This window comes from Chenopodium album, chromosome 22 (assembly GCF_948465745.1).
Source record: "Chenopodium album chromosome 22, dcCheAlbu1.1, whole genome shotgun sequence".
Taxonomy (NCBI): Eukaryota; Viridiplantae; Streptophyta; class Magnoliopsida; order Caryophyllales; family Amaranthaceae; genus Chenopodium; species Chenopodium album.
In genome coordinates this window covers 9,728,418-9,800,506 of record NC_137855.1, presented here as the reverse complement: position 1 = coordinate 9,800,506, position 72,089 = coordinate 9,728,418, and the positions used below count along the sequence as shown (strand labels likewise).

The 72,089-nt window shown below is 33.4% G+C and overlaps 2 protein-coding genes across 2 annotated transcripts; one reads left to right on the top strand and one right to left on the bottom strand.

Moving 5' to 3' along the window:
- The first annotated feature begins 30,740 nt into the window (after positions 1–30,740).
- On the top strand, positions 30,741–37,385 carry LOC145605676 (uncharacterized). Its single transcript, XM_081661748.1, has 12 exons — positions 30,741–30,924; positions 32,394–32,446; positions 32,650–32,707; positions 33,556–33,797; positions 33,908–34,094; positions 34,240–34,373; positions 34,494–34,606; positions 35,843–36,095; positions 36,221–36,373; positions 36,475–36,554; positions 36,630–36,679; positions 36,808–37,385. Exons 3-12 carry the CDS (start codon positions 32,650–32,652, stop codon positions 36,996–36,998), a joined length of 1,461 nt encoding a protein of 486 aa, XP_081517874.1. The 5' UTR covers positions 30,741–30,924; positions 32,394–32,446; the 3' UTR covers positions 36,999–37,385.
- A 12,810-nt stretch (positions 37,386–50,195) lies between these two features.
- LOC145605425 (protein NRT1/ PTR FAMILY 1.2-like) lies at positions 50,196–55,776 on the bottom strand. The gene is made up of 4 exons (XM_081661474.1): positions 55,538–55,776; positions 55,224–55,441; positions 51,301–51,806; positions 50,196–51,161 (listed from the first exon to the last, which is right to left on the bottom strand). The coding sequence occupies exons 1-4, from the start codon at positions 55,641–55,643 to the stop codon at positions 50,324–50,326; spliced, it is 1,668 nt and encodes a 555-aa protein (XP_081517600.1). The 5' UTR covers positions 55,644–55,776; the 3' UTR covers positions 50,196–50,323.
- Between the last annotated feature and the right edge of the window lie 16,313 nt (positions 55,777–72,089).

Sequence of the window (72,089 nt, the reverse complement as noted above, 5' to 3'; positions counted from 1 at the left end):
TTTATTATTGAGCCCGATCTCACGTGAGTCAGTCTCACACAAAACCTTTTGTTTTGTTGATATCAAATTGTTTCCTTTATATATTGGAGATCATGATATTTTTGTTGATATCAATTAGTAGATCCTGATAAATTGATACTTTATAATTTTTTTTTTGAACAAATTGATACTTTATATAAGCATAATAGATTGTTAATTAATTAAATGTATATCCTATCCAACACATAGTGACGTTTTCATACATTGCTATAGTATTCTTTCCTTCGTTTTTTTGACGGATGGTATTTTTTCCTAACTAACTGAATTATATATCAACAAAATAATTACCATAACGTTGTGTAACCTTCAAAATTACATTTGTCAATTTTTAAAGGATTTTTGACTTTTGCTACCAAAAAAAATCAAGACAATGTTTTTTTACCATCAAAAGTTTTAAAAGTTTTATTTTACCACCGAATAAAATTCTAAAAATTGTTTTTTTTAACCACATTTCGTTAAGATAACCGTTAAATCTCACGGTTTTAAAAAAAACTTCGATTACGGGCATTTTGGTCCTTTGAATCTAATTTGAGGTCAAAATTGACAAACAATGATCGAAAAATGCCTCGTTTTGCGTGTTTCACGCAATTCGAGGTATTTTTAAACACGCAATACGAGACATTTCTAATCATTTTGTATCAATTCTGACCTCAAATTGGATCCGTAAGGCCAAAATGCCCCTTAAACGTACGGAGAACATGTTTTGCGCATGAAAAATTAAAGAATTTAAAAAATTCAGTTAGATTTTTGACGATAGGTGTTAAAAAACAATTTTTAATTTTTTTTGGGTGGTAAAATAAAACTTTTAAAAATTTTTGCGGTAAAAAACAATTTGTTGACTTTTTTTTTGCGATAAAAGTAAAAAAAAAAAAAATCCATTTTTAAAACTATTATCTATCTTGACAATTTTTCAGATAAAGCATCCTATAGATACATTTTCTTCAAGTCTTTCAAGGGAAAATCAGAAAAAATATCCTTCACTTAATTGTGCCAAATCAATTGTGATTTGCTAAATAATATTGATTCAGATTATAAATAATATCTTCAAATCTATCTAGACAAAATCAAAAAAAAATTTCCTAAGCACTTAGTTTTGCCAAATCAATTGCGATTTGCTGCATAACTTTGATTCTATGATCATAATATTATTATAATCTTTCAAGACAAAATCATAAAAAAAATTCCTTAATACTTAGCTTTGCCAAATCAATTGCGATTTATTGTCAAAAAAATAAAATAAAATAAATCAATTGCGATTTGCTAAATACGTTTGATCACGATTATAATATTGCCAAAGATCATTAAAAATAATACTCCCTCCGTTTCATAATGTTAATCCCATATACTATTTTGGGCATTTCAAAAAGATACACCCATATTGAATATATTTGATTTATAGCTTGAATTTTTTTGGAATTATTAAGTTGTGGATTGATGACTACATGACTATAAATAAGGAAATCTTTACCTTAATTATGCAATTATGATTTGTGATTTCCTAAAAAAAGTTCAAAATGTTAAATAAGGTAAACTAATTATGAATTTCCATAATAGATGAGAGCACTCTTCAAGTATATAAAGAGCCAACTTCATAACAAATTTCTAACACCTCAATTACGTTTACCAATTAAATCACTTCGATTATATTAGTTTTAATCAAATCAATTCTCATATATTCAAGTTGATAATGGCCGGAAAGACAACTTTTGTTCCTCTTGTTGTAGTGCTAGTGCTACTTTGTGTGTCCCATGGTAAGTGCTAGTGTATACATATACATACATATATTTATATATATATACATACATATATATATATACATATATATATATATATATATACATATATATATATATATATATATATATATATATATATATATATATAGCATTTTATTTTATTTTATTTTATTATATATATAATGTATAGCATTTTATTTTTATTTTATTTATTTATTTTTATATATTTATTTATTTACAATACAGTACTACAATAGTAGCATTAACTTTGAAGTTAAATTTTTAAATTCAAAGGGACAACATGATATCGCCATGTGTAATCGTTCATTACCCTAAAACTCTTTATAAGTGTGACCTTTGTATAATACTTCATTTTTTCATAAAATATAACTCCTAAATAATTGCACAATAATATACAATTTAATTTGTAAGACATCAATCACACACTAATGGTTGTTGATTCATTGGATGCAAATTTTCTAGATTCAATACTAGTCAAGCAAACATACAAAGCACAATGTAATATTTACATCAGTTATTTTTTTATTTATTTATTTTTTGGTAAAAAATTAGTATTATTGTTTGATTATGTAAAGTAAAATGAATAAAAACTAGCACCCATTAATCATAAATTTATTATATTTTTTTTATTCACTTATAAATATTTTTGAATACTAGCCTTCTAAATTTAGTTTTACATAAACCTTTTAAATTTAGTCTTGTGTCAAACTTGCAAATTTATAATGATAAGGGAGTCGCCTAGGCCAATAACTAGTTTTTTTTTTTATTTAATTCAAAGGTAAATTGTTGAATTTATGTAATAAATTTCTACACTAACATATTCAAAATTTGTATCTTAAATAAATTATGTGATGATTTGTACTACCAACTAAATGGATGCATTGATTGAGAATGATTTAATAGTATTTCATATTGTGATAATATTCTTATTAATATTCTTTTTATATTAATTACAGGTAGCGTCAGTACTAGAGTTTATCCCATGAATCATACAATAATACCGAATGGTAATTGTTTTCCGACTCAACCTGATTGTATATCTGCTGGAATCCAAGTATGCGAGGGTAAATGCACTTCTGGCTCACCTGTTTGTCGAAACGACGGTTTATGTTGTTGCGTATAAAGCTTAGATTTTATACTAGCTTTCTCGGAAAAATTAAATAATAAGGAAACATGGTTTTAGTTCATCAACGACTGAATAATTTGTTAATCAAAGCTTGTTTGGTTGAATAATTAAGTGAATAAAAGTTTGATGAAATAAATTATATTATTCATATTTAATTTTTAGTTTGATGAAATACATTATATTAAAGTTCACGTAACAAGGTATCACATTCAACTTGAGTTACCTCAAGTTCACTTATATATTGAGAAATATGTGCATCCGATCCCAACCCTACTAGATTTCAAGTAACAAAAATAATATTTAAAGTTATTTACTTATTTCCATGAGTATGTAGAAAAGCACATACGAAATACTTCCTCCGTTCATATGACACATTTATTTTATCACCTTTGTCGATGCATATATAAATTCAACCGCAATATCTAACTTATCAATACATGAAATTATAAAAAGATATTTTAACAATACTCGCATAAAAAAGATTCCAAGATTCCTAAGATGTTTTCTTATCTATAATCATAAAATTTGGCAAAGTAGAGTTTGTGAACACTATCAAAATTAAAGTCAACACGAGTTATGTTATTTGAAACAAATTGAGGGAATTATAATCAAGTTTGGAAAAACTAAAATAAAATAGTAAGGACCGCTCCATGCATGCCTCCATACAATAGTTTAATCCGAAAAACTGTTGTCCAATTTTTAAATCAGGATGGAGGACATAACTTTTTGAATTTTCAAGTGAAATCGAACTGAAAATAATTGTATGTCAATCAAGGCAAACACAGTACGTCCTAATCAATATATATATATATATATATATATATATATATATATATATATATATATATATATATATATATATATATATATATATATATATATATATATATATATATATATATATATATATATATATTTGTATTACAATAATCTTTCTTTTTCTTAATGTACTCGTATCGAGGTATCGTGCATGAGGAGGTACTCTTTCACATTCTTTGACATGTTGAGTTTTCCAATAAAAGACCAAACAACTTCTAAAGTCTTTAACTTGGACTTATTATTTCCTCCATGCAAGTTTTACATGAATTAATGGACGTCTTTTTGCATGCTACATACTGACGCAAGCTTTACATTTAACGTACAATTTTGTATGCTTAGCTTTATTTTGTACTTTAGTTGATATCACAAGATGCTAATTGTAAACCGGAGATCGAGAGGAGATATCACAAGATGCTATTCCTTTCTTTTTCATTATATAGATGGAACCAATCTCAAGCAATTTTTTTCCCCAAACTATTTTGTGTAATTTATCCAATTATTTTATCTATATAAACCTGGCCTCCCCACAAAACACAATACTCCAATCTCAAGCCAATCTCGGTGCGTCTGTGTACATTTTTGCCACCTTGATTTGAACAATTAAAATTCTAAGTCATTAATGAATTGGAAGATTGAAACTTCATGTTTCAGTCTTTCTTGTTTTTCGATTTCTAAACTCTAAATATTTCTTCTACAATAAGTTTCGTATCATTTCTATCTCTATCTCTTTGACGCAAAGTTATTGGTCCCAACTTCTTAAAATCTCAACAAGAAGCATTCACTAGTCCCTCTCATCCTAAGGTCATAAGGTTCCTTTGGTTTGTTTTCCTCTCTCTCATTTAAATTACTAGTTTCTACATTTGTTAATAATTATGTGAAATTTTGTGCCTTTGGTTTGTTTTCCCCTCTCTCATTTTAAATTACTAGTTACTACATTTGTTAATAAATTATGTGAAACTTTTGGGTATATTTGAGAGATTTAAATTTTATTTAAAGTTGCACACAATAATTAACAAAAATAATATTAAGAATTATAAATTTCTAATGTACGGAGTACATATACATTGACTAGTGTTTTTTCTTGAATAAAATTTAATAAATAAAAATTTAACTTACAAAAAAATGGAGGGAGCATTATAGGTCTAATTAATTTAAATAAGTTTGGATAAGTTTAGTTTAGTATAGACACCTAAAAATGTCTCCCCAAAACCAAACCCGATGATAAACAACTCTTCACCACCATTATTGGTCGAGTTGAGCATTTAATCTTTGGAGTGCTTAAATCCATATTTCCATTCAATATATTTGGTAAACCAACCTAATTCATAGCCCATTTCCCCAAACTATAGCTTATTTTCCTCTTTTCGTTTCCACATCACAAAACCGAGAGAATCTGATTTTGTATCCCCGAGCTTGTCTTCAGTACGGGAAAGGTCCCCCCAATAATTTTGATCCAATAATTATTTGGTTGGATAGGCTTTTCAATAAGCTATCCAACGGTATACCATAAGCCCAATTCCGATTTAAAATGAAGAAGATATATATGAGCAAAACACTAAACTCGGCCAAAAACCAACACCCTTCTACTAAAACGACCATATCTTAAAATATACAAATGATTTTAATCTGATTCTAATTGTGTTAAAAAGTAGACTTGATAAGCTTTGCAATGATATGTTATATGCTTTATTCCGAATTACGGATCAAAAGTTATCATAGTTTTAAAAATGCGTAAAAAACTGGAATTATCGTGCAACAATTAAAATGCCGTGTCGCGGAAAAATCTGACGTGTCACGGAAATTTATATCACGACACGGCAACCTGTATTGTGTCGCAGTACACGTACCGTGACACGGAGCTTTTTTGTGTTTTTTCCGCGTTTTTCGCACGCACCTTTAAATCTGAACGCGTTTGTTTTATCACGACACGTGCACTTGACTGTGTCACGGTGTACCTGACCGTGTGACACGGTTCCCAAATTAGGGTTTTTTTGCGGCTCTTTTCTCTTCTAGGGTTCCATGCATCCCCCTATTCGTTATCTCTTTAAATAGTTAAATACAGACCTGATTTTTGCAGTTTAAGGGCACCAAAAATCAATCTCTTTCTCCCTGCACCAAAAATCATTCTCTCTCTCCCTACATCAAATCATTATCTCTTACTCTCCTATACACCAAAAATCATTTTCTTTTCTCTCCCTTATTTTTTAGCCTAAATACTAGCCACCATATTCTTCCATAATACTTCCCTTAAGCACTCTAAGGAGTCCATACTTGACCTGAGGTTGCGTCCTTAAACTAAGGCAAGAAAGGTAGAATTAACTGAGGGTCCGGTTCGGACCAAATCAATTCTACTTTTTATTTCATTTAATTTTATTTCAATTTGATTTATAATTTCATTGAAGTTACTAACAATTTATTCATGATGTAGCAATTCAAGGACACGCGGAAAGTGAGTAATTAATCACTTAATTACTCTTACTTTATTCTTGTTGCTAGTATCATGATTATGTTTATTATAATTTGATTTGACTAATGATTTATTGTGAAATTGCTTTTAATATTAATGTTAATTTTTATTTATTGTTATTATGATCACCATATTGCATGTTACAGGAAATATGTAATTGAAAATCACGCTTAATAAGATAATTTGGATAACCGGTTTAGGTTCCTTTTTAATCTTGTTATTAAATCAAGTGATCACAATATTATAGAATTATATGTTGCATTCAACCAATTTAACATAATAGTAGTTTGGAGCGAATTGAATATTCGTTTGTATGCCTTTCAGATCGCAGGAAATACTTTTCACAATAAGAATCGAGTAGAAGCCAATACGGGCGAATGTGACTCCTTGACTCACTTCGTACCATCATCCATGATCCTCCTTTCGTGGTTCCGAACCATATGAAGTTAGTAATCTCATGGATTACGAATGGGGTGTAACTTTCAGGGGTCATCAATCGTTGTTGCCTTCATTATCCCTTATTCGTGGTTGCTTAAAATGATCCGTGAACGATTTACAAGTTCCTTAAAAAATTTTTGGCGGCTCCCTACTTTCCTTGTCCCTGATCATAACGTCAATTCCCACTTTCTATGAGTGCCAAGCATATTCACACATGCTTTACGTCGAACGACGCCTATATTTAGGGAAACACAAATTTAATATAAGGGTAAACAAAGTAAAACTTACAATTTAAATAAGTTTTAATAAGTTCAGATTAGTTTAGTTAATTTAGGTTCAAATAAGTGAAAATCAGGTGCATAGAATACACTCTAAATTATTAGTGTAACACCCTAGAAATTCCTTTCCTTTAAAAATACGCTTTACTCTCTTTAAAACACGATTTAGGAATATCTAAGACATTACCGCCACCGTGAAAACGGCTAAGGCAAATATCAAAGAATCACAGCGGAAGACTTGGAAGTCAAACTAAGAAATAAAACAATTTAAAAACCCAAACCAAACAAAAGTAAAGTTGAAAATCACAAAACCAAACTAAAGTTTAACTACTACAACTTGGAACCTTTAAGGCCCTTATTCAAAACCATTAAATCCAAAAATACTGTTAGTCCAATAATCAATAAATCACATCATTCAAAACTCAGACATATCACATCCTAATGAAAACTAGCATAGTTCTCTCTTCACTCATGCCCCCATCATGAACATGCTTCAATACCTGAAAAGAGATTCTCCACTTGCCCCCACTACTCTCCATTAAAATGGATCATCGTAGGGCCAAGATAAAGACATAGCCAGACACAAACAAAACACACAATCAGCAAAGCTGAGTACATAAGCGTAATTAAACACACTAGCATGCATTTCCTATCAACACACACACTTACCTCATTGCACCTGTCTTCAAGCACACACACAACACAACAAGACTCTTCAACTAGTCACTAAATAATTTATTTAGCGTTGATTACGCATCGAACGGGTTTCCAACTAAACCTTCCTCAATAAATTGAGGACCACTGACACGGGAGCTAACCGTGCCAGCATCACCTGTGCCACACATTGGTGGCGGAATTCCAGCGCATAATAATAATAAAAGGGAATATACAGCGTCCTGTACTCCATTAGAAGTTATGATCAAATATAAAGTCACATAACTCCCCCCCATATGTTCATACTCAAGGTATATACGTTCCAAGAGTTTTGGTGCGTAATCTCTTTCACTTTACGTTATTTACATATTATTAGACTTGGTGATGACTCTCAAGCATAACAATTCAATCATCAATAATAATCAACCATTCAAACATATCAATTTAATTCTTGAATATTTAGTGACCACATAATATTTAATGTTGAACCCTTTTTAATTCTACCTCAGTGTCATAGACACCGTGAACGCATAAAGCGCCAACAATCCTATCCTTCGGTGTTAAAAACACCTTAAGTGCTCAAAGGCACCAACATACAATTTATTCCTTGTGTACATCGACACACATATATAGCTCTTACTTCATGCTTTAAGCATCAATAAAAATTATATGAACCATAATAAAATTCCTTTTTAATATTCCAAACATTATTAAACAATTAGTTTAATTAAACATGCTCTCTAACATGCCGTAAATAAATATGTAGTCCATATAATCATGCCAAAACGTAATTTCCAATCCAAAGATCATCACAAATAATTCATGCTTCACAATTCAATCACCAACACCAATAATTTACAATTCAATACTTGAACCTTAGCATGATACTACTTATAATTGATTGAATTCAAGCCTAGCATGTTTCTACATCATCAAAATATGCTAAGTACGCGAACGTACCTTGAATATGATCTTAAATTCGCCACGACTAGTAAAAATCGCTTACTTCAAAGTCTCCTACACATTAAAATTATAATTGTGTATCAAAGTCCACTCTAAACAAATTTCCAGCAATATATACTACTTTAAAACCCTCCATAAATTAATTAGAATAAGCTGAAATTATATTTAGAACACCATAATTAAGTCCCCTTTAATGGGTAATTTAAATTCCCTTCAAAAACATGAAATTTAGGTTTCTTCATAAAATTCCAGCACTATTTTTATAATTAAAACTTGCTGAAAATCAAACTTAAAGTGCTTAAATTAAAGATCTAAACATAATTACACCATATACTTTTATAATTTCATGAATCAAGAACCTAGGGTTTCAAAAATTGGGGCTTTTTAAATAAAATCAAAATCTGAAAATTAATTAACATAATTACCATATTCAAACATCAAATTTTAATCATAATACTAATCATAGATTAATTAGGAGCAAAAGATTAAATTTTTTTTTTTTTTTTTTTTTTTCGAGAGCTGGCCACGGCAGCAGCAGCCACCGCGGCAGGGCTGGGCTGCTGCCGCCCGCCGCTGCAGCTGCTGGCCGTGCGCCAGCACTGTGGTGGTGCGCGGTGGTGGTCCGGCCACGCGTGTGGTGGTGTGCGTGGTGGCCGGCCGTGAGAAGGGGAAGGGGAGAGGAAGAAAAAAAAGAAAGAAAAGTAAGGGAGAAAAGGGGAGAAACTTTACCTTGGGTTTTTCTCCACTCTGGGCAAAGTTGATTTGCCTCATAAGTGGGATATTTATACTCCCTTTTTACCCTAAACTTTCCTCTTTTAATTCTCCTAATCCCTTTCCAATTAAAACTTGTTAAAAATAACTTTCTTAAATTAAAACCCCATCTTTTTAATAAAGAGATAATTAAATAAACTTTCCTAATATAAAATATATTAGTAAAATACTTTAATTAAAAATATAAAATCTACTTATATACCTCATTAAATACATACTTTAAAATAAAAATACGTATAAAATACGGGGTATTACAGTCTACCCCCCTTAAAAAAAGTTTCGTCCCGAAACTTGGGGAACGAAATTGGACTTTTTCCTTGATTATGTATAGTATTGCTGTACTTTTTGTTACACTTTTACTGCTTTATGTCTTTTGAGGACATAAGTACTGGAAATACTTGTTGAAATTTGTGCCAAGAGCACCAAAAGTGACTGAAATTTGGGTAAAAGCGCGAAATTCTACCGCATTCTACCCCCCTTAAAGAAAACGAGTTACGCCCCCGTAACTCTACATACCTGAAACAACTCTGGGTATTTCTTTTTCATTTCATCCTCGGCTTCCCAAGTGGCTTCCTCATATTCTTGGTTAGACCACAGAACCTTTACGATCTTAATATCCTTATTGCGCGTACTACGCACCTTGCTGTCAAGAATCTTAACAGGTCTTTCTTCATAGGTTAAACTTTGATCTAATTCAATGGTTTCTGGTTGAAGCACATGGGACTTGTCAGGTATATATCTTCTCAATTGTGATACGTGGAATACGTCATGTACCTTGCTAAGTTCCATAGGTAGAGCTAACCTATAAGCTACTTTGCCTACTCTTTGCAGTATTTCATATGGACCAATGTATTTTGGACTGAGCTTTCCCTTCTTGCCAAATCTCATAACTCCCTTCATTGGCGAAACCTTTAGTAACACTTTGTCGCCTATTTCAAACTCTTCTTCTCTTCGCTTTGCGTCTGCATAGCTTTTCTGTCGATCCTGAGCAGCTTGGATTTTAGCTTGGATCTCCTTTACTTGTTTGATTGTATCCTCAATCAATTGAGGCCCAAGGACTACAGTTTCACTAATGTCGTTCCAACAGATTGGGCTACGACACTTTCTTCCATACAAGGCCTCGAATGGAGCCATACCAATGCTCGCATGATAACTATTGTTATAAGAGAATTCAATTAAATCCAAGCTATCCTCCCATCCTCCCTGGAAATCTATAATGCAGGCTCTCAACATATCTTCCAAGGTTTGAATGGTTCTCTCGGTTTGTCCATCAGTGGCAGGGTGAAATGCTGTACTCATTTTAAGGATTGTACCAAAGTTTTCTTGCACACTTTTCCAAAATTTTGATAGAAACCTGGAATCCCTATCAGATATAATATCTTTTGGAACCCCATGTAACCTCACAACATGCTTAATGTAAGCTTTTGCAAGTTGTTCCATTTTCCAAGTTTCTTTCATTGGTATAAACACTGCTGATTTTGTTAGTCTATCCACCACTACCCAAATGGTGTCATTTCCGCTTTTGGACTTAGGAAGACAGGTCACAAAGTCCATTGAAATGCAGTCCCATTTCCAGCTTGGGATTTCCAATGACTGCACAGTCCCTTGAGGTCTCTTGTGTTCTATTTTCACCTTTTGACAAGTTAAGCACCTTGCTACAAATTCAGCCACCTCGTTTTTCATTCTAGGCCACCAAAACATTTTCTTTAAATCCTTATATAACTTGTCTCCTCCTGGGTGTACTGAGTAAGGTGTATTGTGACCTTCTTCCATCAACTTCCTCTTCACTTCCTCACATTTTTGTGGTACACACCATCGACCCTTATACCTTAAACTTCCATCTTCATGAACTTTGAAGTCTGTAGCTTTTCCTTGTTTAATCTTTTCGCGAATCCTGTCCAACTTCACATCTCCTTTTTGGTTTTCTCGAATCTCGTCGAATATTGTTGGTTGGACACTTAGATTCGCTAGAATACCTGCTGGTACTCCCCATTCCACGACTTCTAAGTTCAATTTTGCCATTTCTCTACATAACTCATTAGCTACTACTAACGAGTTTATTCCATGACTAGATTTACGACTTAAAGCATCCGCAACCACATTCGCTTTCCCCTCGTGGTATTGTATGTCCAAGTCGTAATCCGTTGTATACTCCAGCCACCTTCTTTGTCGAGAGTTCAAGTCTTTTTGAGTGAATATATACTTTAGGCTCTTGTGATCAGTATAAATCCTGCATTTCACTCCGTACAAGTAATGACGCCAAATTTTTAGGGCAAAAATGATGGCAGCTAATTCTAGGTCATGGGTTGGATAGTTCACCTCGTGTGTTTTAAGCTGCCTCGATGCATATGCTATCACCTTTCCATTTTGCATAAGCACGCATCCCAACCCATTCTTTGACGCATCACTATACACGTCATACAATCCACTATCATCGGGAAGTGTAAGCACTGGTGCTGTAACTAATTTGTGCTTTAGGAGTTGAAATGCCTCTTCACACTTTCCATCCCACTCAAACTTCTTGTCCTTCTTCATTAGAGTAGTCATAGGTTTAGCGATTTTGGAGAAATCTTTAACAAAGCGCCTATAATACCCTGCTAAACCTAAGAAACTCCTCACATCAGATACCGTCTTGGGTGTAGGCCAACTTTTCACAGCTTCGATCTTGGCTGGGTCTACTTCTACTCCATCCTTAGACACAAAGTGTCCTAGAAATGCTACCTTTTCCAACCAAAACTCACACTTAGAGAACTTTGCATAAAGGTGGTTTTCTCTCAGTGTTTGCAGAACTGCCCTTAGATGTTCTGCATGCTCTTCTTCGTTTTTGGAGTATACCAAAATGTCGTCTATGAAGACCACTACGAACTTATCCATAAATTGATGAAACACCCTATTCATCAAATCCATAAAGATTGCTGGAGCGTTAGTCAACCCAAAAGGCATAACTGTGAACTCATAATGTCCATACCTTGTCCTAAATGCCGTTTTAGGAATGTCCTCATCGGCAATTCTCAATTGATGATATCCGGACCTCAAGTCGATCTTAGAGAACACGGTGGCTCCTTTCAACTGATCAAACAAATCATCTATTCGTGGCAAAGGGTACTTATTCTTTATCGTCACCTTATTCAACTCTCTATAATCGATACATAACCGCATGCTTCCATCCTTTTTCTTTACAAACAGCACTGGAGCTCCCCAAGGTGAAGCACTTGGTCTAATGTACCCTTTCTCTAGTAAGTCCTGCAACTGTTCCTTTAACTCACTCATTTCCGCAGGTGCCATTCGGTATGGTGCCTTAGATATAGGGGCTGTCCCGGGAACTAAATCTATGGTAAAGTCGATTGCTCTCTTAGGTGGCATTCCCGGAATCTCCTCTGGAAATACATCCAGGTACTCATTCACCACTGTTATATCCTCTGGGTTGGTTACTTGATCATGGTCCATATCCCTGACACTGCAAAAGTATACTGGATGCCCTTTCTTCATGTATTTTGCCAACTTTAGGACAGAAATTAATCTCGGGCACTTGGTACCACCTTTCATCCAGTATGTTACTGTTTCATTGCTACTAGTAACCATTTTGACTTTTCGTGACCTACAACTAATTTCAGCATTGAACTTACTCATCCAGTCCATTCCTAAAATAATATCGAAGTCACTCAACCCAAACTCAATAAGGTCAGAAGAAAATATCTTTCCTTCTATTTCTAAAGGCACATCAATGAACGCCCTAGTACAATTTACTACCCCACCTGTCGGAATTGTTATGGGTACATCTATTGGTTTGACTGCTGTTAAGCAGTCCCTAAGTTTGGTCACAGTACCCTTAGAAACAAAAGAAAAAGTAGCACCAGAATCAAACAATACTTTAACAGGAATAGAGTTAATAGAAAAAGTACCAGTAATAACATCGTTCGTGGCCTCAGCCTCATGCCTACTCATCACATTCAGTTTTCCAGCAGCTCCACCTTTATTCTGGTTATTATTATTATTGGGGTTACCGTTCTTCACTCCATTCTGTTGAGCTCCCTTGTTTCCATTAAAGTTGTTGTTGTTGTTGTTGTTCCCTTGGAAATTCCTCTGGTTTCCTTTGGAGTTAAAGTTGTTCTGCTTATTCCCATTAGCATTCTTGGAGTAACACTCGTACTCCCTATGCCCTAGTTTGTTACAGGCACGACAAGTAACTAGGTTGCCTTCGCAATCCCTCCCAGGGTGATTATTATTGCACCTTCTGCAATGATAATACCTTCCATCTTTGTTATTCCCTCGGTTATTGTTTCTAACCCCTCCATTGTTGCCACGCCCACCTGGACGGTTATTATTCTGGAAGTTATTATTATTGGAGAAGTTATTGTTGTGGTGGTACTTCTGCTTCTTAAAACCATTTTGGTTTCCATGCTGGTTTCCAGAAACCTGCACCACCTCCTTTCTTTTCTCTTTTCCTTCCATGTCGGCCAGCTCCTTCTTCTTCTTTTCCTCCAATGCATACAGGTGTGCGGCTCTCCCATACACCTCATCCAGAGTTTCAAATACCTGCCCGCAGAGTTTTAGTTGCAGATCCGTAGTTAGACCGCTCTCAAACTTCCTAGCCTTGGCTTTTTCAGTAGCGACCGTTTCCTCAGCAAAACGGGACAACTCTATAAACTTAGTGTAGTATTCCGTAACTGACATCTTTTCCATTCTGAGGTTGGAGAACTCCTCAGCTTTCTGCTTTTGCAAAAAGCTAGGGTAAAACTTATCCCTCATTTTCTCTTGGAACTTGGTCCAGTTAAAACCAGGTAGGGTCCTAATAGTTGCTTCGTTTTGCTGCCACCAAGGGTCAGCTTCGCCCCTTAGGTAGTAGGTAGCACAGCCCACTTTCGAATCCTCAGGGCACCCCACTGCTTCAAACAGTTTTTCGAATTCCCTCAGCCAGTTTTCCAAAATGGTAGGGTCAGGCTCCCCTTGATAAACAAGTGGCTTACTCTGTGCCACTTTCTTAAAGAGTTCCCCCTGACTATCCCCATTGCCTGTCGCGTTTCTAGCCAGCTGCTGAGCAACTGCTGCTAATTGTCGTACTACCTCACTAAGATCACCTCCTCCGGTGTTGGTACTGCTTCCTCCTGCCATCTTTCTTCTCCTGAATTAAAAGATCAGGTCCTAAATTAAATGGTTTTGGTTAATTCCCAAGGCATTCACTCACTAGGTTCAAAACTATTCAAGCTTGCACAATTGTTTTGAAGCTAATGAATTTTGAATTGGATCTACCAAATTCGAAGTTCATAGCTTTATCAATTAATTATTGATTGCTAACCAACCAAACATTTAATAAAACATCACAAAAATAAATAAAAATAGTTCCCATGAACCCTTTGATGGTTGAAACTAGAATTAAATTTGCTGGAATTTGGTTAGTAGAATTGGAATGGCGATATAAATAAAATTGTTAGGAAATGGAGTGATTGCTATAATTGAAATAATTGAATTATTGGGAAGTAATAAGGAAAGAAAAATGGAATTTATTGATAGGAATAATAAATAAAAGCTGAAATATAAATGAGTATAATCACTAGCAAGTGTTCATAGGATCACTAAATGTTTGTGGAAATACCACTTATTACCTAGTTGCAAGAATTAAAGATACCGAAATAACTGTAAGTCTTAATAGAAGAGATTATAATAATTAGTCCTTTCGAACGTTGTCCCTTTTGTCAGTGGATTGCCTATAACTCGAAGGATCGAAATCATTGTCATTAGAATCCTCCATTGGTTCAGGTGACTCAGGTTCAGGTTCCACTTGAATGAATTCTCCCTCCTCTTCCTCGTCTGAAGATATGTCAATTATGATTGGAGTTGGAGGTGGGTTTGGATCGGATATCTCCATCAATGAACTATCCCCCTCTTGTTGCTCCCCGTTTTCCGCTTGGTTACCCCCTGATGATGCAGAAGAGGAACTTTCTGTTTGTTGATTTACATGAGGGTTGTTTCCTACTGGGTTGTCATAGTAGTAATCAGGGTACGGAAGATTTAAACGTTGATAGTGAGCTCTTTCCACCCTTACAATATAGTTAGTTAAATAAACATAGTCGGGGTACCACTGGCCATAATAATTTTTGTACTTATAATAGTTTGGGATATCTCCTGGAAGGTAAAAGTCAGCAAATCTTTCCTTGATAGCAATATAAGGAGGCTCCTCTGGCAGACAGTGAACAATCATTGCTGAGATACGATCAGGGGTCTCAAATATTTTGTCCCGCAAGACATTACTTCTATAGGAACAATAGTATCTTATTTTCTCCACAAAGTCATAGGGGTGCTCGTCATCTTTCTTTATTAATGACCCCATTTGAGTATATTTACTAGGAAAGTTAGGCATCCTGTAGAGGAAAAGGCTTAGAAAGAATTCCCTTCCCCAAAGAAATAAAATAAATAGTACAATTCGTGCAAGAATTTAGGTTTGGTGTTCAATCATACAATTTGAAAAATTCCCACAAAACAATACATATATTCATACTTCATTCAGTTAAACAATTAATCATACCACATGCATGAACACCCTAAAATAATATTATTGCACGCAGGGAAGAAATTAAATTCTAGCCTATATGCCCTTTTCTTTCCTACCCAAGCTCACCAACATGTGAATAAAAGCTTTTAACACATAATTCTTACCTCAATCCTTGCTTCCTGCAAAATTAACAAGCAAAAATATTTTTCCTAAAAAAAAAATATTTTCGGCCCTAAAAAAATTCGGACCAATTGCACAAAAATAAAAAAAATTCGGCCCAATATTTTAAAAAAATTCGGACCTCCCCTTTAAAAAAAAAAAAAATTTTAAAAAATAAAATAAAATAAAATAAAGTAAAATAAAAATCGGGAAGAAGTACATTAAAATAAATAAGCACTTGGCCAAGTTTAAATCATAAAAGAACGTTTTCGTGTTAGTGGTAATTTAAAATCTCAACCAAAGCTCCCAGATACCACTTTGTAACACCCTAGAAATTCCTTTCCTTTAAAAATACGCTTTACTCTCTTTAAAACACGATTTAGGAATATCTAAGACATTACCGCCACCGTGAAAACGGCTAAGGCAAATATCAAAGAATCACAGCGGAAGACTTGGAAGTCAAACTAAGAAATAAAACAATTTAAAAACCCAAACCAAACAAAAGTAAAGTTGAAAATCACAAAACCAAACTAAAGTTTAACTACTACAACTTGGAACCTTTAAGGCCCTTATTCAAAACCATTAAATCCAAAAATACTGTTAGTCCAATAATCAATAAATCACATCATTCAAAACTCAGACATATCACATCCTAATGAAAACTAGCATAGTTCTCTCTTCACTCATGCCCCCATCATGAACATGCTTCAATACCTGAAAAGAGATTCTCCACTTGCCCCCACTACTCTCCATTAAAATGGATCATCGTAGGGCCAAGATAAAGACATAGCCAGACACAAACAAAACACACAATCAGCAAAGCTGAGTACATAAGCGTAATTAAACACACTAGCATGCATTTCCTATCAACACACACACTTACCTCATTGCACCTGTCTTCAAGCACACACACAACACAACAAGACTCTTCAACTAGTCACTAAATAATTTATTTAGCGTTGATTACGCATCGAACGGGTTTCCAACTAAACCTTCCTCAATAAATTGAGGACCACTGACACGGGAGCTAACCGTGCCAGCATCACCTGTGCCACACATTGGTGGCGGAATTCCAGCGCATAATAATAATAAAAGGGAATATACAGCGTCCTGTACTCCATTAGAAGTTATGATCAAATATAAAGTCACATAACTCCCCCCCCATATGTTCATACTCAAGGTATATACGTTCCAAGAGTTTTGGTGCGTAATCTCTTTCACTTTACGTTATTTACATATTATTAGACTTGGTGATGACTCTCAAGCATAACAATTCAATCATCAATAATAATCAACCATTCAAACATATCAATTTAATTCTTGAATATTTAGTGACCACATAATATTTAATGTTGAACCCTTTTTAATTCTACCTCAGTGTCATAGACACCGTGAACGCATAAAGCGCCAACAATCCTATCCTTCGGTGTTAAAAACACCTTAAGTGCTCAAAGGCACCAACATACAATTTATTCCTTGTGTACATCGACACACATATATAGCTCTTACTTCATGCTTTAAGCATCAATAAAAATTATATGAACCATAATAAAATTCCTTTTTAATATTCCAAACATTATTAAACAATTAGTTTAATTAAACATGCTCTCTAACATGCCGTAAATAAATATGTAGTCCATATAATCATGCCAAAACGTAATTTCCAATCCAAAGATCATCACAAATAATTCATGCTTCACAATTCAATCACCAACACCAATAATTTACAATTCAATACTTGAACCTTAGCATGATACTACTTATAATTGATTGAATTCAAGCCTAGCATGTTTCTACATCATCAAAATATGCTAAGTACGCGAACGTACCTTGAATATGATCTTAAATTCGCCACGACTAGTAAAAATCGCTTACTTCAAAGTCTCCTACACATTAAAATTATAATTGTGTATCAAAGTCCACTCTAAACAAATTTCCAGCAATATATACTACTTTAAAACCCTCCATAAATTAATTAGAATAAGCTGAAATTATATTTAGAACACCATAATTAAGTCCCCTTTAATGGGTAATTTAAATTCCCTTCAAAAACATGAAATTTAGGTTTCTTCATAAAATTCCAGCACTATTTTTATAATTAAAACTTGCTGAAAATCAAACTTAAAGTGCTTAAATTAAAGATCTAAACATAATTACACCATATACTTTTATAATTTCATGAATCAAGAACCTAGGGTTTCAAAAATTGGGGCTTTTTAAATAAAATCAAAATCTGAAAATTAATTAACATAATTACCATATTCAAACATCAAATTTTAATCATAATACTAATCATAGATTAATTAGGAGCAAAAGATTAAATTTTTTTTTTTTTTTTTTTTCGAGAGCTGGCCACGGCAGCAGCAGCCACCGCGGCAGGGCTGGGCTGCTGCCGCCCGCCGCTGCAGCTGCTGGCCGTGCGCCAGCACTGTGGTGGTGCGCGGTGGTGGTCCGGCCACGCGTGTGGTGGTGTGCGTGGTGGCCGGCCGTGAGAAGGGGAAGGGGAGAGGAAGAAAAAAAAGAAAGAAAAGTAAGGGAGAAAAGGGGAGAAACTTTACCTTGGGTTTTTCTCCACTCTGGGCAAAGTTGATTTGCCTCATAAGTGGGATATTTATACTCCCTTTTTACCCTAAACTTTCCTCTCGTTTAATTCTCCTAATCCCTTTCCAATTAAAACTTGTTAAAAATAACTTTCTTAAATTAAAACCCCATCTTTTTAATAAAGAGATAATTAAATAAACTTTCCTAATATAAAATATATTAGTAAAATACTTTAATTAAAAATATAAAATCTACTTATATACCTCATTAAATACATACTTTAAAATAAAAATACGTATAAAATACGGGGTATTACAATTAGCGTATATAAAATGATCTTATATTGAAACCCACATGCGAGTGAAAGTGTTCTCCCATATTAGAAGAGTATAAAGTGTTGGGAAGTGTATCCTCACAATGAAGAAACAAGAAAGTTATGTCCACTTTATAAGGCTAAGGGGCTACTCCCCTCATTGCCATATGGTTTTAATTAAGGTGGAACCTCCTTGGTCATATAAAGTGGACAGTTCTGCTGGTGTGGCCTAGACTAATTTATTATGGTATTAGAGACCATGTTGGGTTGTATTAAGATCTGGGCCAATATTATGGACAACTCATATGTGAGGGGGAATGTTGAACTCATGAGAAACCCATATGTGAGTGAAAGTGTTGTCCCACTGCACATTGATAGAGTGTAAAGTGTTGGAAAGTGTATCCCCACAATGAAGAAACAAGAAAGTTGTGTCCACTTTATAAGGCTAAGGGGCTACATATTTCCCTCATTGTTATATGGTTTTGAGGTAGAACCTCCTTGGTCGTATAAAGTGGACAATTGTGACGGGTGTGGCCCAGACCCGTTTATCAGTTACTTATTAAGGGTTACTCGTTTTGTCAGGAATTATTTATTTAGGGGTTACTCATTTGGTCAGGGGCTACTTATTTAGGGGCTACTCGTTTGTTCAGGGACTACTTATTTAGGGGGTACTTGTTTGGTCAAGGGTTACTTATTTAGGGGTTACTCATTTGGTCAGGGGTTACATATTTATGGGTTACTCATTTAATTTAGTAAGAGGTTACTTATTGAGGTTACTTATCCAAAGGGTACTTGGTTGGTCAGGTGTTACTCTTACATAAACACGCTAATCATATCAACTGAGTAAATTTAGAACAAGTAGAACTTGATCGACTAAGCTTGTGGCCCCTTATTAAGTTACCCCCGGTTAAAACACGTTAATCGACTAAGTACCCCAGAATAAGTAACGAACCCTTGACTGACTGAATAACCCTTGAATAATAATCAATAACATAATACTAATACAGACACCAGGAATGACACATGTCAATTCCCGGTGTTGTATTTTCCCTCCAAAATGTATTTTCCTTTTTATTTTTTTAATTTATTTTTTGTCAAATCTTCTTAAACAATCTTCTACTATATCAACGAAGATATTTTTTCTATATTTATTTAACATGTATATTCCATATTTTTCATATATATATATATATATATATATATATATATATATATGTATATATATATATATGTATATATATATATCTTTTATACCTTTTATATAAGGTAATCAATAACTTTATACTAAAAGCAAACCTAGAGAGACATATGTCATCTCTAGGTTGAAAATTTTCCCTCCGTTTAATTATTTCCTCTTTTGCTTCATCTTTATCAATTTATTTGTAACTTAAAATATTGCCATCCCATTTTGAAAATTATATTTCCAAATATACTTAAATATAATATTTTGATATATTGTTTTTGGTAAGTTATTATTGTTGAATTAACATTAGTAAAAATTGTGCGTTGTACGGGATTAAAACTAGTTTATTATTAATGCCCAAACCATGTGTCGATAAAAGTTTGTCAACTAATAAAATTATTGTATAACTTTCGCTTTTGTGTAAATTAATTATTGTATAACTTTTCAAAGATTGTAATAATTCACAATAAAATATTATTAAATCCGTGCATTGCACGGTATCTAACCTAGTTAACCCTATAAGTAACTCTAGCTACATAATGTGGTAATGTGGTTAGCCACACAGAAAAAACATTGTTTCCTTTATATATTAGAGATCATGATATTTTGGTTGAGTAAAACTTTTGTGTAGAACGGACTCACCTTGAGTCCGTTCAAGGGTCCAGCCAAAAACGCCAAACCTTCTCAGTTCTCATTAATGGCACGTTTTCTACCTCTCGCACTTCCTCGGCTTGTTTCGCACCTTTTTCTCGCTCCTTCGCCGCCGCAAACTCCCGGCGCACCACCTTCTCAACCACTCCATTGTAATCTTCTACTTGTTTCAGTGGCTCAAGTTTTTGCAATAATTCCAGGTTTTGTCGCAATCATTTCTAATACCCTGGTTTCGTCGATTATTTATGGGTATGTACGATTTTGGACTGCGATTGGATTGCCTCTAATGCTTTTTCTGAATTGCATCTTCTAAAAGGTGGGTGCAATGGGATTGGCACTTATTGGGGGTTTAATTCGTTGTTAAACACCGCGATGACAGTGGAGGAGAGAGAAAGTGGTAAACAATGGAAATGGAGAGGCGAGAAGAATATGGATTTTTAATTTCTGATATTAAAATTTAAAATTTAGATATTGATTTTGATGTCAGATATAACTTTTAATGCACTGGTAGAAAAATTGAAAAAGACACCGCTAATTGCCCACCGGTTCAACCCAAACCCGTGGCAATAATAATGGGTGGGATGAAGCAAACCGGTATTGCCACCGGTTCAAACCAAACCCGTGGCAATAATAATTAGGCCACCGGTTTTGAACCGGTGGCAATATCCAATTTAATTAATAAAAAAAAAACCGCTCCACTTATAAATTAAACCCTAGCCTCCTTTTCTCTCCCCTCTCTCCACTCCCTTATCTCTCCTCTTCCTTATGCCTCCTCCTTCATTTCGATCTGTCTCCCTTCTCTCTCCAGTCCCTTCTCTCTCCTCTTCCTTATGCCTCCTCCTTCATTTCGATCTCCTCTGATCTCTCCTTCACTCTCGTTTCCTTCTCGTCCCCTCTTTTTTCGTCTCTCTCTTCGATCTCATCTCTCCTTCACTCTCGTCTCTCTCTTCGATCTCCTCTTTTTTCGTCTCTCTCTTTGAGCTCCCTTCTATCGCCTACCACTACCGCCGCCGCACTACCACCAAGTTCGACATCATCAGCAATTTTTCAGTCGGTCGTCCTCCGTCGTCGTTGTTCGGTTGTCGTCAGTCGGTCGTCCTTCCTCGCAAGCTTCCTCGTTAATCAGAAATTTGAGGTTGGTGTTTTTGGGATCTTTAACTTTATGCTTTAGTTCAATTATTCAATTTAAATCTGTAGTTTTGAAATGGTTGTGGTTTAATTTGGTTGTTGGTGGCTGTGGTTTAATCTGGTTGCTGGTGGTTGTGGTGGGTTGTTCCAAATTAGATCTGTAACTCGAAGTTGTTGCATGTCTTGTAGATCTAATTTGGGGTTTTTTTTTTCTTCTGTTTTTTGAGTTTTGAGAATTAATTATTATTTTTTTTAACAAATATCAATATTAATTATGTATTTCGGTTTATACTGTTTTTATAGTTTTTTTTGAGGCAACTGTTTTTATTATTTTGATTTTTCGGACTTTTTTTTTTTTTGGAGGAATTCGATTTTTTTTTTTTTTTTTTTGAGTTTTAAGAATTAAATAAGACTGTTAAGAAACATGCTTTTTTTTTTTGGTTCTATATTACCAGATTTTTTTTGTTCTATAATATTTTTGGGTTTCAGAATGTTAATTTACTTTGGGATTTTATTAATTTTGGTGTTCAAATCTGATGCAGGTTTACTTTCACATGGCAAAAGGATTCAAGATGTTGATTTTGGTGTTTTAATTCGAAGTTGTAGTGTTTTTTTTTTTTGTAAATTGTAAATTACTTTAATAATTATTTATTTGATATTAAAATGTATTATAAATTAATACATTTTAAGGATGTTTGTGATTATTACCAGATTTTTTTTTGTTCTATACTGTTAAGGAATGTATGTGATTATTAATATCATTTCATTGTGTTTTTAATATCGTTGTATGCCAAATTTTTAAGTGTTAAAAGAAAAAAAAATATTTTTTTTTTGTTTTTTTGGGCACTTTTGGCACCGGTTAACCGGTGGCAAAAGTAATGAATAATTTTTTTAAAAAAAAATTTGGTGCCTCTTATTGCCACCGGTTAACCGGTGGCAATACTTATTTTTGCCACCGGTTTTGAACCGGTGGCCTTTGCTTCGGAGTATTGCCACCCCCCAAACGACCATCGGTTCAAAACTGGTGGCATTGGGGGGTTTTGAACCGGTGGCCAATTCATATTTTCGCCTAGTGATGTTTGATATTAAACTTTTAATGTCAGATATTAAATTTTTAATGTTTGATATTAGAATATTTGTCTGGTAGTAGATTAATATTCGTCAGGAATTAGAAAATTTTAGTCAGGAATAAGATTATTTTTATAAGTTTTAAGACCATTTTATTCAGGAATTAGAATATTATTGTCAGGTATAAGAATTAGGGGTGAACGTGGTTTGGTTTGGTGCGGTTTGAGTCAAACCAAACCAAACCGCAAAATGCGGTTTGGTTAAATTTTCAAACCAAACCAAACCATATTAGTATTGAAACCAAACCAAACCAAACCATAATAATACGGTTTGGTGTGGTTTGGTTTGCGGTTTATGATGCGATGATATTTTTTCCTCAAATATTATCAAATAATATTTTATTAATTTATAATAAAGTTTAAATGAGTAGCCCAAACGGATTAAATTGTGCTACAAAGTTACAATAAAAATAACAATCAACTAATCAAGTGCTAATACATAATAAAAATAATACATAACAATATAAGATATTCATATGGATTACTATAAAGTTACAGTAAAAATAACAATAAACTAATCAAGTGCTAATACATAATAAAAATAATACATAACAATAAAAAATATTCATACTGAGTATTACATTATAGTCATTAATTATTATATAGTATTGACCATATAGTTTTTATTTATTTTTCATGGTTTTTTTTTATTTACTCTTTAATTTTCTTTAGTATATAATAAGTAATTTTTTTATTTAAAAATTATATAAATTTTATAATACGGTTTGGTTTGGTTTATAATTTTTGCAAAACCAAACCAAACCATAAACCATATTTACAAAAAAATCGAGACCAAACCGTAAACCAAACCAAACCGCTAAATTATGGTTTGGTCTGGTTTTTTTACGGTCCAGACCAAACTGTGTACAGCCCTAATAAGAATATCAGTGTCATGCATTAGAATATTATTTTCAGATACTAAAATATTAGTGTCATGTATAAGAATATTACTGTCATATAATAGAATATTAATGTCAGATATTAAAATATTAGTGTCATGTATAAGAATATTATTGTCATGTATTAGAATATTACTGTCATGTATTAGAATATTATTGTCAGATATTAAAATATTAGTGTCATGTATAAGAATATTATTGTCAGATATTAGAATATTACTGTCATGTATTTGGTGTTGCGGGCCTCGCAATCGGGTTTAGTTAGCCCGTGCCTTTTTGTTGGACTTTTATTATTGAGCCCGATCTCACGTGAGTCAGTCTCACACAAAACCTTTTGTTTTGTTGATATCAAATTGTTTCCTTTATATATTGGAGATCATGATATTTTTGTTGATATCAATTAGTAGATCCTGATAAATTGATACTTTATAATTTTTTTTTTGAACAAATTGATACTTTATATAAGCATAATAGATTGTTAATTAATTAAATGTATATCCTATCCAACACATAGTGACGTTTTCATACATTGCTATAGTATTCTTTCCTTCGTTTTTTTGACGGATGGTATTTTTTCCTAACTAACTGAATTATATATCAACAAAATAATTACCATAACGTTGTGTAACCTTCAAAATTAAATTTGTCAATTTTTAAAGGATTTTTGACTTTTGCTACCAAAAAAAATCAAGACAATGTTTTTTTACCATCAAAAGTTTTAAAAGTTTTATTTTACCACCGAATAAAATTCTAAAAATTGTTTTTTTTAACCACATTTCGTTAAGATAACCGTTAAATCTCACGGTTTTAAAAAAAACTTCGATTACGGGCATTTTGGTCCTTTGAATCTAATTTGAGGTCAAAATTGACAAACAATGATCGAAAAATGCCTCGTTTTGCGTGTTTCACGCAATTCGAGGTATTTTTAAACACGCAATACGAGACATTTCTAATCATTTTGTATCAATTCTGACCTCAAATTGGATCCGTAAGGCCAAAATGCCCCTTAAACGTACGGAGAACATGTTTTGCGCATGAAAAATTAAAGAATTTAAAAAATTCAGTTAGATTTTTGACGATAGGTGTTAAAAAACAATTTTTAATTTTTTTTGGGTGGTAAAATAAAACTTTTAAAAATTTTTGCGGTAAAAAACAATTTGTTGACTTTTTTTTTTGCGATAAAAGTAAAAAAAAAAAAAAATCCATTTTTAAAACTATTATCTATCTTGACAATTTTTCAGATAAAGCATCCTATAGATACATTTTCTTCAAGTCTTTCAAGAGAAAATCAGAAAAAATATCCTTCACTTAATTGTGCCAAATCAATTGTGATTTGCTAAATAATATTGATTCAGATTATAAATAATATCTTCAAATCTATCTAGACAAAATCAAAAAAAAATTTCCTAAGCACTTAGTTTTGCCAAATCAATTGCGATTTGCTGCATAACTTTGATTCTATGATCATAATATTATTATAATCTTTCAAGACAAAATCATAAAAAAAATTCCTTAATACTTAGCTTTGCCAAATCAATTGCGATTTATTGTCAAAAAAATAAAATAAAATAAATCAACTGCGATTTGCTAAATACGTTTGATCATGATTATAATATTGCCAAAGATCATTAAAAATAATACTCCCTCCGTTTCATAATGTTAATCCCATATACTATTTTGGGCATTTCAAAAAGATACACCCATATTGAATATATTTGATTTATAGCTTGAATTTTTTTGGAATTAATAAGTTGTGGATTGATGACTACATGACTATAAATAAGGAAATCTTTACCTTAATTATGCAATTATGATTTGTGATTTCCTAAAAAAAAGTTCAAAATGTCAAATAAGGTAAACTAATTAAATTATGAATTTCCATAATAGATGAGAGCACTCTTCAAGTATATAAAGAGCCAACTTCATAACAAATTTCTAACACCTCAATTACGTTTACCAATTAAATCACTTCGATTATATTAGTTTTAATCAAATCAATTCTCATATATTCAAGTTGATAATGGCCGGAAAGACAACTTTTGTTCCTCTTGTTGTAGTGCTAGTGCTACTTTGTGTGTCCCATGGTAAGTGCTAGTGTGTGTATATATATATATATATATATATATATATATATATATATATATATATATATATATATATATATATATATATATATTTTATTTTATTTTATTTTATTTTATTATATATATAATGTATAGCATTTTATTTTTATTTTATTTATTTATTTTTATATATTTATTTATTTACAATACAGTACTACAATAGTAGCATTAACTTTGAAGTTAAATTTTTAAATTCAAAGGGACAACATGATATCGCCATGTGTAATCGTTCATTACCCTAAAACTCTTTATAAGTGTGACCTTTGTATAATACTTCATTTTTTCATAAAATATAACTCCTAAATAATTGCACAATAATATACAATTTAATTTGTAAGACATCAATCACACACTAATGGTTGTTGATTCATTGGATGCAAATTTTCTAGATTCAATACTAGTCAAGCAAACATACAAAGCACAATGTAATATTTACATCAGTTATTTTTTTATTTATTTATTTTTTGGTAAAAAATTAGTATTATTGTTTGATTATGTAAAGTAAAATGAATAAAAACTAGCACCCATTAATCATAAATTTATTATATTTTTTTTATTCACTTATAAATATTGTTGAATACTAGCCTTCTAAATTTAGTTTTACATAAACCTTTTAAATTTAGTCTTGTGTCAAACTTGCAAATTTATAATGATAAGGGAGTCGCCTAGGCCAATAACTAGTTTTTTTTTTTATTTAATTCAAAGGTAAATTGTTGAATTTATGTAATAAATTTCTACACTAACATATTCAAAATTTGTATCTTAAATAAATTATGTGATGATTTGTACTACCAACTAAATGGATGCATTGATTGAGAATGATTTAATAGTATTTCATATTGTGATAATATTCTTATTAATATTCTTTTTATATTAATTACAGGTAGCGTCAGTACTAGAGTTTATCCCATGAATCATACAATAATACCGAATGGTAATTGTTTTCCGACTCAACCTGATTGTATATCTGCTGGAATCCAAGTATGCGAGGGTAAATGCACTTCTGGCTCACCTGTTTGTCGAAACGACGGTTTATGTTGTTGCGTATAAAGCTTAGATTTTATACTAGCTTTCTCGGAAAAATTAAATAATAAGGAAACATGGTTTTAGTTCATCAACGACTGAATAATTTGTTAATCAAAGCTTGTTTGGTTGAATAATTAAGTGAATAAAAGTTTGATGAAATAAATTATATTATTCATATTTAATTTTTAGTTTGATGAAATACATTATATTAAAGTTCACGTAACAAGGTATCACATTCAACTTGAGTTACCTCAAGTTCACTTATATATTGAGAAATATGTGCATCCGATCCCAACCCTACTAGATTTCAAGTAACAAAAATAATATTTAAAGTTATTTACTTATTTCCATGAGTATGTAGAAAAGCACATACGAAATACTTCCTCCGTTCATATGACACATTTATTTTATCACCTTTGTCGATGCATATATAAATTCAACCGCAATATCTAACTTATCAATACATGAAATTATAAAAAGATATTTTAACAATACTCGCATAAAAAAGATTCCAAGATTCCTAAGATGTTTTCTTATCTATAATCATAAAATTTGGCAAAGTAGAGTTTGTGAACACTATCAAAATTAAAGTCAACACGAGTTATGTTATTTGAAACAAATTGAGGGAATTATAATCAAGTTTGGAAAAACTAAAATAAAATAGTAAGGACCGCTCCATGCATGCCTCCATACAATAGTTTAATCCGAAAAACCGTTGTCCAATTTTTAAATCAGGATGGAGGACATAACTTTTTGAATTTTCAAGTGAAATCGAACTGAAAATAATTGTATGTCAATCAAGGCAAACACAGTACGTCCTAATCAATATATATATATATATATATATATATATATATATATATATATATATATATATATATATATATATATATATATATATATATATATATATATATATATATATATATATATATATATATATATATATATATATATATATAGTTAATATCATATAATTTGTATTACAATAATCTTTCTTTTTCTTAAGGTACTCGTATCGTGGTATCGTGCATGAGGAGGTACTCTTTCACATTCTTTGACATGTTGAGTTTTCCAATAAAAGACCAAACAACTTCTAAAGTCTTTAACTTGGACTTATTATTTCCTCCATGCAAGTTTTACATGAATTAATGGACGTCTTTTTGCATGCTACATACTGACGCAAGCTTTACATTTAACGTACAATTTTGTATGCTTAGCTTTATTTTGTACTTTAGTTGATATCACAAGATGCTAATTGTAAACTGGAGATCGAGAGGAGATATCACAAGATGCTATTCCTTTCTTTTTCATTATATAGATGGAACCAATCTCAAGCAATTTTTTTTCCCCAAACTATTTTGTGTAATTTATCCAATTATTTCATCTATATAAACCTGGCCTCCCCACAAAACACAATACTCCAATCTCAAGCCAATCTCGGTGCGTCTGTGTACATTTTTGCCACCTTGATTTGAACAATTAAAATTCTAAGTAATTAATGAATTGGAAGATTGAAACTTCAAGTGCCACCGGTTAACCGGTGCCAAAAGTGCCCAAAAAAACAAAAAAAATATATTTTTTTTCTTTTATCACTTAAAAATTTGGCATACAACGATATTAAAAACATAATGAAATGATATTAATAATCACTTACATTCCTTAACAGTATAGAACAAAAAAAATCTGGTAATAATCACAAACATCCTTAAAATGTATTAATTTATAATACATTTTAATATCAAATAAATATTAAAGTATTTTACATGAAGATAACATGTTGGAACCCAATGTGTATCACTTGTGAGTGTCCCACATTGGAGAAAGAGGAGAGGTGGTTCCACTTTATAAGGTAGAGGAGTAACTCCTACTATTGCCAATTGGTTTTAGTATGGAAGCTCCAAAGCCTTGTTTGTGGCCCAAACTCTCCTCCTCCTTGTTCGGGTTGCCCAGGCCCATTTCATATTGTTTCGAAATTTAACATGGTATCAGAGCCCAAGTTTGTTGGGCCGTTTATAACTGGGTATTTGTCAAGCCACTGGTTAAGGGGCCTCTATTGGATGTTCATTCCCAAAGAGGATTTATATTGTACCTTCTAGTGTGCTCTAATTCTAAGGACACTCACAAGTGAGGGGGAGTGTTGGAACCCAATGTGTATCACTTGTGAGTGTCCCACATTGGAGAAAGAGGAGAGGTGGTTCCACTTTATAAGGTAGAGGAGTAACTCCTACTATTGCCAATTGATTTTAATATGGAAGCTCCAAAGCCTTGTTTGTGGCCCAAACTCTCCTCCTCCTTGTTCGGGTTGCCCAGACCCATTTCATATTGTTTCGAAATTTAACATAACATGAAATATTTCTTCATGTGGCACCGGTTAACCGGTTAAAATTCTAAGAAAGATAACATGGCACCGGTTAACCGGTTAACTTTGTGTGTCCCATGGTAACTTGGACACTTAGCATGCATGTGGCAACCATGGAGTCCATGGACCAGCAGATATTCCTTTTTCAATTCCATATTGATTAATTATTGATAGTTGTAGGATAATTCTTTCCGGTACTATTTACTCCGTATCAATTTAGGTCCCATTCACTACACTTTTTTTGATAAACTGAAATTGTTTGTATTGAACTAAAAGTATTTTTTTTGAACTTAAATTATTTTTAAGAAACTGATTTTTTTTTTTATATATATACTACGTATAATGATGTTCTTTTATATTTCTTCTTTAAAGCTACTGATTTTTACTGTATTGAAATTATTTTTACTGGACTGTAATTATTTTTTATTAAATAAACTTATTTTCACTGAAATGAAATATTATCTTTGGTGAATTAAAATTATTTTCTACTGAATATTACTATTATAAGGTAAAATGAACAAAATTTTAGTTATTGAATTCTTTTTTAAACCTAACGTACCCAACACGTCAATACACGGTAGCTTAGTTCTTATCAAGAAAAGTTTATAAAAATTTAAGGAGTGCCATGTTATCTTTCTTCTTTTTTTTTTTAGGGGGGTAGGTTTTGAAATGGAGAGCCTTGTTATAACTACCAGTTTTACTGCTGAATTAAACGGAGGCAGTAATTGATATTGAGGACTTGCTTGATTCTTTTGATATGTAAATTCTATCATTCTATGTCACCATTTAAAGAACAAAAACCTACAAGTTGGCAACTTGCTATGTACATAGTAGCTTTTTTTACTAATTTAACCTTCACGAGAGGTCAATTGCTAGCTTATACTATATTGACAAAACTAGCGATTAATATGGATGACATTTAAGAAAATGTAGGCTTAATATCATTTACTGCAATTGACTATAAAAGTAATTATGTATTTTTAGATATATATAGTTTGAAAAACTTGGACACTTAGCATGCAAGTGACAACCATGGACCACCAGGCAGGAGATATTCCTTTTTCCAATTTGATTCAATTATTGGTTGTTGTAGGTTACTTCTTTCCAATACTATTTACTAATTTAGTTATTGTTATTGATTAAGTAATTTTTTTTTTTTTTTTTTTTTTGGGAAATAATGATCAAGTAATTGTTTATTACAGTGTAGTTCTTTGAAATTAATTGATGTTACATCAAAGATAAGGTGACATATGTGTTGGTCGTATGAATGAGCATAAAAATCAACACTAGCACGTACTATTACTAGTTTACTACAATAATAGAGTCACAAGTCATGCACATGCCAGCGTTTAAGTATGATGTAAAGATTCCCTCAAAAAAAAAAAAAAAAAGTATGATGTAAAGATTTTACCGTGATAACTTATACTTGATAACATAAATATGCTAGTCAAAGAAATATATATTTTTATGTGCCTAAGTTATTTCCATTTATGATTTTTTTTTTCCCCAATTTCAATTCCTTATATAAACCCGGCCTCCATTCCGTTTATTTCTACACAATTCAACATAACACTCTCATGTTCTCTCATAGCACTCTCTTGGTGTGACTTGTAAGTTCTTTCTTTTCAGTATAGTATTATATCTTTTTTTTTTTCTTTTTTTTTTCCATTTCTTATGTTACCTGAAACTTTCACACATAATATACATAATGATGAATATGTCACTAAATAATGTAGGTTACATAGTTGATAGTTTGGTCGAGTATATGTATGTGATTGTCTTATAAAAAAAATATATAAAATGCTTCCCTTATCATCATCTAATTAACTCTATCAATAGGCCAAGTCTATCTAGTGTATGTATGTGATTGTCTTACATGTAACTTAAGCTTACCATTTTACCAATCGTATATAATTGTTGAAATTTTAGTGTGCTTTTAATAGTTAGTTGTTGCTTTAGGAGTTTGGGGCAACAAACTTTTATATTTACTTACGATATTCTGTTTGCTGTAATGCATTGTAACATGTTATCTTTTCCTAATTGTATCATCATGAGCTAAATTCACGTAAATTAGTCATATGAAATCAATACTACACCCTTCAATTATCTACCAAACCCAAATTAATTGTAAAAACTTTTTTTTTTATTTTTTTTTTGGAGGAAAATAAACTTTTCATTAATAAACAATTAGTTTCTTTTTAAAAAAAGTACTTGTAGCTAGTAAAGATGAATTTTTCTTTTCAGTTAATCCTTTCCTTATCATTTTTTTTTTTTTTTTTTTATTTTTTGTATTTTTTTTGAAGCCTCCTTTCCTTATCAATTAAGAATAAACATCTTTTAAAAAAAGTATAGATGCCCTATAATTTCTTACGTTTGTACATAGACTACATACCCATAATTTTGCATGTCTACATCACTTTAATTTAGGATGCATTACGTACATCAAACAGAATTTGGTGTTCAGTAGCTAATGTCAACAAGTATAAATCTAGAATATCTTAACTTTATTTATTTACTTATTTTTCTTTTTGTTACTCCGTATTAGAAAGATTCCTTCATGAGAATTCTTTGGTAATTAAAGTGACAAATATGCTGTGAGCCTGACTATCAAACTAATCTAGCTAATAGTCAAGTAATACACATGTGAGTTTATGTCTATAAATTAAATAAGAGTGCTAATCTAAAAGTAGAAGTAAATAATTGAAATGACAATCAATACAGTTAACTTTGTTTTTCTAAGACGAAAATTTTAAGACCATAATATTTTGCAAGCTTAGGAATTAAGTTGATCTCTTTCTCACCCAGATTAATAGTTGCCCCGCTCGTTTAGGTTAATTGATATACCGCGATTTTGATTTAAATCTTCTTTTTGTGTGTTTAGAGAGATATAAGGGCGGGGTGATAATCGATCCCAAGATATCGAAATCGGGAGGGAAGCTCTAACCACTTGAGTTATCCCTCACTCACTCTCTGATTAATAATAATAACATTAATAAGACTTGTAATAAGTATGGCATAAACTGTACTAATTAGGGTTGTCTTTTTTTTATTTTTTTATTTTTTTATTTTTTTTATTCAGGTATTGAATTTGAACCGCACATTTGCTTGCAGTGCTCATACTTTAAATCTGAGGTACGTACATACCTCAACCCATAACTCATCTTGCTTACCGATCTGGAATTCTTAAAATTTAATTAGCTGTATATATAACCCAAATTAATTAACAACGAGAAGAATTCCATTTATAGACAATCAATACAGTGACCTTTAATTAATTCCATTTTGTTAGCTGTATATATAACCCACTAACTAATACATACTTTTGTTATCCACAGATGTTTCAAGGCTCATTTTTCTTCATATGGACACTACTTGTTTCCGCGGTCGTCTACGGCAAGTTTATTCTTCTAATCTCAGCTCAGTTCGTTTTTATGTTTAAATTTAAGATTTAATTTGCATTGTGTTGTGAAAATTGGAATAACTTGTAATAAAATTGGAATGGACTATATTTGACACGCCAAATTTAATTATGGTCAGGTCATCAGATAGAGAAAATAAAATGTTTATTAGATTTCATGAGTACTAAGTTGCGGAAGAGAATTTGATTGGGTTTTTAGAAAATAACATAAGCTTGTGAATTGTGATACCATATGAGAATATTTGTCATGAATTTCTTATTGATTGAACGAACATTAATATATATGTATACAATTGAACGAGCATTAATATATATGTATACAAGAGTATACTAGGGTTAGGGCTAAGGATACATGAGTAATATACAAACTAATAAATATATACATAGTACAAGATTATTTACAATTTTTACATAATCTAACCAAATCTACCCTACAAAGAGAATGCCTATTGGTGATTTACTTTATATTATACAAAGTACTTAATTGTATTTGGGTGATTTTAACATAAAGCCTACAATTAGATATTAATATTATAAATAAGATTAAGCATAAAAGGCTGAGCATACTACTTAATTGAATTGCGTGCAGTTATCAATTAAAATATTTGAATCTCTTATCATTATTATTGAGAAAAGAACTCATACTACGTATTATTATTAGATTAAGCTCATTAATACGAAGTATTAATTATAACTGTTTATTAAAATACATGTCATTGCAGTATTTGATCGAAAACTAGTACTTTGTATAAGTTTAGTTTATATGTTTTCCAAGACCAAAAAACTATAAGAAAAACTCACCCTTTTATATTTGTAAAAATAGGTGACGTCAAAGTGTTAAATTATACCCAAAAACTAGATCATTTTGGGTATTATAAACACTTTGAAACCACCACTTTTCAGCAAAAAGTGGTGGTAAATGATACGTTGTGGGCTGGAGCGCACACCGGAGCTCCAATTATGATCCTATTAGGAAATGAGCTTGGGGAAACCTATGACCCTAGCATATACGGAATTTTATCACTTTCCGCCATGAAATTCCATGCCATGCTTGTTCATATTCAGGTAAATAATACGGAGTAGTTAATAATCAATTCATGTCATGTTATATTGAAGTAGTATAAATTAGTTTTTGGCAATGCAAAAGCTAATTATTTTTTTATTATTGCAATTAGCATCGATTTTACGGTGAGTCAATACCGTTTGGGTCCATAGACTTAGCTATGGAAGATCATCACGTACGAGCGTGTTTGTCTACAGATCAGGCGTTGCAAGACTTTGCAGAAATAATTCAAAGTCTCAAGGCCAATTTATCAGCACCCTACGCGCCGGTTATTGTTGTCGGTATAGGCTACGGTGGTGGTAAGATAATTACTATATTGTCTTTATTTTTATTTTTTTTAATCTCATATATACATACATCTGTTTTTACCATTAATTACGGGGTTAAGCATAAAAAAAATAAATAAAAAAACCTAATTGTTTCGTACTTGCTTTTCGAATCCAGCTTTAGCGACTTGGTTTCGGCTAAAATACCCCGAGATAGCTATTGGAGCCCTCGCATCATCAACACCGATTATGTACTATGGTAACACTACCCAGCCCGATGGGTATTGTGAAATAGTAAGTAAAGATTACCAGGTAATCTTTTTATCATACCTTAGCTAAATTTAGTATATTACAAATACTACATAATCTCTTGTCAAAAAAAAAAAATACTACATAATTTTTTTTTTACTAATTAAGATTTTTACTAATTAGGAGGCGAACCCAAAGTGCTACGAATCCATTCGCAAATCTTGGAAATCAATTGATCAAATTGTCAATAACCCAAATGGTTTAGAAGCACTCAGCGGCACTTTCAACACATGCAGGTATAATGAATTAATTTTAATAAGTGATGATATTTTATTAATGATTTAATTTAACTATTTAAGAAAATTATATTATTAAAGCAGTAATTAGCAATGATGTAGGTCAGTAGGTGGCATAGAAGTAGCAATAGGTATAGAATAAGGGAACTTTTTTTCAACAAAATGAACATACCTAGACGTGTTAATTTTGTTTGATTTTGGACCAAGATAGTAGTAGTATGCACTTTATTCGAGTGGAGGAATAATCCCACAAAACACATGGAGTTGAATTTGATTGATTTTGGACCAAGAGAGTAGTAGTATGCACTTTATTTGAGTGGAGGAATAATCCCACAAAACACATGGAGTTGAATTTGATTCAAGTTTACGATCGTTACTATTAGGTTTTAACCATGGATAACATAAACAACAAAAACTTCTTATTAATTTTTCAAATTTTGGTAGTTTCCTAAATAATTTTAGGTATGGATAACCATTTTTCAATGTTGGGGTTGGAAGACGATTTATGAGATATACTGCCATTGAACAAGCATTTGTAGAGAGTACAACTTCAACAATAATATATGTTTATAACGTCGTTTTGAAAAACCATTATATTGAGGGGTGTACATGTGTGGGGGAAGTGTAGTGAGACGGTAAATTCCATCAATAGCTAGATATATATTTTCGTAAGACCTCATATTATCACTGGCGTAAGAATATAGAATAATAGAGGGATATGAATTGTAGACAAGGAAGTGATAGACCTCAAATGGGTCTACAAGATCAAATACAAGGAGAATAACTTCATTCAAAAACACAAACTAAAGTAAACCCAGTTGCAAAAGGCTACTCACAACTTGTAGTTGACTTCAAGAAGACATATGCTCTAGTTATCTATTTGGAGACAATCAGGATATAACATATCAAAGGATAACAAGACAAAGTAGTTTATCTTTTCGAAGAGCACTTGTGGACCTTGTGGCTAAGCATTATTCAATATCAAATCAACCTTTTCCATTTCTCTCTTTATTCATTCTACTTCTAACATCTATCACCAATATCAATCGAAATAGTTCCAAAACATTAAAGTCCATCAAAATAGTTGGAAACATTAAAATTCGCTACACACTTTTGCCTAGCATAACATTTCCAACAAATTACCTATCTTCATTCATACGTAGTTAGTTTAATTAAATGGACATTTTCAGGCCTTTGCACTCCCCTGACTTAATTTAATTAATTGGACGTTTTCAGGCCTTTGCACTCCCCAGACGAAATGATCAATTTACTCGGAGAGTTATATTCCTTTGTTGCGCAACATGACAATCATAACTATGCACAAGTTCATTTTCTTTGCAATTTTGCTGCTATCGGTACAATCCAAGGGATTGTTGAGGGCCTTCATGATTATATGTTTTCCGGCGGAGTGTGTTTTAATCGTACACTGACCGGGTCAAACACACCGTTTGAGCCTTCTTCCAATTTTACAACAGCGTGGGCATGGCAGGTGATACTTATATTACGTACAAAATACTTGAAATAATTTGAATTACTTCGTATAAGTTTTATATAAATGCATTGCAATAATAATGTAATCTTGTTATCAATTTTTACATTTACTCTTCTTGGCAGCGTTGCTCGGAGTTGATTTTCCCGGTAGGGTGCAGCCATGAGACAATGCTTCCAAGGAAGCCATTTTATATGGCTGAGTTCGAGCAAGCTTGTCAAGAGAGGTTTGGGATTATCCCAAATCCTCACACTCCCATTAGTTTCTTCGCGAGTCCGGTAAGTGTCTTGATCATACTATATATAATTTGATTTTATTTGAGTTTATTCATACATCATACTAAATTTTTAAAATGTTGTTTGTTTCTTTATCACTCTAGAGTATGGTAGAATCACTTATCGGATTCGGTGGAAACATAATATTCTCCAACGGCCTCAAAGATCCTTTTTGCAGTGGAGCGTGAGTACAAAATTTTCCTTACATTTTTTATTGTAAATTTATATAGTAATTGGCTTTTTTTACCCCCTAAAACAGGATATTGGAAGACTTATCTGAGACTATCATTTCAATAACAACAACTGAAGGTACATGAATATCTATCATTTCCTTTCATTTTTTTTTTATAGAAAGACAATCCACCAAGTTAAAGGATGATTTCAAGAAATTTTCATGCATTATAAATGTTAGTAACCAAAGTTTTATAAATCTCAAGGTGCTAACTCTGCTGATATCAATTCGATAACTGATAATGATCCAAAATGGCTGAGATGGCAAAGGGAAGAAGAGTTGAAGATTTTCCAAAAGTGGCTCAACCATTACAACCATGTAGGAAAGGGATCGAATTTGGGTTGTCGTCTAGTACTCTTTTTTTGTTTAGAGATTTTAGCTTACATTGTTGTATAAATGCCTTTGTAATTAGCTAACCCCTTGCTTGGAAGGATATTTAGAGGATATATGTAGCCATTTGTAATGCATGATGTCAATAATAATTAATACAATGTAATAGCCAGGGTGAAATTTATTCTCTTACTACTCAAATCAACAATCAAGCTCTTTCTTCCGCCTTTGCAACAATTTCTCCTAAGCTTTGGCATGATCGGTTGGGTCATCCGGGTGCTCCTATCTTAGATGTTATTAGGAAAAATAAAAGCATTGCAATTGTATTCGTTTGTCTAGTTCTAGTACGTCTTTGTCAATCTTGTGTTTTTGAGAAGCATATCAAGTTGCCATTTATTTTCTCTTGTACTCAATTGATATTCTTCATAGTGATAGATCTTTGGAAATCTCCTACTTTGAGTTCTATGGGACACCGATATCATGTTTTGTTTTTGGTTGATTATTCTAATTATTTGTGAACTTTTCCTTTAGCTAGAATATATGATGTTCTTGAGAAATTTTTTAGCATTACGAGCCCACATACATACTCAATTTGAATGTGATATAATGAATGTCCAATGTGATAATGGGAGGGAATTTGACCATGGTCCGTTTTGAGAATAGTATAAAGCTAATAGCATATCTTTTCGTCTTTCTTGCCCCCATACTTTACCTCAAAATAGGAAAACTGAATTAAAAATTCGGACTACTAATAATGTTAGGAAATAAACTTACCAATTACCAACGAGATTTTTTTTGGGAAAAGATATGATATGATGTATCTTTTAATTATTTCTATCTTTTATGCTTTCCTAGTTTAATGAGGATTAAAATAAGGAAACTAGATAGAATTTAGGAGTATAATCAATTTAGGATTATTTAGGCTTGGGGAGCAAGCAAAATATCTAGAAAATAATGATGGTTGAATGTTGATTTATTGAGGAGGAAAATTATCAAGAGGGTTATTGTCTTATTTTGTAAAAACTTAATAAAACAATAGTAATATTTTGTTTGAGAGGAGAAAATCAAGATTTTCTCATAAACACTTGTCTCTTTTATTACCGTGTTTTGCTATTTATTTTACATTGTGTTGAGGGTGAGTCCCAAATCGTTTCATTGGAACGATTTCCGTAGAAATTGCTTATTTATAAATTAATTCCCTAATTGCGTCGGTTTATAAACTTATTCCCATGGTATTGTACACCTAGAATTGGTACTAGGTTCGATTTAATTTTTTTTTTTTTTTAAAAAAAAAAAATTCTGGTTCAGCAAAGAACCGCTAACGGTGATAGCGGTTCTACCGTACAGAACCGCTAACACCATTAGCGGTTCTCTCACAATGGTGTTCGCTACTTTGGGTTTTGGGTGATCATCAATTGCATTTTTTTCTTTTTGATTTTTCTTTATTTGTTTTTGGGGTAGAAGTAAGTTAGAAGGACCTTTCGTAGTACTATTTGCTGCCCTTCCATTCCTTATAATATAAGTGTGAGTGGGTGGCATTATTTATTTATAAAATGAAAACCGCTGTCCATGGTTCTTGTCTAAGAACCGCTAATGGCGTTAGCAGTTTTATTGTAAGAACCACTAACGGTGTTAGCGGTTCTTTGCTGAGCCAGAATTTATTAAAAAAAAAAAAAAAAAAAAAAAAAAACCAACCTTGTACCAATCCTACGTGGACAGTATCATGAGAATAAGTTTCTAAACCGACGCAATTAGGGAATTGATTTATAAATAAGCAATTTCTATGGAAATAGTTCGTTTCAATGCATCGATCTGTTATAACAAATAATATACTTTTGTTGCTCATGCCTCTCTTCCTCTTTCATTTTTGCATCATGCATTACAAATGGCCACATATCTTCTTTTCCAAGTAAGGTTTTGGGAAATACTTCTCCTCTTCAAATCCTATACTAACGGGATACCTCATATTCTAACATTAGGGTGTTTGAGTGTCTATGTTATCCTCTCATTCCATCTACCAAAATCAATAAGTTACAACCCCATTCTACCCCATGTGTTTATTTGGGTTACCCTTCGAATCATCGTGGCTATATGTGTTATGATTTATCTTCTAATAAAATTATAATATGGTGTCATGTTTTATTTGATAAAAATAGGAAATTTTGGCAATTACCACCTTCTATTATGTCCATTTTAGCAATTACCACCTTCTATTTTTTTTTTAAAAAAAAATAACCACCTTCTATTTTCAAAAACATAAAAAGTTACCATCTTTTTGCCCTCCTACTACCACGTGACGTCATTTTGGGCTCATTCTTTCCTTTCCCTCCCTATTTTCCTCACATTTCTCATTCCTATTTGGATTCTCATCTCCCCTTTCACTTTTTTCCCCCAAACCACCAATAATTGTTCGTCAATTTTGATTTGGAGGAGTGAATTGAAGTGTTTTTGATTGTTTGGGGGAAAAAAGTGAAAGGGGAGATGAGAATCGAGTTAGGATTGAGAAATGTGAGGGAAATAGTGAGGAAAGGGAAAAAATGAGCCCAAAATGACGTCATATTTTAGTTAGGAGGCAAGAAGGTGGTAACTTTTGATTTTTTTGAAAATAGAAGGTGATAATTTAAATAAAAAAAAAATAGAATGTGTTAATTGCTAAAATTGACATAACAGAAGGTGATAATTATCAAAATTTCCAAAAAAAATAATGTTCCGTTTACAAATTTGCATTCCCCTCCTTCTGATGCTTATGAATTTTTGTGCGATGCTATAAGACCTTTTCTGTTTCATCATCTACAAAATTAGCTTCCTAATGCACCTACTCCTCAAACGACCCAACCTACCCCATTCGATCAAATGCTTCTAGGCAATTTGCTCTGTAGATGACTGCGACAACCCCCAATCCGCCACAGCCACCCTGCGGAGTTCACTGCTACGGAAACATGGCAATGGCAGCCCAACAGATATGGGCATCTCCGCCAGTGGCGATTCCAGTGTGGATTCAATGGGTTTAACTAAACCCATACTGAATCCGAAAAAAAACTGGAAAGGTGTTGTTTGTGTTGTTTAAAATGGAAAAATTTAAATACAAGGTGTAAATAATACACAATGCAAATAATCATAATATGCGCTCAATTGGTCTAGTGGTAAATGTCTTATATTTTTAGATATAGATCCTGGAATTCGAGGGGTTAGCAACACCTTTATTTTCCTATAAAACTTTAAGAAAACACCCGGTTTACAGTAAACTCATTGTAAATCGGTCCATATAGCAAGTGTGGGTGTCTGAGTTGGGCTAACACGTGTGAATAATACTTCATCTTATTTCTCCATGTTATGAAAATATTTCCATTTTCTCTCTCCTTTCTTTCTCTCATAGTCATAAGTCATATCCCTCCCAAAGTCACCTCCAAAATTTTTTTTTTCATATTTTTTAATTAGTTTTATTAATTTTTTAGTGTTTTAATACAAAAAAAAAATTTTTTTTAAAAAAAAAAAAAAAAAAAAACTATGAGTATTTTCTGATGAATTTTTTGAGCAAGGAGTGGAGAGAGAAGATTTGAAGTCGGAAGAAGGTAAAGTGAGTTCCAACTCGAAGAAAGAGTCTTTGTCATTGTTGTCGCTTTGCTCGGTGAGATGGTCGGAAATGGTGGAATCGACAATGGTTTCAACGCCATCGGCGTCGCTAGCGGTGGTTCCGGAGGTGACTTTTGATTTGTTTGAGTGATTGTACGGTTTTCGTGACTGTTGTTAATTTTATGTTTATTTTTGTTGATTTTGATACTTTTGCATATGTAGCTTAATTACTTTTGTGAATAAATTACTTTTGTGAAAAAAAAGGATCACTTTTATAGGAAAAAAAAAGGTCACTTTTGTGAAGAAAAAAAGAGGTTCACTTTTTTGAAAATATGAGTCACTTTGGTAAAAGAAAAAGGGTCACTTTTGCAAGAAAAAAGGGTCACTTTTCGCAAAATGTTTGATGTACAATAATATTATTGTAAACCGGGGGCATGCAAAAGTTTTTGTTTTTTTGTTTTTTTATATTTTAATTTTTTTAAACTTTTATCTCCTTCCCCCCATCAAATCTCTCGCTCATCTTAAGGAAGTTTAATTTTTTCTTTCAAAAAAAAAAAAAAAGGAAGTTTGATTGGAGTTGTAATATTGTTAATAGGTTTGAGTAATGTGAATATATTTTGGCTCTCAGACTATTTGGAAATGAAAGATTTAGAGTATTTTTGGGAATATTATTTGTTAAAATCATAAATTCGTTCGTTTTTTCCTCTCCTAATTCAATTCTAATTAAATAAACCTCTAATTCGTCAAATCAACATATGTATACATTACACCCGATTTATCAACTTAATTTTTTTTTTTAAATTATGATACTAGACATCATTGTATGCGTTTGAAAATTCAAACCCATACAAGCAAATTTCTGGAACCGCCCCGCAAACCAGGCAGCAGCCCAACATAGCCCACACCCTAATGCCCCAGATCTCGCCAACCCACACTTCTCTTCAAGCCCACCTGCATCTCCTTCCACATGCCCATCCACTCCACCTATCTCAAACCAATCGACCCAAACAATAACATCTCCGCATATTCCCATCCAACATCTCCGTATATGGTCACAACTCACAAGAAGCCTAATGGGCGTATTTAAGCCAAACAAAAAAATGTGATGATGAGTATGGCTCAACAACTTTAGTTACTCGTTCTTCGTGGCCTTGTAGCCCGGTTGCGGCTCTTCGTGACCTAATTAGAAAAAGGCCATGGATGATGAATATGATGATGCTCTTATTATAAATAAGACGTGGGAGTTGGTTCCTCGTCCGCCTAATGTTAATGTTATTCGGTTTATATGGATTTTTGCTCATAAAGAAAAATCTAATGATGTGTTTGAGAGGCATAAAGCCCGTCTTGTAGGTGATGGAAATACTCAGCAGGTTGGCATTGATTGTGGCGAAACTTTTAGTCTGGTGGTAAAACCGGCTACAATTCGCATTATTTTTTCTCTATTGTAACACCCTAGAAATTCCTTTCCTTTAAATACCCATATTACTCTATTAAAATACGATTTATGAATATCTAAGACATTACCGCCACCGTGAAAACGGCTAAGCCAATTATCAAAGATACACAGCGGAAGACTTAAAATCAAAGACCGTTCGAAACAAGTCAACTTAAAGACAACCAAACGTAAGTAAAGTTTAAAACCAAAACAACAAAGTCAAATGAAATCAAACTACAACTCGGAACCATTAAAGGTCCTTATTCAAAACCGTTCCAAAACCAAACCTTTGCGTTAGTCCATACAAAATGTATCATAAATAAATAAAGCATAAAACACATCGTAAACTAGCATAATTCACTCTTCACTCATGCCCTGTCATGAATATGCTTCAACCTGAAAAATTTATCTCTACTTGTCCCCACTACTCTCCATTAAAAATGGGGTCATCATAGGGCCAAGATAAAGACATGGCCAAACACACAAACACACACAATCAGCAAAGCTGAGTACATAAGCGTAATTAAACACACTAACATGCTTTCACCTATCAATACACACTTACCTCAATGCACCTGTTTTCAAGCATACACAACAACCAACAAGACACTTTAACTAGACACTAAATAATTCATTTAGCGATGATTACGCATCGAACGGATTTCCAACTCTACTTCCCCCAATAAATTGAGTTTAACTGACACGGGAGCTAACCGTGCCAGCGACAAAACCACACATAGGTGGCGGAATTCTAGCGCATAATAATAATAGATTGGAATGTACAGCGTCCTGTACTCCGTTAGAAGTTATGATCAAATATAAAGTCACATAACTCCCCCCATATGTTCATACTCAAGGTATATACATTCCAAGAGTTATGGTGCGTAATCTCTTTCACTTTACGTTATTTACATATTATTAGACTTGGTGATGACTCTCAAAGCATAAAATTTCAATCATCAATAATTATTCAATCAACAAACATACCAATTTAATTCTTGAATATTTAGTGACCACATAATATATAATGTTGAACCCTTTTTAATTCTAACTCAGTGTCAAAGACATCTTAAACACATAAAGCGCCAAAAATCCTATCCCTCGGTGTTAAAAACACCTTAAGTGCACAAAGGCACCAACATACTATGTATTCCTCGTGTACATAGACACTTATATAGCTCATTCCTCATGCTTAAAGCATCAATAAAAATTATATGAACCATAATTAAATTCCTTTTCAATATTCCAAACATAATTAAACATGTAGTTTAATTAACCATGCATTCTAACATGCCATAAATAAAAGTGTAGTCCATATAATCATGCCAAAATATAATCCTCCAATCCATAAACCATCACAAATAATTCATGCTTCACAATTGAATTTCCAACACCAGTAATTCACAATTCCATACATAAACCTTAGCATGATACTACTTGTAATCGATTGAAACCAAACCTAGCATGATTCTACATCATCAAAATATACTAAGCACGCGAACGTACCTTAATTAAGCCCATAAAGTGGCCGAAAACACTACAACAATTCCCGAATCAAGTCTCCTACATAAAGGGACAAAAATACTAAATTAATTACCCTTGTATACACAATTTCCAGCAACTTAAACTCACTTTAAACCATTTGAAATAATCTAAAAATTATTTAAAAACCCCTAATTAAACTCCTTTTAAATAGGTAATCACACCCTTTTATTAAAATCACAATTATAATACTTTAAATAAAATTCCAACATTTTAAACTAATCAAAAACCCTTTAAAACTTCATCAAAATACATCTTTATACTTAAATTATCCATAGAAAAATTAAATTATCTCTTACACTTTAAACTGAAGGATAAAATTTAAAGCAATAAAAAAAAAACTTCGTTAAAACCAAAATCTGCCCGAAAATCATATTTAGAGGCTGAATTTGGCCAAGAGAGGGTGGTGCTCACTAAAAAATTAAAGGTAGTGAGTCTTTCTTAAAGCGTTGTTTCTACATGAAAAACACTACTTTTTTTTATCAAAATCGGATGAGTTTAGAACTTGGTCGGGATTAAAACGGGATTAATATTAACGAACGGAAATCTAAAAATTAAAACACGAATTAAAGTGTTCAAAATAATCTGGAATTAAGTTAAACTAATTAGTAGTTATAATCACCAAAATTTCAAAACATTATTACTATAAAAGCCCTAAATCAATTGTTCATAAAACCCCTAAAATCATGATTTTCAATAATTAAAAACCCTAGGTTATAAAATTTACAAAACTGAAAATTATGACATTTATTAAATCTGAAATTATAAAGTTTAATCATCAACAATACAATTTGATACTAATTAAATTAATTTCAAACAATAAAATCAAAACCCATAAATCAATAATTATAATTACACAAATTAATAAAACAAAAGAGAAGAAAATAATACTAAACTTTTTGTGTGGGAAATTTTTAGGGATTCATGGGGTATTTATAGAGTAGATAGTGTAGGGTTAAATTGGGCTTATAAAAATGTGGGCTTAAGTTATGGGATAGGGCTTAAGTTATGGGTTTTGGAATGGGTTATTCCAATAAGGGGGCAAATTATAAGATGCACCATGGTGCATATAGTTCTATGTGAACCACCCAATTAAAATATACTCTCTCTTCTCTTTCCTCCTCTACTTTCCTAATTTCTGATTTTTCTCTCTTTTATATTCTCTCCCCTCTATTTTCTCTCTCCTCTATTTATCTCTCTATTTTATTTTTCATTCTCTTGAATTTGTTCATCATCCTTTTAATTGAATTCATTCATATTGTTGATCTCCATGCAATGAATTCCTTCATTATAGTAGATTAAATTCAAATTTTGTTTTCTCAGCCTTCAATTTGAAGCTTTGTTAATGGAGTTTTTACAATGAAGTAGTAAAGCTAAAAATGGCGTCGTCGTCGAGGAGAAGGTGGTTAAGCAATGGTGTGATTATTTTCCGATGAGATTTCATTATCTAAATCACCATGCCTAGGTTTGAATTTCGAAATATGTAGCTTTCATATTCTTTTGATTTTTTTTTTTTAGTGATAATTGTGTATTTTGTTATGAATAGTTCTATATTTGATTATATTTTAGTATTTTTGAACATTTTAAGTTAAAAATATGAACGTGTGATGCGTTTTCAGAAAATACATAACATGTATTTTTGGAATTACAAACATCTTTATTATAATTCTGAACAAGCGATACATTACTAATGAACTTATTTTTGTTTCAGATCTATGTATTTTTAATTTTATTAAAAAATTTGGCATTCTCTACTTCATAGTTTATAAATCTGCACATTTGTCATTCTGAGCAGTGTCTTCAAGTGCAGAAGTTTTTGAAGGGTGTTCAGTGGTTTTTGGTTGGGATTCAGAACTTTTTGTAGGGGGTTCAGAGGTTTTTTAGGGCGTTCAGTGGTTTGTGGTTGGGGATCAGAAGTTTTTGTAAGGGGTTTAGAGGTTTTTGTAAGGTGTTCAATGGTTTATGATCGGGGTTAAGAGGTTTTTGTAAGGGTTCAAAAGTTTTTGAAGTGTGTTCAGTGGTTTGTGGTTGGACTTCAGAAGTTTTGTAGGGGATTTAGAGGTTTTTGTAGGGTGTTCAGTTGTTTGTGATTGGGCTTCAGAAGTTTTGGGGGGTTAAGAGGTTTTTGAAGGGTGTTCAGTGGTTTGTGGTTGGGGTTCAGAAGTTTTTGCAGGGGGTTCAAAGGTTTTTGTAGGGTGTTCAGTGGTTTGTGGTTGTAGTTCAAAAGTTTTTGTAGGGGGTTCAGAGGTTTTTGTAAGGTGTTCAGTGGTTTGCGGTTGTGGTTCAGAATTTTTTGTAGAGGGTTCAGAGGTTTTTGTAGGGTGTTCATTTGTTTATGGTTGGGGTTTAGAGGTTTTTGTAAGGGTTCAGAAGTTTTTGAAGGGTGTTCAATGCTTTGTGGTTGGGGTTCAAAAGTTTTATAGGGGTTCAAATGTTTTTGTAAGGTGTTCAATAGTTTGTAATTGGGGTTCAGAAGTTTTTAACAATTGATTTTTCTTAAATACATATCTAATTTCTTTTCTTTTTTGGTGTTCAAACGCTGAACATTTAACTAATTGTACTGCTCAAAAAATTTAGGGTTTCAATTCTAAAAATTAAAAATCAAATTGCAATTTTAAACAATAAATTACTTACACATCTTCACCCTATTCAATAGGAGCATAATCTTGATTTTCTACAAATAAAAATAAAAATAAGTCAAAAAGACAATTATGTAGGAGAATATAGTTTCAAATTTACAATTTGTTGAATTATATTATCAAATTTAACATAAATGTAGGAAAATCAAAGAAGTTTACGTGATGTTTATCTTTTTTGAAGGTGTTTTTGTGTGTTTTTTGTCTTTTGCCATGTTAGATTGCAGGTTTTTAAGAGAGCAAAATAGTGAGAGGAGAGAAAAAATACAAAAAAATTAATTAAAGAAGGTTTTTAATTTATGAGAAGAGAGAGAAAATTTTTAAAATGAAATAAAAAAAATAGATATGATAGTTTTTTTTTTTTTTTTGAACTTAAATAGAAATGATTGTTGGAGAGAGGAGAAGCTAAAAAAAAAATTAAAAAAAAAACTAAATTTTGTGGGCTTCTTTTATCTAACCTTCCTCTATTAGGCACATATTGGGCCAGGTGCACCTATTTCTAGGTGTACCATGGTGCACATAATACTAATTGCAATAAGGGTATGTAGGAATAATTTACATTGCCCAATAATTAATAAACGTTTGGCCCAAAATATATTTTACTTTTATAAAACTTTATATTTAAAATATTTTAACCCTTCAAAATATTTAATCAAAATACTTGAGCCCTTAACAATACATTATATTAATACTTAAATACTTTATAAAAATACATAAAAATATGGGGTATTACATCTATCTTTTCCAAAAGCATGGCCTATTCATTAGTTGGATGTCAAAAATGCTTTTCTTCATGGTGAGATACAAGAAACAGTTTATATGCATCAACCATTAGGGTATCGTGATCACACTCATCCAAATAATGTGTGCCGGTTGCATAAGTCGTCACTCTATGGACTTAAACAACCACCACGTGCTTGGTATAAGCGATTTGCTGATTATGTATTGTCTCTTGATTTTTTAAATAGCAACAACTCATTGTTTATTTACTAAGCCAGGGCTCAGACACACTGGCGGATCCACATAGTGACCTGGGGGGGCACGTGCTACCCCCGAAAAAAAAAAAAAAAAAAAAAAAAAAAAATTGTTTACCAAAAGAGATTCCTGTAAAATAAGATATAAAGATTAAACCTTGCTTATTTTGTAAGGTGATTGAAGGTGGATCAGTGGTAAGTAGCACGTGAGTAAACAATGCTAGTGTAGTTTGGGTCTTAGGTTCGATCCTCCCCCCCCCCCCCCCTCCATTTTTATGTTTTTTTTTAAACTTTTTTGAGTTCATTTCTATTTCTTTGTTTATTTTTATTTTTGAAAACTATCAATGCTTTATTATCTTTCAATATCCAAATTCCTTTCCTATTTCTTGACATTTATATTCAAAATTCCAAATAGATTAGATCAAATATATATGGCTTCAATTCCATCATTAATTGATTCTTCCCCAAATCACTTTTTACTTTTTGACATTTATAATTTTATATGTTCAAATCAAATAATTTAGCTAAAATAACTCTCATAAAAAAAATGGTTAAGAACAATTCATAGTATGGAATAAAATTTGTCCGTGAACAAAATTAGTAATTTCTTAGCTTATTAATTTGACTAATTTTATATTTTCATGTTTTTTTTTAAACTTTTTTGAGTTCATTTCTATTTCTTTGTTTATTTTTATTTTTGAAAACTATCAATGCTTTATTATCTTTCAATATCCAAATTCCTTTCCTATTTCTTGACATTTATATTCAAAATTCCAAATAGATTAGATCAAATATATATGGCTTCAATTCCATCATTAATTGATTCTTCCCCAAATCACTTTTTACTTTTTGACATTTATAATTTTATATGTTCAAATCAAATAATTTAGCTAAAATAACTCTCATAAAAAAAATGGTTAAGAACAATTCATAGTATGGAATAAAATTTGTCCGTGAACAAAATTAGTAATTTCTTAGCTTATTAATTTGACTAATTTTATATGATTGTAATTTGAAGTATTTCGATATATATTGTACATAATTTTATCCGTAATAATAACTCGGTGCAAAATCTATAGATATTATTTAAAATTTTGATGATAACTTTTTATAGAAAAATACAAAAATCCCATTACATTATGCAAAACAATTTAACTTGATGTGTTATTACCAGCTTAAATTTAGCTTCTTTTTTTTAGTCCCAAGTTAGTACTCCAGTGTATATTTTTTTTCCCCTATCGTTTACTCGTTTAGTGCTACCCCTACTTTGAAATCCTGGATCCGCCACTGCTCAGACATGGCTTACATCTTGCTATATGTTGATGACATACTCACTTCTTCTCATGCTCTTCGGCTGTCTATTATACATGAACCTTCTCAGCTCAAAATTTGCTATGAAGGATCTTGGTCCGTTGAATTATTTTCATGGTATTGCAGTGACCCGACATATAGGAGTACCTTAGACTTGTTAAAGCACATTTATGAGAATAACACACGGGCCCTTGCATTCCAAGGGTGGTATATTTTTTTCACAGCGCACATATGCCGAGGACATTATTGATAGGGCCGGTATGTCTTCTTGCAATTCTACATCGACACTAGTTGACACCAAGGCTAAGAAGGGTACTACTTCTAGCGTACCTTATGAAGATCCAACCCTTTATAAGAGTCTTGCTTGGGCTCTATAGTATCTCACATTCACCAAGGTCAGATATTTTGTATACGGTACAGCAGGTATGCTTACATATGCACGATCCGAGGGTGGACCATATGCAAGCTCTCAAGTGCATTATTCGGTATATACAAGGTACACTTGATCTTGGTCTCCATCTCAATGCTTCTTCAATTTCTTCCCTTGTTTCTTATACTAATGCTGATTTTGTGCCCTGATACGAAATGTTCTACCTTGGGGTAGGTATTGTGTGCTTTTGGGTGACAATTTGGTGTCATTGTCCTCCAAGCGACAACCAACACTCTTTAAATCTAACGCAGAGGCCAAATATAGGGGTGTTGCTAATGTGGTTCTGAGTCGTGTTGGCTCCGAAACTTGTTAATGGAATTGCATTGTTCGGTTTCTAAAGTTACTATTGTGTATTGTGACAATGTTAGTGCTATATATTTTTTGGGTAATCTGGTGCAACATCAACGTACTAAACATATTGAGATTGACATATATTTTCTACGGGAAAAAGTTGCACGTGGTGAGGTCTGAGTTCTTCATGTGCCCTCACGATATCAAATTGCGGACATCTTTACTAAGAAACTCGCACGTTGTTTGATGATTTCAGCGACAGTTTCAGTCTTCGTCGTCCTCCCGCTTCGATTGTGGGGGTACGATGTGTTAACATATATGTAAATATAGTTTGTTACTTTATTTTAGTTAATAAGCATATATTTAGGTTGATATGTATTATGCATGTACACAGTCTATATGTTGAAGTCAGTGAAAGAAATTCCTTAAGGAATTATCTCTAATAGAAATCTAGTTCTCTACAACCAATTGTTGGTTCATATAGTTAACATCATTAGTCAGATTAATCAGAGGCCTCTAAGATCTAATCCCCCTATTCTTAGTTACTTTTATTTAAGAAAAGCAAGTAATAAATCTCATAAGAAGACTAACAGTGTTGAAGCTTAAAGGTTTTGATGATGATGAACTTAAACTAAAACAAACTCAATTAACAAAGGTTTATAAGTGTTTTATAAGAACAGGTAAAGTAGACCTTGGTGGTGGAAGAGTAACCTAAACTAAGAAGACATGAAAAGGCCTTTGAAGAGGAGTTAATAAAATAGAAGAAGAGTTCTCTGACAAGAACTAAGTTCCTTAACAGGAACTTGAAGACAGCAAGCTGATGTGTCAGCCTGGTCTGTGATTGAAGACAGTAACCCAACCGATACAACTATATGACACTTAGTATATGACAATTGGTGGAGAGAAAATATGAAATTACTCCGTAAAAAAATATAATTTATGTTGGGTCCAATAGGTAAGAAAAATAAATCAAATATTGTAAAGGAATTTTAAATAAGGAAATAGAACAAGTATTTAAAAATGGCTGAAACATGAAAGTAGAACAAGTATTTAAAAACAGAGGGAGTATGATAATTTAATTTATTCATATACAATACAACCAATTGTTATATACTTTTATATAGATTATATATACATTTACGGATTTACCCGTATACTTGTTTACCAAACTCTAATTGGTAAATACTGTGAATAGTTTATCAAACTTCTCCTGCAACAGGTCCATAACACCAACAACAGATCATATAATAAAACATATTGAAGGAGCATATTGTAGCTAAAAACCAATAATAATAATCATAATGACCTCTGTTAACATTACTAGAAACCCAACTCTCTTCTCTTCCTCTCTTGGTCATATCATTAACCAAGTTAAATATCAAACTAGCCAACAAGTTTGCAACAGCCATTCCTACACCAAAGAGACAAGTTGCTATACTTGACATGCTTTTCGGCATTTCAGTGTAGAAGAATTCGTTTTGGCCGATAGCATTGAAGGCTTCAGCAAGACCACTGAAGACATATTGGGGTACTAGCCAAAAGGCGGACATGAGGACTACCTGTCCATTATTCTGTACAAACCCTTGAGCAATGACTCGTTCCCTTCTTATATTTTCAACAATTCCAGCAACCAACATAGACATGAATGCACAGAATAGCCCTATTCCCATCCTCAACTTCACACTAAGGGTAACGGGTTTGCCATAGATCCACGATGCTAAGGGGAGGAGGACGCGGTCATAGATAGGAATCCAGACTACTATAACAATGGTTGAGAATGTAATGAATGAGGCTGCAGGAACTTCAAAGTTCGGCCCTAGGTGCCTGTCCATGGATTCCGCTTGAAGCAGACCAAATGAACTCTGGCTCGCGTGTATGGACATTATAACCCCTGTAGACCAAATTGGGAGGACTCTAATGAGAGACTTGAGCTCTTCGACTTCCTCCACCGTGCATAGTGTCCATGGATTTTTAGCCAGGCCATCCGGACCAATGTCTTGATCGCGGTCTTGAATGATACAAGCTTTATTTAAGCACCTAAATCAATAATGATTAAATACAGGTTAGATCAATTTTTTCACAAACTTTGGGCACGAGTAACGGATTTCAAAGGCCTAGATGGGTAAAATAGAAGTTGGAGGTACAATTGTTGTTATAATGATAAAAAAAAACTGACCTTAATTTGTCACTTGGGACAATTACTGTTGAATCTTTTTCATGATAGTACTGATGAACACTTGATCCTAGAGGTTGTACATTCATTTTTCGGTTTCTAATAGCAACAACAGCAACTCGTATAAGGCTGCTAAACAGATTTCTTTTTACCTGATTCATCACATAGTAAGGAGCAGCAAGGAAGAGGAAGAGCGTCGATAAGAACATAAGTATCACTGGAACTCCGAAACCAATTGTCCAACCCCAGTGATCTTGGATGTACACAATTGCTGTCATTGCAATTACAACAGAAAAGCAACCACAAGCATAGTACCAATTGAAGAAAGTTTCAAGAATTGCCTTGTTTTTGTGATTTGCTACTTGATCAGCTCCAAATGCTAATGAACAAGGCCTAACACCACCCGCGCCAATCGCTATGAAAAGAAAGGAGGATAGAAGGAGAGCATAAGGTCCTGCTGTGGTTTTGGCTTCAGGGATTATTGTTGTCATCCAAAGCATAATCATCCCCTGTGGTATGAAAATTTAATTCTACAAAATCGTTTGCTCCTTTCGATCCTTTTTGTTCTTTCCCATTGTAACAATACAGAAAGATTTCAAATGGGAAGAACAAAAAAAGGATTGAAGGGTGTATAAGATTTCCTAGAACAAGAACAAAGAGGACCTTACTATATATGTTTAATTAACTTGGCATTGATTCTTAATCAATAAAAAAAAAGGAGCTTAAAAAATAATAAGTCACTTTGGACAAGCATTAATAATTTAACCAATATGCTTAATTGTCTTTTTGTCAATTCATAACAAAAATCCTTTCTAAGCCCTATATACAAAGTGTCAATTACATGCATGCGATTTAAATGTAATGTGGTTGCCATTGGTTTGGATTTGGTACCATTTTGTAATTTAGCTTGTTTTCAACAATCTAATTGCCTTGTAGTTTTCTTTAGATACAGAATATTTTTAGCTCAAAAAAACCACTTATTTCTTTTTTTTTTTTTCTTTTTTTTTTGGTGCATAAGAGTGAAAAACCCGTACAAAGGAAAATACAAAGAAATTAAGAAACTAAACGTGGCAAGGCCACTCCTATAATATCCTCATTGAGAAGGGCACAAATCTCTTATGGTGCAACATCAAAGAAACCTTCTCCGTTCTCCCTTTGGAAAGCCACCACTTATTTCATTATGTGTATTCGTATTTTAGTTGCAATTTCAAGGTTACCATTATGCATTTAATTAATGTAACCACAAAAATATAAACTCTCATTTATAAATCAAAAAAGAATATCCTGATTTTAATTAATCCTTACCCATCATACATGATTCCACACATAAAGAATAATAATGAACTACGAAGTAAGAAAGTATCAATTTATTAAATATATCAAATACATATATAGAACTCTAGGGTTTAATGGGCTATATATATTACGGAGTATTACCCAATGTAATACTTTCTCCAATGCGTTCTAGTAATGTTGCAACAAGGTGAAATTATGCATTCCAAAGCATATTTTATACTTCCTTCTTTTCAAATTAGATGACACAATTTAACTTTTAGCTCTATTCATTAACTTTGCTTTGATTAACATTTGTGATTTATAAGCATAAAAAAACAGTCATATGGGATCTTGTTAAATTCATTTCGATGTGCACTTAATTAAAATTTAATTTTTACGGAGTATTATTTTTTACACTAACATACTACCTCTGCTTACTTTTAGTAGCAGCTTTGGGTATCATTTGTGAGATATAAAATATTCCAAAGTTGCAACTAAAAGTTAATGAAGATAGTAATTAAAGATATATTTGATATGATTGAACTTTTGACACGATAAAAGAATTGTGTCATCTAATTTGAAATAGAACTAGGGATGCCAATGGGGCGGGACGGGGCGGATGTTGGCCTTCTCATCCCCATCCCCACCTAACATTTTCATCCCCATCCCCGCGGCAGGTCTAATATTCATCCCCATCCCCGCCCCGGTGGGTACAACTCCAAAACCATCCCCGACCCATTCCCCACTTGGATATCCATCCCCACCTAATCCCCACCAAATACCCGCCTAATCCCCTCCCAAAACCCATTTAATCTCCGTCTTTCAAATAAACACTCTTACATAACTAATACGGATTTTAATATTAAAAAAAAATTCTTAATATTACACACATTTTTGTTTATAATATAATAAGTGTAGTACAAATTATTATAATAAGTATTTTATTTCACGTAATTATTTTATAAAAGTAAATAGATGTGGGTATGAGGTGGGGATGGGCCGGGTACAACCTAAAATCCATCCCCGCCCATCACCCATGGCGGGTATGATTTTTATCCCCATCTCCGCCCCACTACCCGCCAAACCGAGACTGGGGCGAGTCTCCTACTTGACCCGCCTCAATGACATTTCTAAATAGAACTAGTATCTACAATTTTATAAGATTAAAAAATTATAAAATTTAAAAGTATATTTTGAGATGAATTTAACTAGACCCCACAAAAGTAAATTTTTAACATATAAATGAGCTGTGCCCAGTTAATTCCCTTTATCTAGTTGGGGGGGGGGGGGGGTACACACATCTTTTCAAGTACTAGTTAAGGGGTACATGTGTAATTCAATGCTTACCAAAAGTATTAAAAAAATGACACACTTTTTCAATATATTTACACAAATGCCACCAGATGAAATTAACAAAAACTCATTTATCTGGCATATAAACTTATATTTACCCCATATAAATTAGGTCCAACGAGAGTAATGAATAAATGCAAAATTTCAATTGTTACCCTAGAGGCCTAGAACGAAGGAAGTATGTTAAAGCTTCAATTTTACTCCAGTGCTAGACCACAGCTTCACGTATGTTAGATTTTGATGAAATAAATACTACCTCCGTTTTTTATTACATTTTGATTTTAGCACTATTCATACACCTTCTTTTAATCATGTTTTGTAATTATGCAAGGAAAATTATAATCAAGTGGAATCTTGTTAGAGTCGTCACAATGTATATTTTATTAATATCAACTTTTCATAATTTTTGCTTTATCTATAATTAATGAAATTAATGATTTAATTTGTGTATTGGTAAACGTAACTAAAGAAACGTGTCAACTAAAAAGAAACGGAGTCAATTTGGGAAAGAAATTGAAAGTTGATACGGAGTAAGAATTAAAAACGGAGTACGAACTACGAAGTACTACACGTCACTGAATTGATTTTAACAAATAATTTAGATTACAAGAGATACTCTGTGGTCCGTACTGTACTAATTACAAGAGATACGATATTTTTAACAAATAATTTAGATTTTTTATATGCACTAATGCACACAGCCACACAATGTGACACTGTCAAATGGATTAATTAAGTTTTAAATTATGGGGAAATGGGAATTGGCACGTGACGACAATCCTCACAAACTTCCATATTAACTAATTGCTGCTTTCGTCCCTTTATTTTATGCCTATTTTCAGCATTTATTCCTCACATAATAGAGAGAAGTAGACTTCTAATTAAGTGACAGAGAGAGTACTATTATTATTCACAAACTTTCTAATAAGCCATTAAGATCAACCTAACAATGTCCATCTTGCTATTAATTTCACAAAGAACGCATTTGTGGTGGTTCCACCACCATTGTCACCCACAATCAGCGGCGGATCTAACTTGTGGATTGTTAGCTTAAAAGGACTAGTTACATTCATTAGCGAAATTTTTTACTTCATATCTAGTAAAATTAGTTTATATTTTCTATGATAAAAAATGGTCTTGATTAAATACAGAATAAACCAATATGTATTTAAAATTCGGCCAGTTTCAAATAAAGTTGAGAAAGTGTTCTAATCTTCTTTTTCCTGTTTGAAATATGTAAAATATTATATGATGAGTTACTTTCCTTTTGATGAACATAAAATTAGAGATGAACTTACCAAGAGGCTGAAGATTGAACCAACACCGATAGTAAGGAAACGGCCTAGATACGAATCGGCCACAAAAGCACCAACTATAGGCAAAAAATTGATAGCAGCTGTCCATATGTAGAGCAAATTCTGGCCTTTGGCTAAGCTCATCTTGAAATCATTCATCAAATAAACTATCATGTTCGTCGTCAATCCATAACTTGCTACCTTCTCAAATGATTCATTTGCTGCCAATTCAACAATTTATATATTTGGTTACGAACAACAGAATCATGCAAAACTAATTAATGCAAGTTTCAAATACCAAGTTTTTGTTAATTTACCTATGATGAATGGCAAGGTAATAAAGCTAGCCTTGTTTCTCTTAGAAAATGTTTCCTCTTGTTGATGCTCGTTTATAAGCCTTTGCTCTAGACTTTCATCCTCCATTTGCACACAAGATTGTTCAAGCTTCAAGATAATATTACGAGTGCTATGTATTTAGTAATTTTACACCCGAGTTTATGTAAGAATTTTTAAGTGAGCTTTACAAAAAATATATTCCAATCATCAACTACAGAGTATATTTGATTAGTCTTTTGGGTCCTAGATATTTTTAAATATGAAGTACTGTATATATTTGTGCAATAATTGCTCATTGCTACTTTTAGTAGGACCAGACGGTCACGTTTCTCTTAATGGCAATCCCACCCAAACTTTAAAAAAAATCTAAAATAGCCAAATAGGCAAATAGCTTTTGCACGGTGGTTAGTATTTTTTTTTTTTTTTTTTTTTTTATTACAAAAGGTGGTTTGTATTTAAAGTCAAGCTTATTGACTTGAAATGGTGAAAGTCATGGATTGAATTACTAGAAATAAATTATTAATTGGGTAGGAATTAAGGGCAGCGTTAGCAGTGGCGGAGTCAGAAATTTTCATTCGAGGGATAAATGAACATTGTATAGGTTGATAAAAATGATGTAAAAAAAATAATAAAAAAAACACAATACTTGAACATACATATAATTAGAATCAAAGTTTTACAAAATCTAAAATACTTAATAAATAAATCTAACATCATATACTAATTATTCCTCTTCCGATGGTACATATATTATTAGTATTTGAAAAGCAACGATCTATAAATATTTACTTATAGGTTTGAATTTTCGACGAATTCGAACATAAGATGCCATAAGTAATTAAATACACTTATCGTTATTCCTTATTACAACTATAATCTATTGTTAAAAAAGGTAAAATGGTTCAACTAAATAAAAAAGGTAAAATAAAATAAGTAAACAAAATAATTAAATTAAAGAAAAGAAATTGAGGTAAAATGCTTTACCTTTTAAAAAAGGGTTGAGCAAGTCTCCATTGTGAGGCTTAACCACTACATCATCAAATTGTTGTAAATATTTATGCGCTTGAAATAATCTTTATATGTAATTAAGCTGATTTTTTTATTTTAAAAGTGGGGGGACAGCTAGGGCTGTGCAGTGTACGGTTTAGACCGCACCAAACCGTAATTTTGCGGTTTGCTGCGGTTTGTGGTTTGAAAATTACGGTGCAATTTTCAAATTTGACTAAACCGCGGTTTTGCGGTTTGGTGCGGTTTCAAAAATAAATTCAAACCAAACCGCACCGCAAACCGTAAAATCAATAAATATACTAAAATTAAAAAATAAACTTAAAAAAACAAATATAAAAATAAAAGGCCGTAAAATTTTGTAGGGTTACCGATGATTTTATTTTGCAATACATTAGTAGCCGACATCTTCATCTCTAATTCTCATCTATCCTTCCTCTCCCTCATTTTTCTTCCTCTCTAACTCTTTGTATCAGTTTCACAATTTCTACATCTCTTTCTCCTTCAAATCTTAATTTTTGAGAGATCAAGACCATTGATTTTCAAACAATCGACCACCACATACAATCAGATTGTTAATTGCTCGCCTCCAATACTAAATTCACAAAGAAATCTGAGTTGGTGTGGGAAGGAAACATGGAAAATAGACTCTTGTATTGTATTTATATGTACTGAATTATGTGGGTCATTATTAAGAAAACCAAAAGTTTTCCTTTCTTACTGTACATTTCTTGTGCTTTGGATTTGTAAGGCTTTTTCATTTGTGATATAACTTTTGGTTTTTATATCAGTTAAGTTATAATGGAGTGGTTGTGGTTTACTAAATAATTTTGCTTCATGTTTGCCTTGGCATGTTACTTGGGTCATTATTAGTAAAGCACTACCTCTGATCTGTATTGAATCATCTGCATAGTTGTACAGTTTTCAAGTAAAAATTTCATAAGAGAATATTAGCACAAAAACATTATTTGTGAAGTAATAAAATTGTGGAAAAACCGCAAACCGCACCGAACCAAACCGTATATTGCGGCGTGATTTGTATATAATTGCGGTTTGGTGCGGTTTGAAAAAATCACAAACTGCAATTTTGCGGTTTGGTGCGGTTTGAGATCCAGTGCACAGCCCTAGGGACAGTTTTCCCCCTTTGTCTCGGGCTAGCTCCGCCCCAATAGGCTAGAAAAGTCAACGATTATAGGGGCTTTGAACCCTAGTCTTGTGGTTATCATAATACAATAAAACCATTGATACAACTTCCCCTCTATGTGTGTGTGTGTATATATATAAAAAAATTTCAGGGGGCCCTTTGTTTTTAGGGGCCTTGAGCTATCGCCCACCTTGCACCGGCCCAGCCCCATCATTGGTAGGAATTTTCTAGTAGTCATAGAACTAGATCAAATGTTAAATAGTTTAGAGAGAATGTAAAAGCTTAATAATATTTAAGTGATTCTATAAGTATATCTAGCTATAGTAAAGGGGTAAGTTATCATTATCCTACATGCCCCGGTAAGACGGATATCAAAACGAGATCTTGGGTTTCACTAGTAGAAAAATTGAAAAAAAACACCGCTCAATGGCCACCGGTTTTTGAAAACCTGTGGTTTAAAAAATGGGCGGGATTAGGCATATGTACATTGCCACCGGTTCAAACCGAACCAGTGGCATAAATGATAAAGGCCACCGGTTTTGAACCGGTGGCAATAATCAAATAATAAAAAAAAAGCCCACCCTTCTCTTTCCCCATCCTTTATATACCCTAACCCTAATCTTCTCTCTCCTCTATCGCCTCTCCATCCTCCTCTCCTCCTTCTCTCCTTCGTTCTTACTCGCCCTCTCTCTCCTTCTCTCCCTCTCTGTTCTCTCTCTCGTCGACCTCCTCCTCTCTCTTGATCTCTCTTCTCTTTCTCTCTCCTTAACCCTAACTTCTCCCTCTATCGCGGTGTCTTCCTATCTCCTTCGTTCGGCTCGTCCACCGCCGCAACAACAACCACCGCCGCATAACCAACCTTCTTCCTCTAGCTTATTGTCGCACTTTCTCTCTCCTCGTGATGAAAATAGGGGTTTTCTGGTCAAATTCGACCATGAAAATTCTAGATCTAGAGTTTTCATGGTCGAATTTGGCCTCGTAAACCCTATTTCAATGTTTTGTGTGGATTCGTGATGGTATGTGTGTTTTTTTATTTTATTTTTTGATTTTTTCTGTTTTTGTTAATTTGGGTTGTTATTTTGCAAAGGCGGTGGTTTTAGGTGGGTGGTGTGGTGGTTTTAGGTGGGTGGTGGGGTGAGTCGATCATTTTAGGTGGCTGGTGGGGACGTTGGGTCGTTTTAGGTGGGTGGTGGGGTGGATTTAGGTAGGTGGTGGGTGGGGTGGATTTAGGTAGGTGGTGGGGTGGGTTGTGGGTTGTGGGTGGTGGGTCGTTGAATCTGGGTGGTGGGTCGAGGGATCTTGGTGGTGGGTGGTGGGTTGTAGGGTGGTGGGTCGTGGGTTGTTGGGTGGTGGACTGGTGGGTGGTGGGTTGTGGGTGGTTTGTGGGTTTTGGTGGTTTTTTTTTTAAGTTTTTCATATCTAAATTCTTTGTTTATCAATACTAATTTTTAATTTTTTTGCAGACTTTTTTTTTTAATTTTGATTTTTGAATTGTGTTTTAGTTTTTTGTGATTTTTTTTTTAATTTTGATTTTGAATTGTGTTTTGATTTTTTGTGATTTTTTTTTTTTTGCAGATTCAAGGTTAATTCAAAGAGTTATTTTTTTAAAAAAAATTGTAAATTGACTATTTATTCATTTAATTTATGTTTGAATGTATGATTGTGTGTTTTGGGATGAAGCAGAGAAGACGAGCAGCAATGATAATTTATGTATATTATCATTATTTCTCAATTTCTAAGGAAAAAATATACATATATATATATTATGATTATATGTGAGTGTCTCTTGATTTTTAAGTGGAAAAATTTTTTTTGTTTTTTTTGGCCATTATTGCCACCGATTCCACCAAAAAACCGGTGGCAATACTTATTAATACCCCAAAAAAAAAATTTGCGGGAAGTGTTATGGCCACCGGTTAACCGGTGGCAATATGCCTTTTTGCCACCGGTTTTGAACCGGTGGCCTTTACTTCGGTTTATTGCCACCCCCCAAATGACCACCGGTTCAAAACTGGTGGCCTTGGGGGGTTTTGAACCGGTGGCCAATTCATATTCTCGCCTAGTGTTTGGATAAAACACCTCAAATCCTGTTCAATGTTGAACTTGAAGTGAAGGTGAGAAGTGTTTGTATTGCATTTTGATTTTTCGAAAGGGTTTGGAGAGCAAATGGGTTCTAGCTCTCAATTGACTCGAGACTACAAACAGAGTATTTAACTTTCTTAACCATGCTAATACAATAATTAAAACAAGGATTGGGGGTACAAACATAGTGAACTAAGCTACTTGACAAATTAAATCCGGGGTTTGAGAAGATCCATTGCCAGTCTTAGCCATAAGATGTTCTAAACTTATTCCCATGCATTTCGTGATCCTGCAAACACAACAAAACCTAGAGTACCTTTTTCCTTTCTTATTCTTCACCTCTGGCCTTCCATTTTTCCTTGACGTATCAACGAACGTGAAGATAGAGGATGGTGGAAAAGACTGCACCTTGTCGAATTCAAAGTCCATGGGCTCTTTGTCGTTAGAACCTACGGATTCTACATCAGCATTATCAGTGGTAGTAAGTTCTCGTAGGTACCGCGCTCCCCTCCTCGATACTTGAACCCTCATTGTTGCTAGAAGTAAGGTCAGTAGATGTATGACCAACTAACTTCTCAACGATAACTATGCAGTATTGGGCTTGGGGCGTCCAACAACATGACTAATTACATCGGTGTCCATAGGTCGCTTGGCCTTTTTCTTTTGGCTCTTTCTTGCACGACTCCTCTTCTCCGGACCCACCATCCCAATGGGTATGCACAAGGATTCTAGAAAATTTGAGCCCTTTGCCTTGTGAGATATGTGATGCCCATCTTGAGTGGTCTTTTTTTTTACTCGTACAGTCATCCATGAAACAACAAAATGTTTGAAACTCAAGGTTTTCCCTTGGCTGAGATCCAAATAAGACAAATCGTAAATATTAGCAACGTCCTTGGAGAGTAAGTCTATAACCTCACTCTAAGCTTTGCTACTAGGCAACCTTTTAGATTTTAAACTGATTGAAGGCCCGCTGACCTTCCCCTTTTTGTTGAAGCTAGCATGGGATAGGTGGGACTCTTAAGTACTTCTCTTACCCTTGAGCTTGCTAGCTTTGCTTCTTAGCCCCTCCACCTTCTCCATCTCATGGAGGCCGGATGTCCTAATTATTAAGCTTCCCCTTGGCTGCTTTGCCAAGGTCTTCATGTGCCTCTTCAATTTCATAATGCTTAATTTTGGCTAAATACCATCAAGCATGATGATTAAAGAGGAGAGCTCCTTAGTTTGTTCATAATCACGAACCTTTACGGCGCAAGTTGCAAGGTTTAACTCAAGGGATATATATGGCGAGGTTCCATAGTTCAACAAAATCATTTTCATTTCTCGGCTAACCAAAACGTAGAAATTTCAACCCCATGGCATACTTGGAGAACAAAAGAACAAAGAACAAAATTATAACCTTCGACCTCGTTCATGAAAGCAGACGAAGAACTGGAGCCCAAGCCCAAAAGATTGCTGCTACTAGGGGAGAAGAATATTGCGCCGGTGAACAAGTCGCTCGGGAGATCACCGTTGGCACCTCGGTGGCCTAGGGTGGTTCGTCAGCAATTGAGGAGCAAGACAACCCACTCAAATCATCGGTGGCCCAACGGGTTTAGCTGTTTGAGATGGTTGGTATTGAGAAACCACGGGCTCGAAATCGGTTGTTTTGGGGGTTTTGTCAAGGGCATTCCTTAGACGTGTAGCACAACTAGTTCAGAAAATTTGGAGAATATAATATTGGATTCTTTGTTTCTAATGGGCAATTGTATCAATTATTTTGGCTCTTAATAATTTTTGGTTCACTTCAGTTGATCTATATATTAAACTCAAATAGGTTACGTTCAAATATTCATTTGATTCAATTCAATTTAACTTAACTTTATAAATCTTATTTAATGTACCAGTAGTGAGATCTTACGTAATAAGCCCTCTAGGAAAATACCATGTACCCAAGGGGCTTTATACCCTAAGCGTTTGTATGGACAAGTCAATCCAAAAGTCTACCGTATTATAGTGTATCCCTGTAGACACCCATTTGTGTCTCCCCAAAACCAAACCCAGTGATGAATGCCTGTCACGTCGAAATGTAATCGAATTAGGTGAAAGTGATTCGAAAGTCAAATGTTGCGGTTTAGTTTTAATTAATTTATTTTCTCTCTGTTTTTGAAAATGACTTTATTTATATGAAAACGTCCATTTCAGTTTATTTTGGTCCATGATTAAGGTCCAATAATAGTGTAGTTGGATGGGGCTTGAAAAGACCTTTCCGACGATATATTATAAGCCCAATTCCGATGAATATTGAGGAAGTTATGGCCAAAATACTAAACTGGGCCCGGAGTCTTGTTTTAATACGGCCCAATGATCTAGAGGAGGGCCCAATGTTAATTATCATTCCTAAAGTCATTAGGATTAATCATAGTTTTCTAGAAGTTTCTAGAAAGTTCCTTTTAATTCTAATGTTGATAGGATTAGTAATTAATTATCTTAAAGGATTTTTATTTGGAATAAAAGTATTATTTTATTATCTTTCATCTTTTGTACGGATTCCGTAGATCAAGTTGATTAAAGATCGGATTCTGTAAAAAGATAAAAACGCGCTTATACAGGCTGTCGCCAGACGACAAGTCTGTCGCCACGCGACAGACTCTGTCGCCACGCGACAGACCCTGTCGCCTCGCGACAGACACTGTCGCGTCGCGACAGAGTCCAGTCCTGGCGACAGCGTGGAGTTTTATTCCTTATCAAATTCCGTGTTTTTCCGGATTATTTTCATTATAAATAGTGTCCGTATCCCTGTTTTTCAGAATCATCAATTCTCATCAATTAGCAATTAATTATTATTCTCCCTTTTCTCTCTTGAGCACTTTATGCTTTCTCCCTCTCTTTTCTAGTTTTACAATATTCCGCATACATTAGACTTAGAGTCATCTAACCAAGTTCGGAGTTGCCTTCGTCCTAGACGTGAAAGGTTGATTATTTCTGAGGGTTTGGTCCAAAACTAGTCAAAACTTTATTTAATTTGATTTCTAATTTAATTCTTTAATTGTTCTTTATTTTGATTTTTCATTGAAGTTTACTAACTCGTGTATTTTGTTATTAGAAAGAGGTACGAGGCTTCAAAGTAAGTAGATTAGCTTACTCCCTATTTCTTTCACAATGTAGATTGCATGATTATTAATGTTTAATTCCTAGTATCATGTTAGGATGCTTTTAATGCTTTCTAGTATCATGTTAGGATGTTATTTAATGCTTTCTAGTATCATGTTTAGGGTGCCTTTATCCTTTCTAATATCATGTTAGTACCATGTTAGGTTTAAAGCTTCGATCTTTATTGCTTAGTGACATGCTAGGGTTTGTTATTAATATTGCTAGTATCATGCCTAGGATCTTGCTATTTTATTCGAGCTTTATTATGCCTTATCATGCTATTATCATTATTATTATCTTTTGTTTATTGTTATTGTTGCTTGATTTATATTATTGTTATTGCTTGATCACGCCTTTTATGCAGGTTTAAAGGGAATTTGTACTTGAAATCACGCTTAATAAGATAATTATTAATTTGGTTTAGGCTAATGTGATTTTAATTCAAGTGATCACCAATAATAGTATATTTGTGCATTAATTTCAACCAACATAGATAAACAGGGTAGGTTTAATATAATGTTTGTATGTTATTCGAAAAGCGCACATGAATACGAGCAGAACAAAGTAGAGGCCTATTTTATAGGGCGGGTCCTTTCTTTTGTAGATTGGATTCGTACCCTCATCCCCGGACCCTGTTTGGTTCAAGACCTTATGGAGTATTTGACGGTCCTTTGGATTGTCTTTTGGGTACAAGTTCCTTAAAACTTGTTGGCGACTCGTTTTAGCTCTTTGTCTTTCCCTTTGGAACGCCACCGTACTTTAGTGTATGATCACAGTGGGGTTCAAGTTTGGGGTTATCGTAATGCTTGAAATATTCCCTACAATCCCTAAACTTTATCGTCTGCCAATATACTTCATTTGTTTCTTTTATTTCCAACACTTTACATTTCATGTTTGCCAATGCATTTAATCGCAAATAACCTTAAATACCAATAAGTAAATACTACGAGGTATAAAATTGTATATAATGAAATCATTAATCAAGACGAACCTAACATCTCACATGATTAAGTTTTTTTACAATTATAATCACTGAATTTGGTCATAATTAGGGGTGTAAATGAGTCGAGCCGAGCCGAGTACTACCTTGTTCATGTTCAAGCTCATTTAATTTAGGCGAGCCCGAGCACGAGCTTGAGCTTGAGCTTTCAAGCGAGCTCAAAAATTTGTTCAAGCTCGGCTCATTTAGTAAACTATATGTTCGCAAACGGCTCATTTATTAAACGAGTATTTTTCATAAATGAGTAATTTTCCTAAACGAGCTTAATAATAAACGAGCTTTGTACTTTTGACATTCGAAAATCTCAAAATTAGCATAATAATGAAATTCTAATTATAATCATAAAAATTAAATTAACAATTGTAACATCAATAATTAATAAAAAAAAAAAGGTTATTATCGATCAAGCTATATTTCACTTAAAAACACTTTGCGTCTTTGGTAATCACATATTAAGATACTATATATATAATTCAATAATAAAACAAGCTTTTTCATGAACATAAATTAACTAGTAGTTCGTGAACGTAAATAAACTAGTTTTTCGTGAACGTAAATAAACGAGTAGTTCGTGAACGTTAAATAAACGAGTTGTTCATAAACTTACTCGAACGAGCATATATATGTTCATGTTCAAGCTCATTTATTAAACGAGCTTCAAATTTTGTTCAAGCTCGGCTCAATTATTAAATGAACGAACATGAACGAGCTTCAACCGAGCTCGAACCCGAGTAGTTTATTGGTTGGCTCGGTTCATTTACACCTCTAGTCATAATAGAGTATATGAATAATGTAAAAAGTCAAACCAGTTGCAAATAAAAGAAATCGGAAAAAGTATGATAATATGAACTGGACAGCCCGAGTAAGTCTCAGCCCAGCACGGTGCTGTGGCCGCTTTGTCCAAGCACGGGGGCAATCTCGGTATTTCACATGTTTTAAAAATTTAAGTGATTGTATGTTGGTATATTCTACGTATGTATATACTCATATAAAAAGCTTCATACCTGTTCAAAATCAGTTTTCCCGTTTCAACTTTGCTTCCCTTCAATCTTCTTCCCGCTCTGTACTCCTCAGCATACTCAAACCTCACCGAAATTCATTGTGTTTGAACTCGCCGTTTGCTGGCCTACTTTTGAGTGGTGGTTTAACGAGAAAGTGTTACCCTTTCCAATGAAGAACAGAGGTGAGTGAAGTATCGAATTCGTGAATTAGGGTTTAATTTGTCATGACTTTTGCGACATGAATGTGGCTGATTAAGCTTGGATTGTGAAATCATCTGTTACAATTTTGTTTTTTATCAGAATATCATTTGTTATTGTATGTAATTTAGCAATTTACTTGAATTTAGGGTTTTAGTTTGGGTAATTAAATTATTGGGTTTTTGTTGAAATATGCCTTGAATATTGGTTTGTTTGATATTTTCATGACTTTCGATTTGAATTTCTGGGAAGTGTGGGAGTGTAATATTTCAATTGCATGTTTAGTAATTGGGAGTATTTGGAGTGGTCTCTCCAATGCATGTTTATTCCCGATCCTGTAAATCAAATGTTGGTGTTATTTTCTTCATTTTAAAGCATCAAACTGCAAAATGCTTCAGAGAAAGTTGGGGAAATCATTTATAAGTGGTCTTATGTAATTTTGATTTATCAGTTGATGCCTAATTTAGAGTAATTTTTTAATATGGATACTCTAACCTGTCTTGGATTCTTATTTTCAGTAAATTCTTGAATATGGGTACCCTTCCTGTCAGTGATATTACTTGAGATTACGTATTTTTGAATATAGAACTTGAGATATGAATAATGGAACTTGAGATTACTTATTACTTGAGATTACTTACTTTAGAATAAATAATAGAACTTGAGATTACTTGAGATATGAATAATGGAGCTTTCCTAAGCTAAGGGCATGTGAATATGGATTTTTTTGGATACTGATGATTGGCTGTGAGTTTTATTATGAATTTTATTATCTATGGTATTTTGTATAGTTGCCTATGGTATTTTGTATTGTTTAGCATAGTAGAGATTATTATCATCTATTTAGGTTCAATTTTATGTTAAATGTGTGTGTGCTATATGTAAATATCCTTGATTCTAATATTTGTAAATAGAAACCAACTGTTTATTTTTTTCTTTCATTCAAATATATATGTGTGTGCTATATGTAAATAGTTATGACCTATTAACATTTGCTGTACAACTGAAAAGGGTTAATGGAGTTTGTGGATTAATGATAGGGGTCAAACATTTTAAAGGTTCTTACTTCTATAATCTCCAATCAGCCTTTTATCATTCTTCTTGCTAAGTTTGTGACACCATACTCTAGAGTCGTCTAGACCTGTCTTCCAGTCTAAGTAAGGTGATGTTAAGGTAATAAACTTGGTTGAACAAGTTTTGGTTTGTACATGTTGAGTTGTTTGGTTGATTTTGGTTTAATCTTTTTTAGATATATCAATTTTATTTATATAATTTTTTTTTGATTTTTTAATTTTGAGTTGAAGAATGTGCTCAAGAGTTAGCTTTAATTGGGTTTTTGGGTTAGGTGAACATTTGCTAGGTACATTATACCAAGTTAAAATAATAAACTGTATTTATTTGAATTAAAGAGTCTTCTGTTACAGGGAATGTGGTGATACTCTTAGGGAATCCTTGAATAATTGTGAGATTTGAGAAATGTTAGTATGTAGACCAAAGTTTATGATATAACTGTAGACCAAAGTTTATGATATAACTGACAGAGAATAAAGATATATTTTGAAAAATCTTAACTTCAATCTCACAAGATCTTACTGCATAACAAGATCCACCCAGATTGAGCACAGGTTTGCTGTAATCAAATCTGGTTCCTACTTTCCTGGTTATACCTTTCAAGTTTCAATGTCTGCCTTGGAACTCTTTATGGTCCATATTTATGGATTAGATTATGTAAGTAGGGTATATGGTTCCTGGCTATTGTACTTTGGTTTCAGTCTAGACATAATAGATGACTAGATGAATAATGGCATGATGCTTATGCTATTTGGGCTTGGGTACTTGTGTTTGGCATAGGAAGTGTCCAAGTGGTTGGCTCAACTGTTTTGTGAAAATTGTATTTGATTTTGGTTGAAGTATCTAAGTGTTCTACCCATGTAGCTTCTACACTCTGTTATGATATTTACTTGGTTCTTTCTTTTGTCTTCTAAATTCTGGCAGTTTTTAATTTGTGGATTTTTTGGTTCTTAAAATGCATGTTTTTTTCCTTAAACTTGAGTCTATTCTTTGATGTAGTTGTATTTTTGAACTTGCACTATAGCGTTCACTGATTGCGGTTACATTTTGGTATTAGTTGGAATGGAATGTTTTGGTTGCACTTTTATTGTGGCTTTTGCATGTGTGGTTGATGCTTTTGCGGTTACAATTTGATGCTAATGTAGGTAATAATGTGAAAAAAGGAGTTGCTGGTAAGGCTGTTAAAGGAAGCATAGGCAAAAAGAAATGCAAAGGCAGAACACCAGTCGAGAGATTTCATGATGAGTCCGGCGGTTCGTATTCTGATTCTGAGTCTTTAACGTCTGGATCACTGTTGCCATCGGATAATCCTTATTCTCCTGATTCTCAAACTGCAACAGAATCATTTAGTGCTGTGTCCAGTGGACATGTTAGTCAATGCTACAATAGTGATGAAGAGGTAATGCAATATACTTTGTTTTGTTTTTCATTTAAGGTTGTTTGTCTGATAATGTGTGATTGTGATATGATATTGGTAAATTTTGAGTATTTTAGGTAAAAAAGGGTCAACGCAAAGCAAAGGCTAGGAAACGTAAAAGTAAAATAGATCCGCAGGTGTATGTGGTGAGTGGTATTTTGCTTTTTGTTTATATAATAGCTGTTTATACTTTATGTAAAATTATGAGTTGTTGATTGCTTCATTTTTTTATTAATTGTTAGGGTTGCACATGATTTTGTTGTTTTTGGTGAATTTATAATTCATTGTTGATGTCTTATTTGGTTGTATTGGACATTTAGGATTAGAAGTTGTGTAGCTATTGGCAGACCCGGCTGATTATGTTTATTTTGCTGCGATGGCCTGAGATGAAGTTGATATTTAAGTTCCAGTTATATTTTCTTGCAGTTGATTAGTTTGTTTATTTTGTTGTTTGGCCTGATAATGATGGCTTATGAATATTTTTTTTATTTTTTTGGACACTTATATGATTAGAAGTTATTTCCGTGTTTTTACCTTATATTATTCATGCATGCAGGATAATTCAAAAACCGCAGGAGGGAGGTTGAAGGATTCAGGAACTGTTATTGCTTCAATCAAGTCTCATAAGAAGGTTTAATGTTATTGACACTTCATCACTATGATATTAAATATAGCGTTTTGTGTGGCGTAGTTAACGGGCTTATTAATAGTTGGGGTACTTCTACTGTGTAGGTAATGAATGTGAATTGTCCGGTGGAGACGATGGGAAGGGTGCTTGGTAACTTTGACGAAACGAAGATTCGTTTAGTCAAGGAAATGGGGTTTGGCGGCCTGTTTTATTGTGTTGGTAAGGGACTTCCACGGACGCTGGCTTTCTGGTTGTGTACTAGAGTCGATGTTAGCCGAAGGTGTTTGTTGACTGTGGATGGTAAAATTTTGCCTCTGGACCCCGTGCAAGTTCGTTGGGTTTTGGGAATTCCATTTGGTCCACGGGCTGTTCCGGACAAGGTAGTGGACAAAGAAGTCGAGGATAGATTGTACAAAACATATAGCACCTTACATCCATGCGGTACAAGAGGTATTACCAGGAAGACTTTGATTGATTATTTGGAGGGTCCTTTGGTTGACGAAAGTGAGTTTAGGAAGGTGTTCCTAATGTATGCTTTGAATGTGTTGTGCTCATCCACTTGCCACCGTTTGAAGAAGTCATTTCTACATGGAGCTAGTGTTGCGGACAATGCATCTGAATATAATTGGTGTGAGTTTGTCCTAGACCAGCTTATGAAAGCACTAGGTCAGTTTAGTAAAAGATTCTATGGAAATGCTTCAGCAACAAGCAGTGGGGGATGTACTCTTTTCCTTGCCGTAAGATTCTTAATCATTCCAGTATTTTATTTAAGTTTAAGAAATAGGTAGTATTGCGTGCTTCTGATTTATCTTTATCATAATTACTTAATAATATTTTATCCTACATTTGTAGATTTTTTATCTCGATCGCCTTAATCGGAGTCCCTTGAATTGGGGGGCATTCCCAAGGATGAAAGTGTGGTCCAGACAGGAGATGAACAAGGCAATATCAGATGATGAGTTTGACACCGGTGATTTCGGACGTCGTGGGGTAAAGTGCTTTAAAGACTGAGATTACTCACTACATTCAGTTCACTTATTTGATTTTTGGGAAGCTAATTATTACAATATTGTGCTTAGTGTCTGTTAGTGAGCTACGGGCGCCCACATCCCTTCAAAGCAGACGATTTACTTCCATGTGTTGGAAATAATTCAAAGGATTGTGAAGATGTATGGGTTTTTTGTTTGTTATATCAGTACTTATACTTTTGGAAAGCATAAGTATTAATCTTCTTCTGCTAAAAATTTTTTATTGTTATTTGATTTAGGTGCTTAATGTCCTGAGGAGTGTTTTGAATTCTAAGGATTCTGAAGTGCAACAAAGTCCTGTGGATGTAGATGATATTGATTTGGAGATGTTGAAAAAAAATGTGAAGAGGAGAAGAAAGGCAACAACTGACTGTCCGTTTGGTCGGAAGAAAAATGGAGGGCAAAAGGAACTTGATCAACAGGATCGGGATCCAATACTGGAAGGTAACTATTTTTTTGTCCACATTGAATAATAGGTTTTAATATTAGGTTTCTCTTCATATATTTATGTTGTGTGTGTTTATATGTGCAAGATCTGCATGTGAGTGAAGATAATGATGAAGGAGGTGCTCTTCATTCAGCTGGTAATGATTCAGGTCATGGTGAAGGAGGTGGTGTTCGATCAGCTGGTAATGATTCAGGTCATGATGAAGGAGGTGGTTTTCAATCAGATGATGGTGGTCCTGTTCCTGCTAATGAAGCAGATGATGGTGGCCCTGTTCCTGCTAATGAAGCAGATGATGGTGGCCCTGTTCCTGCTAATGAAGCAGATGCTGCTCCTCTTCATGCTAATGAAGCAGATCTACCTGTTGACGATCAGGCAGATCTGGATGAACCAGTTGATGATGAGGGAAGTGCGGTTAGGGTCTCTGTAAAGGAATTGGGAGGTTTTGAGGAAGCTGGTCCGGATAATGCGTGTCAGAACGACACCCGTAGTGAGGAGGTTAACTCAAGCAGGGGTATTCATGAACAAGTTCAGGATTTGGTTTGGACTGTCACTTCATGTGTACCAATCCTGGAACTTGAGCATCCATTGAACGTTGACACTTCAGGCTGTCGGATCAGGGGTTGCAAGTTCACCGACGCTGATGCAAGCTTGAATGTGTTTGCAGAGCCTAATGACATTTTTGATAATAATAATGTTAGTCAGGGTAGATCAGTGTTGGATGATGGTCATGGGAATGCAGGAATTGATGATGGAGGTGTGGATGGTGAGGGGAAAAACACTGGTGGGGTTGGCGGGGTTGGTGAGGGGATAAAAGGTGCTATCGGTGCACACCAGAATGGTGCACAGCATAATGGGGCACAGAATGGTGGGTACATTGTTGATTCACTTGCACTTAATGCTGGAAATGGAAGAGAAATGGTTGAGTCAAGTGAAGATGAAGAGAATAATATGGAGGTGACTTATGAATCGGAAGAAGAACCGACTACCCCGATAAATCAGAGGAGTGTGATCCAGATGGAGATGTTAAAGAGAAAAGTCGAGCGCAGCAGGAGGCAGAGGAAGGCTGGTGGCCCTCCAACATTACCGGTCGATTATGTTAATCACTGGCGACCGAAGCATATTCGTCGGTTTCGAGAACCATTGGTCCAGTACGTGATGGATCATTCGTCTAGTCATGGACGAGTTAGGAATTTGGAGTGAGTCCTCATCTTAAACTTGTTGTTTAATAATATTTTTTATTATGTTGATCACATTGAGTTTTTATTCTATTTTTAGGACTGACATTCCCTTACTGAAATACGATGGGGATTATGCACCCATCAGTGTATGTGGTTTGGTTGCTAGTTGTATGGGCCAGATTTCCAGTCAGGTAGGTATTTGTGTATTCTATGCTCATGAACTCAGTCTCAAGTCATGCTCAGTCTATGATATGTTATGTATTTTTCTAAGGAAATTAATAATATACGAATCAATATTCAATGCAGTATGTAAGGGTTGCATCTAAAGTATATGAGAAGGTCTGGGAGAAGCAATATCATGGAAAGAGTAGGCGTTTCATGCTTGATCCTGCCTTCGGAGTAAGTGACTGCATTTGTACTGAAATGTATATTTATTTTCGAACTGTTATTCCTCACTTATTTCATGTTTTTGTTGTAGATGATGGTATTGCATTCTAATGGACGCTTGCTTGCAATCGAGAAGTTAGTGAAATCATACTGCAAACAACTACGGGAGACGGTCCCTAACAGAGTTAATGTGGTAAATTCATTCATTCTTATTATCCTTATAATCAACAACAACCTCTGGGCTGTTTGCTAGCTTATTTTAGCATATTTGTAGGGCTGGTTTGTAGATGAGAGTAGTATGTGATAGGGGTTGTTTTTGCATCTAAATGCATGATACTCATTCCCAACCTGTTTGTGTTTACTTCCCAAGCTACATGCTTACCACTAAGGTCCCTGTTTGCTGCATTGTACTTGATTAGGATTCATAAGGATATATCCATAAGGAGATATAAGGTGAAGCAAACAAAGGAATATGTTTTTGCTTAATATTTTTCTAATTTTTTTTGCTTTTGAGTTTAAGCTGGAAAGGTTAGGGTGATAATTATACAAAATTTTAATTGTAAGAGGATTTTTTAACGATGTGACAGGTTTTTGTCCCGATCGTACTCGATGGCCATTGGTGGTGCGTGGCTTTTTCAATGAACAGGGAGGAGATTGTTGTGATTGACTCTATTGAAACAAAAAAGGCAGCTGAAAGTAGGAGTGTGCAAGTCTCTCAGCTGGTATGTCATTAAGGAGTACAACAATTATTCAATATTAGCCACAACCAACTCCTCATCCATATGTATCCATATGTCCATGTAATTGCAAATAATTT

Bases quoted from the DNA above. Each gene is read 5' to 3' on its own strand.
- LOC145605676 (XM_081661748.1), top strand. From the start codon at position 32,650: ATGTTTCAAGGCTCATTTTTCTTCATATGGACACTACTTGTTTCCGCG. The intron at 36,096-36,220 runs GTGATACTTATA...TCTTCTTGGCAG, and splicing joins CAACAGCGTGGGCATGGCAG to CGTTGCTCGGAGTTGATTTT. The intron at 36,374-36,474 runs GTAAGTGTCTTG...TTATCACTCTAG, and splicing joins TTAGTTTCTTCGCGAGTCCG to AGTATGGTAGAATCACTTAT.
- LOC145605425 (XM_081661474.1), bottom strand. From the start codon at position 55,643: ATGGAGGATGAAAGTCTAGAGCAAAGGCTTATAAACGAGCATCAACAA. The intron at 55,442-55,537 runs GTAAATTAACAA...TTGAATTGGCAG, and splicing joins TACCTTGCCATTCATCATAG to CAAATGAATCATTTGAGAAG. The intron at 51,807-55,223 runs GTAAGTTCATCT...TTCATACCACAG, and splicing joins GTTCAATCTTCAGCCTCTTG to GGGATGATTATGCTTTGGAT.